Source organism: Camellia sinensis, chromosome 11 (assembly GCF_055761805.1).
Source record: "Camellia sinensis isolate YWXY chromosome 11, ASM5576180v1, whole genome shotgun sequence".
NCBI lineage: Eukaryota > Viridiplantae > Streptophyta > Magnoliopsida > Ericales > Theaceae > Camellia > Camellia sinensis.
In genome coordinates, this window is record NC_138971.1 from 24,202,734 (window position 1) to 24,274,822 (window position 72,089).

Consider the following 72,089-nt stretch of genomic DNA (forward strand, 5'->3'; position numbering starts at 1 on the left):
TCACTTCTCTTATATGAAACAAACAAGTGTATTTCATTAATAGACAAGTGAATGGCATTTCTATCTAATGTTTGTAATTTCCTTAATGGAGGTTTGGTTTGAAGATGGGAACTACCTACTCTCTTTTTCTCTTATTTTATTTTATTTTATTATCTTATTATCTTTGGTTTGTTGTCATCAAATGCCTTATCTATTCACTACAAGCTCGTCTACTGTATTTTTTAATTTTAAATAATTTCATTTAGAGGTGTATTGGCAAAGAAGAATAGTTATGTGTACAAATTAAAACTTCTATTAAATTAATTTTTAAACTCCTGTTTTGCCATTCTCCTTGATATAAGATCATAATTATTTGTTAAACTACAGCCTATAACATGCCTTTCCTTCCCATCTCAACCTAATTTTTCATGGTGAAAGCTCATTTCCATTTTACAGTAAAGTTTTGCACTCTGAATGTCAGCACTAATTCACCTTTCATATTTAACACATTTCCATTTTAATTTCAGCTCATGTGTAATTCACCATTGATATTTAACACATTTCCATAAAAATTTAATAGATGTTCACATCATGCCTAGAACTAAAAGAGCCAGACCAGAACGTGGTGAAAGCTCCAACCCTTCACGACACCAACAATAGCAGTCTCAAAATCAGTCTTATCCTACTTTTGATTTTCTCAGTGAAATCATGAACAAGCCTTTCAAAGCTTCTCCAGCTGACCTATTGTAACAGGGAGGAGGGTAAATCTGCCACCTCAATATGATGCACTATTAGTTAGCAAACTTGACACAATGGGATGGCTAAATTTAATTAATTTACCGCAAAAGGTATGTCCATGGCTGGTGGCTTTATTTTATGTTCACCTAAGAGGTACTAACGAAGAAGATGGAAATTTTACTCTTTTGTCTTATGTGAAAGGAAAGGGTATTTAGTTTGATATCCTTACTTTGGCAGGAATTATTAGAGTTGAGGTAGGTGATATGCATATCCATTTTTTGTGTCAGGCTGACGTAGTTAATATTGTTGGTAATAGCAGTGACGTATTTTCTACTATTTGTGAGAACAGATTTAGCAGGACTAAGCTATAAGCAAGACATTTGAAACCCTATCTTCGGATTCTCCACCGATGGATTGTAGAAAATGTCACTCTAAAAAGAGGACATTTTGATGTTCTCCCATATTTTAATGCCTATTTGTTATACTGTTTTGAAGTTGGCCATAAAATAGATTTGTGCTACATAATAATCAAAGAAATGATGTATGCAAATCTTGGTCAATTCATGGGGCGGTCATTACTTTTTGGGGCACTCCTGATAAAAATTTTCAAACATTTTAGGGTTCACTTTGTAGATGAAACAGAGACCAAAAGTTGTTCACCCATTAATCAGTATACACTGACTCGTGCAGGTGGAGCCAACAATTTAATGGGAAGTCTTAATGCATATGACCCAGAAGATGATGTCCCACCAGATGATGCTCCAGAAGATCCTCATGCCAATGTGATGCCATCAATTGAACAACTTCAATATTGGACTGAGTTTTTGGCCGTGGAAGAACAACAATATAATCAGCGCGTTCAATAGGAACATCAAATGGCTAATCAGGTCAATTCATTGGGTACTCAGTTTGATGCATTTGCCACTATGCATAACTCAGTAATTCAATAATTTGGTGAGTTTCGTTTGGACATTGAAAGACGTAATAAAGTGGCAAGCAATCGCGTAGATAGGATTGAGCATTACGTAAATGACATATACCATCGCTACTTCCCTCCTCCACCACCACCGAAGAATGACTATTGATGTGTTTCACTTAGGGGTGTTCAAATATCCGAACAACCTGTGAAACCGACCTGACCCGCCCGACCCGGATGCGATATGAGCAGTTTCGACCAATAACTCAGTCAGCTATGGACGCAAAATTTAAAATTTCTATGAATTTCGGTCGGAGGCCAGGAATAATATAATTAAATCTGGCTAAACCGATCCGACCGAATTAAGAATATATATTTTATTATTATTATATTACCTTACTTCCTTAGGGAGATTAACCAAAAGCAAACCCACTGTCTGCCTTTGTCTTGGAAATGTACAAACTGTAGACTTTTATATTTTCAAGACCTTTATATATTTTCCAATCAAATATTTGATTGGCCCTTCGCTTTAACTCTTTTATCTCTTTAATTCTGACGCCTTCTCTCTGATCCCAAACATCTCATTTCACCTCCTCTCTTTCTCCCTCCTCAATTCTAACGCCTTTTCCACTCTCTCTCTCTCTCTCTCTCCTCTATTTTTCTCATTCTTCTCCATTAGTTCATCTCTCTCAAAACAGATCCAGCCATCTCTTACCCTCCCTCATCTCGACTTCCCTTTTTTTAATTTTTTTTTTCTTTTTCTTCTTCTTCAGAAATAGATCCATCCTACTTCTCCTTTCTTCCTACCCTCTTTCTATTGGTGTTGTGGCGGTGGTGGTGGATGACCACAAAAATAACGATGGTGGCGATAATAAGCGATGGTCGTGGTGGTGGTTGCGATTGCGGCTACGACTACGATGAGCAATGGCGGTGACCATGATAAACAATGGCGATCCCTCGCTTTTTTTTTTTTAATATATATTTTCTCTCCTCAAGTCTCATTCTAATTGTAAGAAAGAAATATATGTATATGTTTATACAAGTGTTTTTTTTGTTTCAAATTAGATGTTTATGTGGGTTTAAGTTTGTTATTTTCAAATTTTAATTCCATTTATCATAATATTTTTTCTACTCTTTTCAGATCTACGAAATCGACCGAACCAATTGTCAAACCGATTTGTTTGGTTTGGTCGATTTTGAACCCTAGTTCGGTCGATGATGGGTGACTGATTCTTTAACCCGAAGGTGTCGGTTCGGCTGCCGAGCTAAGGGCAAACCTGAGCAGAACCAACCTGTGAACACCTCTAGTTTCACTGACAGCTTGGATGACACCATTTTAATTTGTTTGTTTTTAGAATGTACTTTTACATTATGCATTTTTGTTGTTTTATATTTTGTTATTTTAATAACCTTTTGTTGGGTCAATTTGTTTTATAAATGTAGTGGTTTTGTCTTGTATAATATAGTAGCTTCCCCTATCATATTATCTAATATTAAATCCTCTGTTAGTTTTTCACTTCCATTGCCAATCAAAACATCTACACCATCTTTTGAAACTTCAGGGATTCCACTGCTCATTTTCTCTTTGATAATTTTATTTACTAAATCAACCATTTTCTTCTTTACCTGAAAAACAAAATCCCAAGTGCAAACCATTTTAGTTGAATTTTTTTAAGAAATTAAAGAATGTAATTTAACTAAAACTTGCTTCTAATGATCTGTGGAGTCTACTTGCAGGGAAATCAATAGGTAGAGACATAAGACCTGGAATTCATTCTTGAAATAGCATGGGCATGTTGTACCAACCACAGAATGTTGTAAATAATTAAAATGTTGTACCAACCATATATTTATGAGCATGTTAAAATCAAATCAATACAATTATATGCTATAAAAAAACAATGAATACAAATAATTTCAATACAACCCATTATTAATGTTTTTAAATAATAAAACCAATACTACCCACCAATACAGAAATAGTCAAGGCAATCTATTAGTTGTTCGAAATAAGATCTGTCGTTGAAGATATTTGTATTACGCCCTTTGCATAGGATTTAAAATTGTCATGTCCATTGACATTATTTTATGATCTTCATTTCATTGTTCTCTTTCATTCATCATAGATAGGAGTTTTAGTTGTTCCTCCCTATCCTCGGCCCTTCTTTGACACTCTGCAGCCTTCTGTTCATGGTTTATCGCCTTTTGTTTATCTCGCACAACAGTTCTAGCGGAGATAGTTGATAACACTTAAACAATTTTGGATTGGTTGGCAGCCATTTCATCAAATCTACTATCGTGAGTTGTTTGATTCTTTAACTTCTCTTTCGTTGCCTTAGTATCAATTGGTTGTGTTGATGAATTAGTTGGTTGTTGGTGCACTGCATTATTCTGGTTGGGTTGAAAAGCCTCATCTTTAGTTGGTGGATTCGAACATGGATAAGCATGTTGCGTGGTTTTTTTGGGTTGTGTTCGAAATTCATCCCACTTACAACTTCGGCACAAAATATCCCAACATGTATCAAATGTGAAGTGTTTTTTCTGTATTGTATGATACATCCGCTTCGCTTCAGCGACCTACAAAAACAAAATTACAAAAATTTCAATAACAAGTATACATTACAAAAGAAAATTGATATTTAATAACAGAAAGAAATTTTACCATGTCTGCCTCAGTTGAATTTGTTCAAGAAAATCACAGAATTTATTAATTATCTTTTGCATACCAGACCAACGGTGAGACAAAGAAATACGATTTCAATTTGATTCATCGCTCAATTGTGAATTAAAATAAACAAGTACTCGTTCCCAAAATATAGCCATAGTCTGACTATTACCAGTAATGGGATCTTGAGAGACTGCCAACCAAGATCTACATAAAGTTTATTTTCTATAATTGTGAACGCTTTACCACGAGAAACACAAGAAGTTTCAGAAATAAAATGAATATTAGTGTTCTGCTCTCATGAAGTTTCTGAAATAAAATTAATATCAGTGTTGTGCTCCAACATTTGTGATTTCTCAAACATTTCAAAATCTTCCGTAGTTTGAAGCAAATTCTGTAGGATACAATATCTAACTTAGACAGTGAAAAATATTGGAATGATATACACTCAACCTCATAATCAGATAATATAAACTGAAGCTCACAAAAAAAAAAAAAAAAAAAAAATTTATAATGACACAGAACTAAAAAAATTCACAGCATGTTTACAACTTCAACAAAATGTAATGCTATTATCAAACTGAAATACTCTGTCAACCCAACTGAAATTCACAGCCTGCTATTATCAAATAGATATATTTTATAGAGCACAACAACAACGGTAAGTTTTCAAAATACTCTGTCAACCCAACGGTAAATTATTGGAATTGCTAATGCAGAACGGCTAGTTCTCAACTTAAAATTTATATGTATATAGGATGTAACTTTTTCATTTGCGTTTTCATGAGAATTTAAATTTATATCACCTTTCAATTTATTCCTAGTCCACAAAATAACCTACCTATTTAAACTTTTTCCAGAAAATAAACCAGTTCGCAGATTGAGGGAGCCAGTCGACCGGTGGGTCAGCCGACCGGACGTCCGGCTGGTTGACCGGTTGGCCCACCCCCAATGTTATAGCATAGTGAAATGGTGAAATGGTGAAATCTCGCGCTTGTCCTCAGTTTGATGAAAAGTTTGTTCCGTTCTTAGCTTGATATCAATTTGGTGACACCATTGGAGAGGGAAAAAGTGACTTTTTTCATCAAATTTGAATTTGATGCTTAATCTGATGCACCGTTGGAGATGGCCTTAGATATTTTTGTACTCCTTCTGTTCTTAAATATTAATTCCTTATTTTATTTTTTATTATCCTAAAATATTAGTCTTTTTTCAAAAATCAATAATAGAAATAATATGAATTTTCTATTTTATCCTTATTTTAAATTCATTAACAACATAAAAAGTATAATTATAACAATTGATATTCTCAATAAAATATATTATTAAAGGGTAATTTTGAAAAATTAATTTTTTTAAAGTGCAATAATTGTACTATAAAAAAAATGATTCTCCAAAAGGGACGATTATTTTGAGACGGAGGAAGTATTTTTTTTAAATTGAAAATTGGGAACATCGTAATAAATTAGAAAAAGAAAAAAATAAAATAAGAAATAAAATTAAAATTTAGTGTACTTTTAAAAAAATAATTACTCATTAATTGAAAAAATTATAATTATAATTATTAATATTGATAATTTTTTTGGTTAATTTATAATTATATTTGTAAAATACACTAACATGCAATTTTTCTATATATATATATATATATGATTTTAATTATTAATATTGATAATTTTTTTTGATTAATTTATAATTATATTTGTAAAAATACACTAACATGTAATTTTTCTATAAAATAATTGTAAATCAGTGATTGATACTTTAGATTTAGTTATTTATTTGTTTTTGATATGTTTTCCTCATTAAAAATAGGAAAGATTGCAATAAAATAGAAAAGATGAAAAATAATTTTATTTATTTTTGGTTACATCGGAAATAAAAACAAGGGACTAAGCCGGTTCCCTAGACATTTCTACTATGTTTGCAATAAGCAGATTTCTAATCTCAGTTGGTGGTTCATTTACCACCATCATGTCTTCAAGTTGTGATGCTCCAAGCTTGGCTAGTGCATCATTACAAAGGTTTCCTTTTTCCCAAACATGTTGGACAGTGCAGTCTCACACTCTAAGTAGGATTTTGGCATCTTCTACTAGGTGTTTGAAAGGCATTTATCCCCTATTTCTTCCTTCATCAATTGCACTACCTGGGCTGCATTTGTCTCAATGATTACATTGTTTAATCATTTTTGAAGAATGACTATTAGTCCCTTGTAGAGTTCCCATAACTTGGCTTCAAGGCTTGTTCTTGGTTGCAATCTTCCATAATATCCACACACCCATGCACCCCTTTTATTCTTGATCAGTCCTCTGAATCCTTCATTTCCTTTTGTTTTCCTGCTGCTATTTGTATTAAGTTTAAGTCTCCCTGCAGGTGGCAAATTCCAAGAGATTAGTTTATAAGATGGTCTAGAAATTAGCAGAGAGTTAAGGAAAGTTAGATGGATTTCTCTAGAGTAATCCAAAATGAACTTGGTACTTTCTTGGTTTCCAGCAATTTTTCTTTCAAACATAAACACATATATGTTTTTTCCAATTTTCCACAAAGCAACAATAAAAACAGTATACCAAGAGAGGTCACCATTGAAATGGTTTTTGTTTTTAGCTTTACTCTTGAGCTAATCCATCCAAAGTTTCCCTCTCATGTCAAGGTACCAATGTTTACTAAAAATAGGAAGCCAAACTTCTTTGGCCTTGTAGCACTCTCTAAATATATGATTGATATCCTCAACCCCACTACAGCTAGGGCATTGAGGATCATTAGTCAAGCCTCTTTTCATTCTCATTTGATTGGTAAGCAATTTTCCATGAATCACAATCCACAATAAACTTTTAAGTTTCTGTGGTAATCTAAGCTTCCACAGCCAATTCTAGTCCTCCTCTTTATCATTGTTCCTCAAAATAAAATCATACACAAAAGAGACAGTGGACGCACCATTAGGGGACCCTTTCCATAGAGAAGTATCCCTACCAAACTTCCCTGAAGGGTTAGTTTTCAGAATCAAAAAGGCCAATTGGGGGGGGGGGGAATTATTATTCACAATAGTCTCATCCTAGTTGCTATCCTTCCCCAATAGCTCTCTCATATTGGCACTCTCAAAGAGATTACTTTGATTGGTAAGGTTGGTACTTGAGACAATTTCTCAAAGAAACTATATCCACACCACCAATCTTCCAAACGTTGATAGATTTTCCAATCACCCACCTCCCACTTCACAACTTTCCTTAACATTTTCCTAGTGTTCATAATACCTCTCCGTAAATGAGAAGCATTCCTTCATCTCTTCCAATAATGGAAGGAGGTTTTATTTAAGTATTTCTTCTCAAGGACATCACACCACAAACCAACTTTCTGTCTAATTAGGTGCCAGCCCAATTTACAGATCAAAGCTAGGTTTTGATCCCTGGCTTTCTTGATCCCTAGCCCTTTATTCTTTTTCATATTACACATCACTTCCCAATTAACAAGATGTATTTTCTTTTTCTCCATGGTATTATCCCAGAGAAAGTTCTTGTTCAACCTATCAATGTCATTAGAAACTTTCTTAGGTAGGAGCATAGTTTGCATGGTATAACAAGGGATAGCAGAAGTCTCTGATTTTATGAGTGTAGCTCTACCTACCATGGATAAAGTGTTGGCTTTCCACTCAGTCAATCTTTTTTGCATTTTATTCAAAATATCACTGAAAAAGCTTCTGGTCACTCTGCCATGTAAAAGGGGCACTCTCAAATATTTCCCTAATTGAGAAGTAAGTGGAATACCACATTTAGTACTAAACTCTTTGGCTCTCCTTTTATCAACATTAGGGGAGACAAAGAGCTTGGACTTATGGGAGTTGATTTTCAACCCAAAGATACTACAAAATTCATCCATAATCTCCATGATTGTATTACAAGTGGACATAGTACTCGCCCAAATAGCATAAGATCATCAGTAAATAAAAGATGAGCAAGGCTTGGGCCACCTCTAGTGACCTCCATACCTTTCTAACTCTTTTCCTATTCTTTAAAGCTGATCATATTTGACAATCTCTCAAGGTAAAGCACAAACAGATAAGGGAAGAGAGGATCTCCTTGTCTCAAGCCTCTTAAATGTTTGAACTCCTGTAGAGGTTCACTTTCCCAAATAATAGTAGTACTGACAGTAGTAACACAACACATGATAAGCTTAATAAAGTTTGTGTCAAGATTAGATTCCTCTGCAGTTTATTTTAAAAACTCCCAAGAAACATTATCATAAGCTTTTTCCAAGTCTATTTTTAAATTCACGCCACCCTTTTTTCCTTTCTTTCTATTCAAAGTGTGTATGAGTCTTGAGAAATAATAATATTATCACTCGTATTCCTATCAAGTATGAAACTACTTTAGTTAGGTCACATAATCTTGCTTAAGAAGGGCCTTATCCTATTAACAATGATTTTGGAGATAATTTTGAAGAGACATTACACAAGCTAATAGGCCCAAACTGTTTCACATTCTCAGGATTGTCAATTTTAGGAATCAAAGTAACTAAAGTTCGGTTAACATTACTAAGGATTTGGTTAATTTGAAAACAATTTTTAACATACATACAAAATTATCAATCACAGATCAATAAGTATGATAAAAAATAGCCTCGAAACTATCCCTTCCAGGGGCTTTGAAAGCACTAATATGCTTCACAGCCCTCCATACCTCCTCATCAGTAATGGTTTTAGTGAGAGCAACATTATAATCACGGCTCAACTTATAAGCCACTAGGTTTGTCTAGTGGTCAAGAGAGTACTTTGGAACCTGGCTAAACAGACTAACAAAATAATTATTGGTCAAGTCTTTAAGTTGGTCAAGTTAATCCACCAAATCCCCATTATCATTCTTGAGCATGTCAATCTTTCTTCTCCTCATTTTGGCTAGGGTTGTAAGGTGAAAAACATTTAGTATTTCTTTCACCCTGAGTAATCCATCTAGCCCTAGATTTCTGGAACCATAGAAGTTCTTCTTGATAGAACACTTTATTATATTGTTCAACAAGATCAAGTTCCAAATTATGGAGATTATGATAAAAATTACTAGTTTGGAATTTTTGGATTTCTTCGATCCTCCCCAACAACCACCTCTTCCTTCTAAAAATGTTGCCAAACATATTTTTGTTCCAGATACGAGTTGCATGAGCTAGGGTTTTAAGGCTCTTACGCAGAGAGGGGGCCTGCTTAAATTACTAAAATAAAGAATTTAAAATTTGTTTAAATATAAAGAAATATACTATTTTCCAGAGATGAAATAGATCAGAGAACTTCCTATTACTTTTGTGCTGGCAAATCAGACCACACTTTATCACACTACTGCATCTTTCCAGTAATTTTCAATTTCAATTGCCTTCTAATCCTTCCTCTTAGTCCACATTTGATAAAGATATAAAGTCAAGCTCCATTAACAACTAATGAGAAGATCTAGTGAAAGGAATTCATAAAACCAACCATACACAGACCACACCACTAGAAATCCCACAATTTTGTCTAGTATGACAGATACAAAATTACTTATTCTTCCACTTTAAGATTGCATTTCAGGTCCAGACATCTCAAAGAAATGAAATCGTATAAATATTTTTAATCCAAGCTCAAAAATGAAATTACATGTTAACGAAACAATGATGTTTTCATAACTCCTTAAATAACCACAATGAAAAGGAAACGAAAAATAAATAATCAACATAATTAAAAAAAAAAAAAGACTTAAACTAAATACAATAGAACTCATATAATTACCTTCCCAGCATAAAATTAACAGAACCATGACAAAACAAATGAGGACACCTAATGGAAATTAAGCTTCCTATTGTGTTTTCATACACCTATTGAGATAAACACATTAAATTCTTTGAAGCATGGGTATTTCGACAAAGATGTACACGGAGTGGGTACTGGTAATTGACTGGTAATTGACATGGTAATTGACTAGGTACATGAAACACGTATTTAAAATTTTTGTATCTTAATTTTTTTCGTACCGCAAAGGTATCTAGTATATATTCAAGCTGTAGCTCAACCATAATAGTGTTTTCTTCTATACAGAAGTGGCGTTAGTTTGATTGGACATTTTTTAATCCTGAACATGATTTTAAAATTAAGCTTTGGTTTTTAAGTTATTTAATATAATGACATTTAATTTTAGTTTATATCTTACTTTTGGTCTTAAACGTGAATTGTAGATTGGATCTTAACCAATAAAACCATTTAACTAATTTTTGCATTATTTCAAATTAAAAATAAATATTTGTCATGAACATACCAATCAGTACAAGTACCCTAATTTTTTTTAGATTTTACCATATCCACATGCCTATACCATACTGGTACCGTACTACTATCTATACGCATGCTTCATAGATTAAATTTTAAAGGTAATTCAATAAGATTGTTAGTATAAAGTCTCAAGACTCTCAACACTTCCACGAGAGAGCATCATATAATCTCATTACTACTAGTATATGTATAATTGTGTTTGATTAGCTTCATTTTTTTCAAAAATAATTTGCTCGACAAATTTTACAAAATGAGTATTTGGAATGATCTAAATAAATATACTTTTGACTTTTTACGAAAAAATATGAAATATGATTTGAATTTGAAATGATGTCATAAAGAATTGAAATGACCCAAATAAGATAATTATGAAGTAAATAAAATAATATACTAAAATAATATATATTATTTTAGTACACCTGAATGTCACACCCCAAATTCAAGACATGACCGGCCGTGAACTAGAGCAAAGATACATCCTTCTAATTTTGGAATTCTAATTGAGCTTTAATGATATAGCATGAAATAAAAAAAATAAAAAAACATAAAATCAAAACCAAAATATCACATCACAGTGAGGTCCACTCCCATTAAAACTCATTAAAGCTCCTTTATTAGAGCTCCCAATCATTTTTCCATAAACTAAGGCTTCGGCCCATAGAACACATATGCCTTACCGCTCGTTTACACTGTTAAATTGGCTCAAACATAAAAATCAACCTCAAATTGATATATCACTTTAATCAAGGGCCATTAAAAAGCATGAACTCAAAATTTGAATGATGGAGTCATTCGATTAAATAATAAATAATGTTACAATTTGAATGAATGTATGAATATCCGAAGGAGGTGGAGATACGGTTAGTCCTCAAGTTGCCAATGCAGTGTTGACAATTAAATTAGCACGTTAGATATAAAGATAAAATGGTAGAAGCAGATGAGTACCCCTAAAAAAGAAACATCATAAGAACATAAATGTGCTCGCGTGTTTGTGTTTTGTGTGGTAGTTGTTGTTTTAGGACAGTTTTTGCTACTGATCTCCCATTTCCTCGCTTAGAAACATATATATTGAGTGTAACATAATATCATCCTATGTATAAAAAGTTGATGATACCATCCAAAAATATATTGAGTGTAATGACGATATCATTCGTCTTACGTGATATTACTAGCCAATAAAATTATAATGATATCATTTTATGTAGTGTTATTGGTCAATAAAAAGTTACAAATAGATTAAGTGGACAATCATTGTCTCCCACAATCATTATCATAAATTAAAATTGCTCATTAAATGATGATACCACCATATAATATAGCCGTTATATTCAATATTTGCTCACTCACCTGATAGCAATTGACACTAACGTTGTGTTTGGTTCAAGAATTTGGAGAAGAATTTAGAAAAAAGTCATTTTTCCTTTCCAAATCCCTTTCAAAATCTTTGAATCAAATACAGCCTAAAGTTTTCTTGGCAAGTCCATCATAATGAAAAAATAAATAAAAATCGTGCTAGGTGCTATGGTATTCATATAAATAATACCAAGCACTGGAGTTGAGTAAACAATCACGGAAACACAACAGGTCTAGAAAAGGAAGAAAACCAAATGCTCGAGCAAGCATTGTAAGAGATTTTAAGTGATTCAAGGGCTATGTCAACAAAATCATTACAATTTCACTAAGATTAGAATAAAAGGGGTTATAACAAGTCTCTCGTATCCAAATAATCAAATTCACAAACTCTCTCTAGTAATCTCTTACTAATATATCTCTCAATATGATCACAAAACTCTATCTAATAGAGATACTATGAAGTACATATATATGACATAGTGCTGAAAAACCAAATCCTAAAACAAGAAGAAAATACTGCAGAAAGATCAAATCTAGACAAAACACTAATTTTTGCTCTCAGGTGCCACTGTCTTTGCTCAAGCAGAATGATCCAGCGGTCTTCCCTGAGTTCTGCTCGAGTGGCCAAGAAGCTCCGCTTGAGCAGCCTAAGGACTCCACTCGAGCGAGCCTTCAAAGTCTTGAATTAGGCTCCACACTTAACACTGGCGACAGATCAAAAAACATAATCTGGGCAATATAAAGCACTTTGTTTCCTCCCTGTACCAACAAAATGTGAATGCAAATAACCAGAAAGATTCAAACAATTTCATGTATTTTTTTTTATTAATTTTGCATCATGACAGAATGAAAGTTTTACAGCCTATAAACGTAAATGCATAGTACTTACATTACAAACAAATACTTTTTCTACAACATTTATGTTACAAACATCTTCTTGGAACTTTGATGGAAATATGAAATTCCAGAAACATACACAGATCATATTCCCAACACTTGAAGGAAAAAAAAAAAAAGAAAAAAAAAGGTACTTACAAGACCTTTTTTGGTTTATACATTTTGGCGCAAAAGACAAAAACCACCCAGTTTACTACGCTGAGTGCAGCCACAAGCCAGAAGAAATAATCGAGATGGCCCTCATTCAAGTTATCCGGTATCCATCCAGCCTTCCCACCCTTGGTTGTTATAGATGTCACTACAGTAAGAATAAAAGAGCTCAAGTACCTTCCCATGGAAGTCGTCAAAAGGGGCAATGCAACAAACAAGCTACGCATGCTGTCCGGTGACTGCTCGTAAAAGAACTCAAGCTGCCCGATGAATGTAAATACTTCTGCAGCACCAAACAAAAAATATTGGGGTATTTGCCACGTGATACTAAGTGGTATTGGAACATTTTCATCAACCAATCCCAGGGCTTGTGCAAGTGCCAATCTCTTCATCTCCACCAAAGCAGCAGATACCATACATAGTACTGAAATAAAGTGGCCAATTCCCATACGTTGCAACTCTGTAAAGCCTTTCTCTCTGCCAGTAAACTTCCTCACAATAGGGACGATGACCTTATCGTAAACAGGGACCCAGAAAATAACGCTTATGACGTCACATGCTGAAAGAGAGGCTGCGGGAATGGAGAAGGAACCAATGGTCCTGTCCATCATCATCCCTTGCTCAACAAACAATGTGCCCAATTGTGCATAAACAGCACCTATGATGATTCCAGTAGCCCAAATTGGAAACATGCGAATCAATATTTTTAGTTCCTCCACCTGCGTTACGGTGCAAAGCCTCCATGGATTGGAGAAGTCCCCATTTTTGTTCTCAATGTCTGTAATTACCGCAGCTTTGTCAAGGCACCTACAGAAGGGATAATAGTTTTACTGAAGCTATGACAGAATTTGTTATGAATAATCTGGGAAACAAATGGGTGAAAATTAATCAAGTATACAAACTATCATAAAGTAAAAGTATCATAGAAGTCTAAAAAAAAAGATGACAGTACAAGAGATAATTATAAGTATTCAGATAGTTCATAATTTCATACTGTAAATAAAAACAAACAATTATGCAGCGGATAAAATAATCATATCATACCTTTCGATGATAGAACCTCGTGGATAAATCACGTGCTTCCAGAGTCTGATAAATCAATCCCAGCAGTGGGGTGATATTACAATGGTGAATATCACCCACACAAACCACAGTGCAATTGACTTGATCGTTGTTTCTTGGGAGAGAGTCAGTTTATGGGTAGAAAACAAAACCTACGTTGTTTTCTCTCTTGGTTACCCATAACCATATATCAGATATATATTATATTTATCTCATTTATCCATTGGTTAAATGAGATAATATTTGATATCTATATCATCTATCCATATCATGATATGATAGATATATATCCTGAGTGGCTCATCCAAATAGGTTTGAATTCAAATTCAAAAACCCATTTGGATGAGGTTCAAAAGGTTCTAAGGGTCATGCCACATGGGCGCCCAATTTCTAACATCTCCCACTCGGACATGAGTTGGCATGACACTGCCACGTCTCAATCTCAATCTCCCCAAAAATAAACAATCTCATACTAGCCACTGCACCGTGCGACTGCTGAGAATACCTGCATGTGGGAGCTCTATACTAGAAACTCAAAATGAGCCAGCATAGAGACATCAACCCAAAAAGAATAGAAATAGTGTCTCATATACCCCAGACCCATCTAATTACACCGGTCCAAAAAACATCTCTAATCCCTCAAAAAGAGCATGTTTGACCCTCTTAATTCTTGCAATATATTCACACTCAATTCGCCTCTCATACAGAGCGATGTGAGTTGCCGGCAGTGAATATACAACAGTGGTGTAATACTAGATGATCTTCCCTTTGCCCTCATGCCATTTAGTTTAGGATTGACCGCTTTCCCAGTGATGTCCCTTAAGGCCGAATCATACATGACCGCAGGCAACATACCAAAGTAGCAGAACATCAACCCCTTACCTTATGACATAGTCAAAAGTCACAAAAGGGTATATAAATGAAAGTCATATCAATAATGACTCGTAAGACTCACACGGTGAGGAAGCAGGGATCCATTCTCTCACCTCATTACTCGGTCGCTAAGCACATATAGTATGAATACATGTTACGGTGGAGTAACTCTTCCATAAAGAGTGACGTCATACTCGATACACCGTACAGATATTAGTCTAGTCGCTTTCTAGCGCCTAACCCGAATTCTCTATTTGCTCGCCTTCTAGGCGCCAAATGAGATCTCGCATCTGGCTAATCATAACAGGCACAACATGGAAAGTGGGTACTAACATCCATGTTTGGTCCTTAACACGACCTCATCTTGGTTATAACCAAGGCGACATACATAGTGGATGATTTAAGCCTCTCTTGGCTCCGAATAAAATAAACCACCAGTCTCATCCTTGCTCGCTCCCAAGCGCCAAGGGCGATTGCTCGTGTGAGTGAGCCAATCTTGCCTGCTGACATCATCATCTGCTAATCATTATGACACAAACCATAATAGTGTCAACATCCCATCATCTCAAAATAAGTGATCGATTTAAAAAAAATGACCACAGCTTGCGCAATTATGGATTCCAAACATAAGCCATATCAGCACCTCTTGCGATAAGTATATACAACGGAATCCACCATGTGCGCCTCACATGAAATGATTTAAGATTACTACCTCTTGCGCAATAACCTCTCTAAAGATATTTTTGGTGACCAATTTGCGTTCATTCTTAATGCGCCCAACTAGCGCAGATGCGCCCAACCAGCGCATTGAATTTTACAATGAGCAAATTAATATGCTTCTAATAAAGCATTTTATCCACAGTCTAATGAGCAAGGTCAAAGTCTGAACAACTCAGTTAACCATTTATCAAAGATAACACTTATCATGCCGAATACGCCCACATAGCGTACTTTAGGCTCCCACAACAAAGAAAAGATCAAGGAATATAGGTCATCTGTTTCTCCCAAAGATAATCTGAGGATTCACTCAATAGCTAAGGCTCTGGCTTTTACCGATAGGTAAGTCAATGGATTTGCAATTTTGCATCTAGAATCATTCTAAGATATTCTCTATGTAAGTCATCGAAGACAGACCGAGAATTTTCCTAAAACAATCCCTAAGGATCGTACATCCGAGCATATAAATTACATCACCCACGTCCATCATATCTAAAATAGAGGACTGCCCACCCTAGGTGGCGACAACCTTATAAATTCCTGGCTCATAATGACTAAGTAAGGAAAAACTTCTTTTGGACCATTGATCATGCCTCAGTGGTCTTCATTGATCATCGTTGGCCTATCATGGCTTGACGAAATCTAAGAACCACTGTTTGGATAACTGCTTTAGGTTGTAAAAGATTTATTGGAACCAGCAACCTTTTTGCGCTCCTAACTTTTCACCATAAAAGCAGAAGGTAAATCCCTACGAATCTACTTATCCAATTCTCTAATGAGAAATCAGGTCACAATGTCCACAAATCAATGTTCCGAACTTATGTCAATTATAGCCTAAGTCAAAATAACCTCACTCCCCAGGAGGAAGTCTTCTCATGGTCTACACTTTCCTCAATGGTGCGACCATTCGGTATCTAGCGAGCCTTATGCCTCAACAATGACTATCCAAATTACGTATAACTTTATAACAGTTTTGCGTCATAATAGAAAGTCAACCAAATTATAAAAAATGGTTAATCCTCAAAGACTTTGTCTTAAACTGCGCAACATTGATCCACTTTCAAAAAATAGGGGACTAGAGCCTTAGGCATTATCCTAGGCTCTTTATCATCTTGCGGAGCAATCATGAATGTTTCCCTCTCAATCACCCAGTGATGACGTGGAAAATTTTCACATTTGCTACCACGCAACTAAGAATGTAGAGTATTCTTCTCTAATGGAGTAATCCATTAGTAGGAACATCGCTCCCACTGTCCCTAGGATATTGGAAATTTCTTTCCATTCTCAACTAGGCTACATAGAGCGCTATGCTTGGAATTCTCCATCTTATAGAGTTCCGAAAACTCTATTCACGTCACCTTTACTAATAAAACTTTATGTGACTTAGTTACACTACCACAAAGATGCTTACCTATATGCACATGACCCGGAGGGTTTGCATGACCGCATACAATAATGCGCCACACGACCCTTTGTGTTTACAAGACAACATACAATAATGCGCTATAGAACCCTAGGTCTTAACTTCGCAATCTTATGAGAAGTAGAATAAAGATAAGCTGTTTAATGGTTACAGATCGCCCATAGATGACTCTCTGCTAACCCATTACTCAAAATGGAGTGTAAAATCTGATATGGAGGGCACTTAGTTAGGGATATAGGCAACAAACTAGTGCAATTCCCAATTGGGAAACATTTTGCGCCATTATCCACCTAACATAAACAATATTTAATTCCTTATCTCTACTACACCAGTGTGTTGTTGAGTACTAGGAATAATCAATTTTCTAAGCATCCATCTCTCTTCACAGAGTTTTTCTGAAAAATAACTCAAATAGATACTCGCCACCTTGGTCAAAACTAAAAGCACAAAAAAACCTTATCTAATTGATCTCGACCTCATATGTGCAATGTCAAAAATCATCTCAAAACTTTTGACGTATGGGAGATCAAATAGTCTTGACTCAGATGCGTATCGTAATCTATAAATGTGTCGAGATTGAGGCTTAGCTATCATACCCTCACACATATCTAGTCACAAATAACATAGTGGACTAAATGCGCAAATACAAATGACCTTCTACGGCTTTCCTACTTACTTGTGCGCACCCATTGCGAACAAAGTTACACATTACATGAGAGCAGGATGTCATAAGCGAGTGGGCCCGAGAAGGCCTACTCAAACCATCGTGTCATCATCTCATTAATGTGATTAAGTATAATAAGCCACTGGTTCATGACCAATGTCATAAACTAATTCCAATCATCTTAATGTGTGAGTTCTCAAAGACAAGTTTTAAAGGTTTAGGCCCAACTAGGTAATGACTCACGACAAAGTCATATTCACTAGATCATAAAAGGGATGTCATGGAGATATCAAGTGCGCCTAAGTCGCAAATTTAACTAGTAAGTGCTAATCCCCTGCACCTTCAAGTCAATTTTATTCTCCATACACTTTACTGCATCTAGTTGAAAGATGACGATACTCCTCTTGCCATATCTATTTCTCGCTTCATAGTTACTTGCAATTAATTCTACTATCCACAAGAAGGAGAGAATAAGCTATCAACTATGACAGCTCCAAAGTAACTTAAGCGCGAATTAGGCTAAAGAGTCTAATTCAACACAATACTCTCACAAGCGATGCGTCAAATTCTTAGAGTCATTACAACCTTGTCGGCCTTGACCTTTTCATTACTATGCTGCAACGTTTGCGCTTAGTGGTAAATGTTATTCAAAACGTTAGCCTAGCTAAGGAATTATACAAAGAAGCCCCTCTTCATGTCTCACACTCAAGTGTGGAAACAGTAAGTGTCCAAACTTAGACAAGTTGGCAATGCTAATAGATTTTGCAGCCACTAAGCGCTAATCTTTTCACGTAGTGTTAATAGATTTTGCAGCTTCTAAGCGCTGATCTTTTCACTTCACGTGATATTTCTACGCACACTATTATAGTGCATGAAATTTCGCTCAATCCACTCCCAATAATTGGGTAGAGAGCAAAACACTGTTCATACTGGCTACTCGTCTTACACTTAATGACTAATTTATTTAAGCTCGCATTTCTTGGATGACGTGACTCTTGAATGTTACTTCATCCAATGATGTAACATTATTTACAAATCAAATTACAAAGTCAATCCGCTCAGCTCATTAGTCAAGATCATATACTGATCTATTGAGGGCTTACTAATTTCATAACTCCAAAACTCGCCAACCAAAACTATGTAGCGTGCCGCTAACTATAGCGCACACATTAGTTTTTATTGTGCCGAACAAGGCAACAAAACCACGGTGACTTTGAGTCATGTTTCCTTACTTTGGCTCAATTAAGGTTTGACCTAAAGTCTCCAAGACTTTTGCTCATCTAAAGAATGGGATTAGTTTGTTCACTTTTGAACATCTCTACTAAGTCTAGGTCAACCAAATTAACTTCCATAAGCTAAATCAATTTAGAGAGAAATTCGCATTGGGATTAATTTGATTAGCATAATATAATTTTGCCGCAAAAATCTAAATTAAATAGTGACAATATTACACAAGTCGCAAGATCGAAAATCCGCTATGCTCGTAATCATCTCTTGCGCCACAAGTGACAATTATCCAAAATTTAGTTTAATTTATGCGCAAAATATTGGTTTTCGGGAGTTAATCTACAAAGATTTCTCTCAACCGAATAACCTCCCACTGACTATGGCATATACAAAGCATGATAAATTCCATACAATAGCATTTTAATGTAAATCTACAAATAACTCATGCTATAATTATTTAATAATGGAATTCTAATAAATAAATAAATAAACATGCTCTTCTAATTACAACATATTACAAACCCAAAAAAATATGCTGTATCCAATATTTAAATTATGCCATAACAGAAAGTACATCATCCTGAAATTTTCTAGTATTTTCTGGAATTTTAAATAACTAATTAAACACACATAAAATTAGAAATAAAAAATCCAGAAACTAGTAAACAGAAACAATATTCAGATTATGCCATAATTAAAATGTACATTGTTCTGAAATCTTCTGAAATTTTTCTGAAATATTCTGGAATTTTAAATGACTAATAAATACACATAAAATTAGAAATAAAAAATCCAGAAACTGATAAAATGAGACAATATTACCAGTAGATATTAAAACATTTCAGAAGTCCACAATAAAAATTTTAACCCCAGAAAATTAATCATGCAACACCAGATGCATTTTAAAGCAAAAAAAATGCATTATTAACACAGGAAAAATATTACATATTTTCGTAAAATTTTCAAAATTTTACAGAATATAGAAAAATTAATTCTGAGTCTAAGGGTACCAACCATGCTTAAAACAAAGCTATAACGAATAAATTATGGCCAATTAACGCAATTCAGAATTAAAAAACAAACAAACAGAGCCTTAGAGCCAAGCCAGCGCGGAAAAACGGCTCGGCTCGGCTCGGCTCGGCGCCGCTCAGCGCAAGTCGGCTCAAGGATCGGCTCGGCGCGCGGCTCAGCCTTGGCTCGGCGCGCGGCTCAGCCTCGGCTCGGGGCGCGGCTCCAGCACGCGGCGCGCGTGCGGGCGCGGACGGCGCGCGTGCGTGGACAGCACCGCCGACGCGCGCGTGATGGCGCGTGGGGGGCGCGTGCCTAACGCGCTCAGCGCGTGGAGGCGCGTGGTGGCGCGTGGGGCTGCTGCTCGGCGTCATACAACGCGTGAATCACACGCGCCGCCTTCCCGGGTGTTTTCCGGTCCGATTTTTGTACTGACGGACTCCATTTTTCATAATAAAAACATTTATGCTCTTAAAAATGACATTAATGATCATAAAAATAAAATATTTTGGATCTCCACATCTTTTATAAATATACACATGATAAAAGAAAGCACGAAAATATCCATCATTGGCTCTGATACCAATGTAAATCAAAACACAAAACATGCAGCGGATAAAATAATCATATCATACCTTTCGATGATAGAACCTCGTGGATAAATCACGTGCTTCCAGAGTCTGATAAATCAATCCCAGCAGTGGGGTGATATTACAATGGTGAATATCACCCACACAAACCACAGTGCAATTGACTTGATCGTTGTTTCTTGGGAGAGAGTCAGTTTATGGGTAGAAAACAAAACCTACGTTGTTTTCTCTCTTGGTTACCCATAACCATATATCAGATATATATTATATTTATCTCATTTATCCATTGGTTAAATGAGATAATATCTGATATCTATATCATCTATCCATATCATGATATGATAGATATATATCCTGAGTGGCTCATCCAAATAGGTTTGAATTCAAATTCAAAAACCCATTTGGATGAGGTTCAAAAGGTTCTAAGGGTCATGCCACATGGGCGCCCAATTTCTAACACATACATAACAAATCATTTTTTGCCAAGAGAAAACATATCATACAAAGCATGATTAGAAATAAAATAAAAATAAGAAAAATGCAGTGGTGAACTCTCATTTTATCATGTTGAGGAGTCCAAGTACAAACCCCTCCCCAAACCCAACAGAAGGATCAAATTCTCATTTTGGGGTGTGGTTTTTGTCTACTAGAAAATGACATGTTGCCGGAAGGAAAAAGAAACAATGGAACTTGGGTTTTACACTATTGTTTCATGCATGTTTCCAATCAAACGGACCAATGAACAGTTATTTCTAGAAAAATCAAACAGATTCCCTCCCACTAAACCTGTCACAAGTAGTCTCCTTAAAGAAAATCATTAGGATGATACAATGGCCAAAATCAGGAATTTAATTTAAGTATACACAAATAAACTATTTTAAAGAGATGAAATAGATCAAAGAACTTCCTATTACTTCTGTGCTGACAAATCATACCATACTTTATCACACTGCTGCATCTTCCCAGTAATTTTCATTTGCCTTCCAATCCTTGTTCTTAGTCCATAGATGGTAAGGATATAAAGCCAATCTCAATAAACAACTAGTGAGAGGACTCAATGAAAGGAATTCATAAAACTAACCATAGAAAGAACACATTACTAGAAACCCCTCCATCTTCCACTTTAAGATTGCATTTCAGGTACATCTCACATGAAATAATATTTTTTGAATCCAAGCTCAAAAATTAAATTATTTGTTTATGAAACAATGATTTTTTTCATAACGCCTTAAATAACCACACTGAAAGAAATGAAAAAAAATAAAATAAACGACATATTTTTAAAAAATGACTTGCATTAAATAAAGCAATAATTACCATCCCACTATAATGTTACAGAACCATGACAAAATAAATGAGGATAAATGAGGACACCTAATGGATATTAAGCTTGCTATTGTGTCTTCATACACTAATTGAGGTAAACCTGGTAAATTTTAAAGGTAATTCATTAAACCTATTACCTAGTCTCAAGACTCTCAAAACTTCACAAAAGAGCATCATATAATCTCATATACGCATCATATAATCTCATTACTACCAGTATATGAATAATTATGGTGGTGATCCCATTTACACAACCAACATGTGTGTTCAATGCAAAAATATAAAAGGCCCTACTTATGTGCAATGCCCAAAACACCCTATAAATACGTTTAAGTTGTAAATCAATTGATAAACTTCTAGATGGCAGAAGAAAACTGAAAACAGATTATTAATAAGGGTAAGAATTGATAAGTGTTTAAACTAGGAGAACAAGGGAAAAATTTACTTCAGATCATTGGTATGGTCCAGTTTTCTGCTTCCTTCAATTACTGAGGTTTTGTCTGGTGTTTCATACAGGAGAATACTGTCCATAGGGACCTCCAAATTCCACTTGCGGAATGATGCAACCAAAACTTGGCAAAGTCTTGTAAGAGGGCTTTCCCCCGGGTTCTGAAATCTATATAGTGGAGTGCCTGAAAAGAAACTTACAATGGCAATGCCCATAAACAATGCAGGGATGCCAAAACCCAGGCCCCACCCAGCATTTTCTTGAATCCACACAATTAAAATACTTGATACAAGAGCACCTAAATAGATAGAAAAAAAAACCAGTTAAAGAAAGATCCCTTCTTTGCCCTCTCTTTAGGATTGGTATCATCAAATTGATCTGCCCCAAATGAGGAAACACATGGTTTGATCCCGCCAGTTCCTAGTGCAATCAGATACAACCCAAGATAGAATAAGAGATACTCAGCAGGAGTAGCTGGAGGGCATATGGAATCAACACATTCAGCTGGCTTCAGTGCAGGAACTGTGGCTGTTAGAGTCAATGTGCACATTCCCTTTACAAAATAACAAAGTTAAAAAACGTAAGAGAGATATAGATGAAAGCCACTCTTGAAAATTTTGAGAGGAAAGAATCATGGTTTCCAGCAGTGTTTTAAAAAGCTCTAGGCACATCGAGGCGCCAAGTAGGGATGGCAATGGATAACCTACCCTATGGGTATCCATGGAGACCCAACTCAAATACATAGGTTTTCCCCTATTTTTCTTATCCATTGGGTAGGGTAGGTGATATTCTTTAAATATCCACAGGGGATGGGTTGGGGATGGGTACCCACTAATTTCCCCATATGTTTTTTTTTTTTTTTTTTTTTTTTTTTTTTTTTTTTTTTTTTTAAGATTCACAAATAAAACTAAATATACATTTAATCTTTTTTCTTTTTTTTATTTATTTATTTTTTCAGGTTCACAACAAATTTTTTTTTTTTTTTTTAAGATCCACAACCAAAGCTAAATATATCTCCAATCTTTTTTTATTTTATTTTTAAGGTTCACAACCATCTTTTTTTTTAATTTTTAAGATTCACAACAAAACCTAAATATACATTTAATTTTTTTCCTTTTTTTAATTTTTTTTAAGGTTCACAACCATTTTTTTTTTTAAGATTCACAACCAAAGCTAAATATATATTTAATTTTTTTTTCTTTTTTTTAAATTTTTTTTTTAAGGTTCACAACCATTTTTTTTTTTTTTTAAAGATTCACAACCAAAGCTATACATTCAATCTTATTTTATTTTATTTGGCTCAACAATAAAATCAAATACACATTAATTAACATTGTCACATTATTCTTGTCAAATTTTATGCATATCTAGAATTTTTTAAATTTATTTAAAAAAAAATTAAGGACATTGTCTAGTGTAGGTTTCGGTTTGCTTTTCTATGTTATTTTATTTTGTTGTGTATTGTAATTTTCAGAATGGTTTGCTTGTTCTGAAATTTCAATTAACGAGTATGAATCTATTTGTTTTATGTTATCACACAATTTATACAACATTCATATATATATATATATATTTGAAAATAAGAAAATTGTAGAGAATCAAAACAAGCATGAGTTGTGATTGGTTAGAAATGATGGGTACATGATTTATTTGCTAGAAAAACAGAAAGAGGATACAAAGTCATACTAAATAATTTTTTTTAAATTAAAAGAATTTTTCTTAGTTATGAACAGATTTAACTGAAATCAGCTTGTTTCCCAATGTTATGCTTCATTTATTTAGATAGAAAATATTTTTTAATGAAAAATATTTTTTATAAAAAAAATTCAAAATATATTTTTTTATATTTGGTGGTGGTGGTGATGGAACGAAGGTGAAAGTAGAAATTGTTACATAGTGGTGGGGTGATGGCGGCAGTGATGATGGTAGTGGCTATGGTGATGGTAGTGTGACAGTGAAAGTGAGAATAGTGGTGATGGTGTTGTGAAATTAGTAAAAATTTAATTGAAAAAACATTTTTTGTTTTTTAAAAGTAACAAACAACAAAATTCGTGGGGGACTAAAGGAAGAAGATAGAGGATGGATTGGGTGTGGTAATGCATAGATATCTTAAAATGAGTGGTTCAGATTTGTTAAGGTATAATTAGATTTTGGATAAATTAAAATGAATTGTTCAAATTTGCTAAGAGAAAGATGGTTTAATGTCTAAATTGTCCGTGGCTAACAATTCCTTGTTTATGCCCTGATGCAATTTAATATGAGTCTTATAACACTTTCTTCAAACAAACTTTTTGATTTTCTCAAAATTATATATTTGATTATTATAAAACAAACTTTTTAATTAATTAATTAATGTGTATTTGATTTTGTTGTTGAACCAAATAAAATAAAATAAGATTGAATGTATATTTAGCTTTTGTTGTGAACCTTAAAAAAATAAAAAATAAAATAAAAAAATAAGTTGTTAACATTAAATATATTAAAAAAGAAAGAAAAAAGATTGAAGGTAGATTTAGCTAAAACCTTTATAAAAAAAAGACAAAAGAAAAACAAGAAGGTTGTTAACATTAAATATATTAAAAAAGAAAGAAAAAAGATTGAAGGTATATTTAACTTTTGTTGTGAACCTTAAATAAAAAATAAAAAATAAAAAAAATTGTTAACATTAAATATATTAAAAAAGAAAGAAAAAAGATTGAAGGTATATTTAACTTTTGTTGTGAACCTTAAAAAAATAAAAATAAATAAATAATAAATAAATAAATTAATTAAAATTGTTAACATTAAATATATTAAAAAAGAAAGAAAAAAGATTGAAGGTATATTTAACTTTTGTTGTGAACCTTAAAAAAAAAAAAAAAAAAAAAAAAAAAATTGTTAACATTAAATATATTTAAAAAGAAAGAAAAAAGATTGAAGGTATATTTAGTTTTTGTTGTGAACCTTAAAAAAAAAAAAAAAAAAAAAAAAAAGTGGTTGTTAACATTAAATATAAAAAATAAAAATGGAGATTAAAGTAGGTTGGCGAAAATCCATACCCATTAAAAAATGGGGAGGGTGGTACCCATGGGGAATGGGGAATGGGGAATGTGGAAAATTTATTATAGGGGAATGGGGATGGGGAATTAATATCCACCCCATTGCCCCCCATTGCCATTCCTAGCGCCAAGGTCACCTGGAGCCTAGGCGTTGAGGTGCGAAGCGAGGCGTAAGTTATAGAAGTTAAGCAAAATATTAATATAGCACAATTTTCAACATAAGCAAATATTTAATATGTATATTATTAATTTTTTTAATAAGAGAAGAGAAGAAGAAAAAAAACAATTAATTTTTTTAATATATATATATATAATTTTATTTATTTATTATATTTTTTAAATAATGTGTTTCAATTAATTTTTTTATTTTATTTTACATACATGTGTTTATTTATTTTTTTATTACTATGTATAAGTATATATTATATTTTATATATTATCTATAAGTATATTAGATAATATTATATATATATGAATCAATTATATTTTATATATTAGCTATAAGTATATTATATATTATATAATAGGTATTATATAATATATTATATATATATATATGAATCGAGAAGATAGAGAGAGAGACAGAAGCGAGAGAAAGAGAGAGAGAGAGAGAAGGTGAGAGAGAGAGCGATATTGAGCGAGACAAAAGCGAGAGAGAAGATGAGGAGGGTTTTTTTCGACTAGAGAGAGAAGAGGAAAAGTTGTACCATAGGAGATGAGAACAGAAATCGAACCTCTGTCGTCTCCGCTGCCATCGTCGTCTCAAAGATCAGAACAAGAGTCGAACCTTCGTCGTCTCAGAGATCGCGATCGCGTTTGCTTTTTTGACCCACATTTTGATCATTTTATATTGTAAATGAGAATTTATTCCATGTGGGTATTCACACCAAAACCAGATGGACTGTAGCAGTAGAAGAAACATGAAGTGCCAAAAGCGCACGCCTAAAGCCTCAAAAAAAAGTGCACGCCTCATCGCCTCAGCTGCGCCTCCTCTAGGTCGCCTCACCTTGCTTCACTATGCATGAGGCACAGAGCTGCACCTTGCCTCGCCTTGAGCTTAGGCACACGCTTAGGTGCGCTTTTCAAAACACTAGTTTCCAGAATCGTACGATTCACTATTTGATTCATACGACTCGACATGAGTTTCAACAAAAATGACTTGAGTTGTGTTGTTGAGTCAGAAATTGAGTAAATTGTATGACTCAATTTGCAATTCATTGAAATTCATGTCTGTTTTTTATTTTGTTTACATAATGCATGAATCGATGTCATTTTTGCCAAACTATCAAGATATATAGAAGAGATCAATTAGTTATATGTGATTTTATGTGTATATACAGACATACAATTTATTTATATTGATATTTACTTCATTTTAAATATTATGTGTAATTTTATATGTTTATAAATATAAAATCATAAATCATATTAAATAAAATGAATCTCACAGTTCACTATTTTAGCAAAACAATTCACAATTCGACAACAATGGACAGAACACATAAAAGACTCATTATTTCCCATCATTGCCAACATACCTAGCCATGGTATGTTTCAACATAACTGAAAATCCCCCCCCCCCCCCCAAAAAAAAAAAAAAAAAAAACCATATCCCAACTAAGTTGGATGGATCATAATTAATATGAAAACCCCAACTAGGACATGACCCAAATCACTTTCAGAACATTAAATTTGTCCATAAATTTGTTCCGACTTCCTTTCCTGTTTTCAAATTAAGTAATAAAAATACTTGTGAAATAAAACATTCTAGAACTGAGAGTTACCATAAAATTATTATCAGAAAAGAAGACAGGGTAAAACAAAGTAATAAAATTCACAAAAGAGGGTAGTCAACCGATCAAACAACCTTCATCACATATAATTCTTCTCCCGTTCCTGATTTAATAAAATGTCCAGATTATTAGTCCTTTTATCCTTATAGATAAATCCCCAGTTTAATTGGCACAACTAGGTCTATTGCCATTGCACCATGCTGTTGGTAAAGTTGCTGACTGCTAACTCATTATTCTTGAAACCACTACCACTGTGATTCATACATTCAAGTGATACCAGACTAGATGATGGGTACAACAAGGAAATACCACCAATAACTAATAAAGTCACGAGCATCTAGAATGGATTGTGGCCCTACAATAGGCCAATATGGTTCCAACAGAAAGCTGTAGGTAACACATAATCGGATGCTACAAGAACATTCAAATAACAAGCAAGCCTTTATCAGAAAACTTTAAGATGACGTAATGCATGCCCAACACAAAAAAAGGTCAAAGCAATGATTAAAAAGCTGAAGTTGTTTATGTATCATCGCCCATCTCTTTCTGAACTAAGTATTTAGAACATTGGGAACTTCAGTTCATACTTACCAAAAAATAAATTGCAGAGAAGACAGCAATTGTCCAATACCTTCCCCAACATACATCTGCCAAGACTGCTCCGATAAGCGGTGTTAGGTAGGCAGTGCCTGTCCAATTGGAAACATTTCTTGCAGCAGAGACATTTCCTTCATGCATTGTTTTGGTGAGATAGCTGACTAGGTTAGTAGCAATCCCAAAGAAAGCTAAACGTTCACAACATTCAGTACCTGTTTTAAATATAAAGATATTAGAAGGAAAGATGGAACATCAGAAACATAAAAAATATGGAGAATGATGGACTTAGCAACTACCAAGAATGAAGGGGCATGCTCTCCAGTTTCCAGTGTTGCTCTTCAACACAGGTTGCCCCTTGATGTCAACTGAACCATCTCCAGTGTATAGTCCACTGCTTTCGTTCTGAAGACATAAGTTGTAAGGCAGAAAGCAAAAACTTTTTAGTATATAAACCTTGCAGAGTAATTTCCCGTGTTATGTGTGCATGTGTGTTGTGTGCGTGCGTGTGAGGGAGAGAGAGAGAGAGAGAGATTTTCTCTTAAGTTTTTACAATTGGGTAGTTTTTCCGACCTATTATTAATTTTTTGACATCCTTTATATAATGTTTAGTGCATGCAGATGACAATCTTGTCTGAACCACCTTAATATGCAGCTACTGTAACAACTACTAGCAAATAGCTAAGTTTTGTAAATAATGTTATTTGTCATTCCAATACATTGAAACAAAATGAACAATGTGCAAAGCAGCAAGAATGAAAACATTGAATGTGTTAGATGAGCCAATTCACCACCAGATAGGTCTTTTTAACAATTAATTGTTTGACATATTGGTACAACTATTTTTGATTTCCGATCGTATATGAGGGTCCAAGAACGTTGCCAGAAAATTCAAATGTCACCAGAAAAAAAGCCGGAAACTTTGAAGGTTAGCCTGAAAATTCGAAGATTTGCCGGAAAATTTGAAGATCTTCAAAGATCGCTTGAAAATCCGAATTCTCTACAAATGATAAGAGAGGCTTAGATTCTTCAATGATTGCAACTAGAAACACAATATGAAAGAGATGATGGAGATAAGAGATTGCGTGAAGAAGAAGACAAAATAGTTAGAGAGAGAACAATGGCAAGACTCTCCCATGGATCTCCTACTTTCACTTTCGAGGTAGATAATGAAGAAGAGAGATTAGTTCTCTCCCCAAAAATTATCTCTCCAAAAATCATCCCCATTGTAAAGCTATGGGTGGGTGTTATTTATAGGCACCTCATGATATAGGATAACATATTCTCTCTAACCACTTTGTTCGAAGAGGTGACCTTTCCGAGGATAAGAAAAATCCCAAAGAGTAGATCAATATCTCAGTGAACCATTCTTCTTAGCCACACCTAACCAATGGTTTCCAAAGGTCAGGTGTAGTCCCAAAGGACGTCCTGTCGCAGAAGGGTCATAGGTAGTTCAAGAGAACGCCCTACCGCAAATATTGCTGAGTCTTAGGAAACCTCTAAATCGTGCCACCTCGACTTAGGTATAGGCTAGTTTAATCGAAGAGTGAATTTATTTGCACCCACCATCCTCGGGATTAGGTCCTTTGTTTAGATTTCATCACGCCCATGGTTCTGGTGCATCGATTCTAAAAGGCTTCGAACCTGCAAGTGTTCTGGGACTCATTAACGAAATGACTTCTAGATTGCATTCGAATCCTTTTGAAGCCAAAAATGCATCGGATCACTAGGATTGCTTTGAACCCTTTCAAGTCCAAGCTCAATAAGCCTCTGCGTTCGTGGATCCGAATATTTTCGAGATAAAGTAATTACCTCCGAGAATGGATCTCCTTTGAAGTTTCACTTCTTCTGAAAATTATCTCTCTTCAAGAGCGCACACCAATTAATTCTTCTGAATGCCCATACGATCTAACCTTCCTCGGATGGGTTTGTTGGGCTCTCTTTAGAAATATAAGTTTGATACGTCCTCCTCAACCCAATTTGTTGACTTTCTCGTAGACCCGTTCAATAGAATTCACTTTAGCCTACTTGGCAATAATTTTTCCGAGCCCACTAATTTTGGGCTTTCCGACTGGACTCCGATTGAGCTTAATTAATTTAATGGGCTCAAGTTAACCCCTCTTACACCGATCAATCAAAAATTTTCTCAAATTCACATTTCTTAGAATGCTTTAGCTTTATAAAGTTCAAATATTGCAGCAATTATTGTATTTGACTACATGGTATGCCTTCGGAACATTTGCATGGTATTAATGAGATAAGCTTAACCATCAAACTGATTTTGGTATTCAGTTCTAGCAACCAATTCAGGACTTTTATTTCCAGTCTCTACACAAATTAGGATAACTGAACTATGGGTTTCAACCAAAATAGGGTTCCTATCTCTCTTCATATTTGCATTCTATGGCTACTCCCCTAAACCAGGTCTTCATAGAACAAAGTTCAGAATTTTTGTTAGTGGGAGCAAAACAAATTAAACAATGCTCCCATTACAGGGCTTGAAACTTCAGACGTCAATACAGGAAAATGCTGCCCATGAAAAAGAAAAAAAAACTAAACCAAAATCAGTTCAAAAGGTTTCAAAATGATTAAAACGGAAACCTTGTCCTTCGAGTTGGAGCATCTTCAAATCATTCATCAAATTTGTCATGAAATTCAAATTGGATGAAAAAATGGCTAAAAGTGCATTTCAACCATTTTATCAAATCTGTATGAAATCAAGGAAGAGGCAATTTTTTCACTAAATCAATTATGAACGAAATCCTTCACCAAATTTCCAAAATTCGTAATTTTTCTCGATTTTGATGAAATTTTACACTTTTTTTATTATAAAGGTTAAAAAAAAAAAATCTCAAAATAAAACGAAACGAGACTAAAAAAGTGTTAAAAAAGTCCAAACATGAAAAAATTTTCCATTGAAATTTTCACATTAGTCCATGCCAAACCAGCTCTAAATTTTCACTCTAATTTGAGCAGAAAAAAAAAAAAAAAACAGAAAGAAAGAAAGAAAGAAATATTGTTAAAGCTCTTATACATCTATAAAAACTTAAAAAGAGTAAAAGAGTAAAAGAGCAAAAAAGTATTGGAAATCCATCTTCCATTGAAATTTGAGTCTGTTTCAAAAATCTGTCAAAAGTTTTAGGACAAGTTTTGCAATACATCATCTATAAGTTTTCTTCTAGAAATTTGAATCAAAGCTTCAAAAGTACCTGTGGAAATCCATCTTCCAAGAGCAATCTCTCCTTCAATCTCTCATCCTCTTTGGTACCCATTAGCAGCAACCAACAACTCTCTCCCTCTCTCTCTGTCTCTCTATATAAATTAGATACTAGATGGGGTAGATACAGATTCCAGAGAGACAGGAGCAATCATACTCTACACGCTATTATTTATATTACTCCTTCGGCTTATTTTATTTGTTCATTATTTTTATATTTTTTATTTTTTTATTTTTTTGTCGCCTTAAAATACATAGTGGACGGCATACGGGAATGTGTATATGTGCACCATTTAAATAACTAATAATAAAAATAAATAATAAAAGAATTAATATTATAATGGGGTTTTTTTTTTAAGGTCCCTGGTATTATGATTTTATAGTATAAAGGACATCAAATATTTTTATAATGTCTAAGGTCCCTCAACAATATTTTCATAATGTCTAAGGTCCCTCAACCTTGATCCAGAGAAATTTCAGTCCAGAGAAAATTGGTCCAGAGAAATTTCAGTGCAGAGAAAATTGGTCAGAGAAATTCTGGCCCAGAGAAATTTCTCTGGACCAAATTTCTCTGGATGAGTTTCTCTACTTTTCTTCTCATTCACATCCAAATCATTGTGATTCATTGGGTAAGCAACATTGTTCAACTGAATTCAACTGGAAAAATTCCACATTGTAATATGTAAGCAACATTAGAATTTTGAATCCCATATTCCATTGTCCATTTCTCTACCCTAGACATTATGGAATATGTAAGCAACATTAGAATTTTGAAGGGTTGCTATCAAAATTCTGTTTGCTAATCCTAGTGCTCTTTGTATATCAAGTCCAACAAGATGATGTGGTTGTCAGTAAGATCTTGCCATACCTTAGCATAGACAAGAAAGAGAAGAAGTCATTCCCTAGACTTCCAGAGAAAATTCAACTTCAAAGATAAAATTAGTCCAAAGAAATTCTGGGAAGAATTTCTCTAGACTTTCTAATTTCTCTAACATTCCCTAGAATTCCCACTGTAAATTTCTCTGGCCTTCCATTCTCTCCAGAGAAATTTCTCTTCTCTCCAGAGAAATTGTAATGTGCTTCATCTTGTTTGAATATGCTATATTGTTGATATTGATTCAGAATTTCTACAATTGTTTGGGAAATTCCTATCGTTTTCTTTGAATGAATTCAATAAATTTTTGTTGTACTTATCTACAAATTTTCCAGGGTATATCTATCCTTGCCTAATTCCAAATTTCTCTGGACTTCTTTTCAAATTTATCTGGACTTCCCACTGTCCAGAGAAATTCTTGCCAAATTTCTCTGGACTTCTCTCCAAATTTCTCTGGACTTCTTTTCAAATTTATGTGGACTTCCCACTGTCCAGAGAAATTCTCGCCAAATTTCTCTGGACTTCTCTCCAAATTTCTCTGGACTTCCCACTGTCCAGAGAAATTCTCGCCAAATTTCTCTGGATTTCCCACTCTAATTTCTTTGGACAAAGTAAGTTCAAGTCTCATCTTAGCCTAAACTCTCTCTCACTCTCTAATATTTTTTCTTTGGATATATGGTTGCAGAAGAAGCTTCTGATTCTCCAAATTTCTCATAGCCATTATTGGTCATTCAAAATCAAAGAATTTCTCAAGTTACCTACTAGGAAATATTTCTTGGTTATCTAAACTTCTTTATTATTGGTCATTCAAAATCAAACCAAACCAGAGAAATTTGGGCTACCTAGAAACAAAAAAACAATCATAATTTTCTCTGTGTTTTGAACAAACTAGAGAAAATTTTAATTGTTTTTCTCTATGATTATTTTTCTAAGAAACATTTTATCAAATCAATCAATCGATCAATCTCTCACCAAACCCACAAAAAATAATCTATGAAATCAGAACAAATCTGAAAAAACAACATAATAATCTAGTGAAACAAGAAGAAATCCGGGAAAAACTCGAATTTCCCTAGTTTTGTTTTTGGGGATGTTCAAGTATTTATTGTTTAGAAGGAACCACTAAAGAACAAGAGAGCAGTGAGGAACTCCTAACCCCAGCAATAGAACCCAGAAACGAACTCGAGAGTGCGCCAGATCTGTGATAGAATGCTTCACTTTGTGTAGATATCTTATATCACACATTCCCATATTTCATTGTGAATTCGCAGAATCATAGTTGCAAAAGTGGCAGTATTTGAGTTGTCTGAAATTGTTGGGTCCTCAGTGTAGCCATCACATTGTCCAACAACAACCTCAAAATGAACTTGAGATTATGAAAAAGCAGGGGAGACTCGATGGCCACCACAGAGAGAGAGAGATGAAGCAGGTTTTGGAAAATTTTAGAAGCAGAGTGTTTATAATAATGGGGGAGAAAGAAAGAAGGTTGAGTTTGGGGATCTGGAGGGGTAGAAGAGAGTAGCAAGATTCCGGCGATGGTGGTGGTGGTGGTGAGAGTGGTGTGAGATGGGTGAGTTTAGGAGTGAGAATGGGGTGAGGGACCTTAGACTACAAAAGAACAGATTGTGGACCTAATCTATTACTAAAAGTTGGATAGGGACCTTAGACCGATTTTCCCTATTATAATATGTAAGTTATTTAAGTAATAATTATGTTTTTAATGAAATTTAAGATCTTGAATTTAAAATTTACTTATACTATGTACAATAATTTTTTTTATTTTAACATATAAAAAATTGTCACGTGACATGAAAAGAAAAATGTTTTACTAAATTAATTTAGACATTCATTTAATAATAATATATAATGTGTTTGGTTTGAGTTTTCTGAATTAAGTTTTTTGAAAACTGAGTTTTTTGATTTTCGTATTCTTTTGTTTTTAGTGAATATTTTTTAAATTTTAAACATTTTTTTTTTATTTTTTTAGATGCACCTTAATTAGATGTATCTAAAAAGTAAAAAATTTGTGAAAAAATATTTTAAAAAATTAATAAATACATAAAAATACAAAAAAATGTACTAAATTCTTATATATTTTTTTTGTATTTTGGTATTTAGTGAATTTTTAAAAGATTTTTTTTACAATTTTTTTACTTTTTAGGTGTATTTATGTTAGGTGTGTCTAAAAAGTAAAAAAATTGCTTAAAATATTAAAAAAATTCAATAAAAACAAAAAAAGAAAAAGAAAATAAGAATGTAGAATTTTCTGAAAAGTATTTTCTGAAAAATGAAAACAAGCAAGCTGATAGATATTTAATTTAAAAAGGTAAAACTTTAAATTTAAAAATCAAGGCTTTTGTGAGTTGAGTGGTATATAACCGCTTCTTAAAGTGCGATGAATGGAAGGTCTACAGTTTGAAGAGATGGATCAGCGACGGCCTCTTCAAGTTGTAGCTTAACTTAACTAACATATAACATTTTAACTTTGATAAAAAAAAAATTAGAATTTTTAAAATTAATCCTTGTAAAGTAATTATAAATATATTTAAAAGTAAAAATGATAATTTTTTTTAAGATCCAGATATTAAAATTTTATAAGATAAAGAATATTCAATATTTTCATAATAGTTAAAATCCTTCAACATTTTTATAGAGAAAATTTGATTCAAATAAATTTCAACCCAACATAGAGAAATTTTAATTTTTATAAAAAAATTTCAAAAATTTTATGAGATGATCACAGAAAAGTTTTATTAATGAACCTTAACCAATAAAAAAAATATATCTTAAACCTCTCTTATTACATAAAATTGAGGAGGGATAGTTGAGTAATTTTCTCAAATAAAAATAAAAAGATATTTTTAAAATTAATCTTTTAAAATTTAGGGGTGGTTTCATTAGTACACATTTTTTTTATTATCTATTTTAAGTCATATTACTTCTATATTTTTTTATATATTTTTTCATAAAAAATTAAAAAATATATTTATTTAGATCATCAAATTTAAAATGTAATAATTAATATTTTTTTTAGAAGAACCGTCATATTGTCAATACAGCAATGCTAGGTGGCCACAAATTCTGTGGCTCGAATGGCTCGAAACACTCAAAACGACGTCATTTTGAATGCAAAACGATGCAAAACGACGTCATTTTGAATGCAAAACGATGCAAAACGACGTCATTTTGGCAGATTCGGACCATTTGAGCCACAGAATTTGTGGCGCTCAAACATTTTTCTTGTCAATATAAGACGGAAAGTATGAAATAATATGGGGAATCTTGGTGAACAAATAAATGATTAGACCTAAGACCACATTACTGTGATTGTTTCTTACGTTTTGCTTGGCGTATTACTTTTTGCTTATGCCCTCATGTCCGTTTGTTTTCGGCAGTAGAATGGAAGGGATTAATAGTGAGAGAATTGTTAGTAAGGGATTAAGTAAAATTGTATTTGTTTTATTAATAGTTGTTAGTGTTGAGATTGTTAAATTATTTTTATATAAAATAAATATAAAATAAAAAAACAAATAAAAAAATACAAAACATTAAACATTAATATTTAAAAAAAATGCCCAACATGTAAAAAAAATTTATAAAATAAAAATAAAATAAAAAATTTCCTAAAAAAATAAAACAAATAAAATAATAATTTTTACTTAACAAAAAATACAAAAAAAATAAATATTAATGTTAAAAAAAATACCCGACATGTAAAAAATAAAATAAAAAATAAAAAAAAAAAAAATTTCTAGTCCGCCGGACTTTTTTTTTTAATACCAAGTCCTGGAGACCCATCCGAATCCCCTTAGGGAGACCCATCCTAATCCGGAGCTCACAATCAATCCCCTCCCCGTCTCTCAAAACAAACACAATATCAGTGGATCCCACCTCACTACTAATCCCAATCTCCTCTCTAACTCTCCAAACAAACGGGCCCTCAGAGTATTCCTACCAGATTACTTATATTTTATTTTAAAATATTATTAAAAAATTTATTTTTTATTTTAAGAATCACTTTTTTATTTACTTTTCACAACATACTCCCTATTCTTTCTCTATTCTATTAACAAATTATATATTTTTTTCTCTATTATATTAAAATATAATTTTTCATTATAAATTTAAAAAAATAAAAATCATAAATGTGTACTATAGTTCCTAAACAAATCAAAGCAAAAAATATGTATATATATATATATATATATAAGGGTACTATAGTGACTTCCTACAAACAGGGAGATACTGTAGCAATTCCTATTTTAGGAGAGTGTTTAAGGGAGCTGCTGAAAGTGTATAGGGGCCATCAAACCCCTTAAAATAGGTAATGAGTGGATATAAATGTTCTATTAGGGATGCCCTTATACATTAGAGCATCTCTAACGGTTCATTATAATTTTCACCAAATCTGAGTAAAAAAAAAGCTGGTTTTCTCAATCTGATACGAGTAGCTCCAATGGTGTGCATCAAAAGCGCAGGGGACGTCCAGTGGGTCGACCGACCGGTCGATCGGTTAGGCTTCTCAATTTTTTTTCTCCCTCCCTTTCTGTTCCCAATTCGTTTATTATTTCTTTTTCCCTCCATTACATATTTTTCTTTTTTTGTTGCCTCCAACAATGATTTCCTTCCAAAACCTGATATAAACACATTATCCATATGCCATATACTAGACAAGTGATACGATTATGTCTAAAAGGCACATAAGTGAAAGAAAACAGAGCATAATGACTATCTTAAATTCTATGATGTTCACTTCATTTTCATCATCTTCTTCTTGCTCATCCTCTAATGATGAGTCTGATGATGAATATATGGTCACATTTTTTGGGGCTTATGAGATGAATAATGCTAGTATAATTTAGATTCTACAATCAACTGATAGCTCAAAGAAAAGAGGTGGTTCTGCTGTAGGGCATAAGTACATACACCACGATAGAAGGAAGGGTCATGAGATATTGTTTGCAAATTATTTTACGGCAAATCCAGTTTATTCACCTACAATATTTCGGAGACGTTTTTGAATGCGTCGTCCTTTATATCTGCGAATTTTTAATACCATCGAAGCACACAATCCATATTTTGTTCAAAAACAAGATGCAGCTCATATTGTTGGATTGTCTCCTCTACAAAAGATGACTTCGGCTATGAGAATATTGTTATATGGAGTGGCAGCAGATGCAGTTGATGATTATATACGTATTGGGGAAAGCACTGTAATTCAAAGTTTGCAACAATTTTGCAATTCAGTGATTGAAATCTTCGGACCAAAATATCTGAGATCTCCAACACCAACTGATATTGCTAGATTACTTGTTATTGGGGAGGTTCGGGGGTTTCCGGGTATGTTGGGAAGTTTAGATTGTATGCATTGGGAGTGGAAAAATTATCCAAAGGCATGGCAAGGTCAATACGTTGGCCATGAAAAAAAAGCCAACCATTATTCTTGAAGTAGTAGCTTCTTTTGACTTGTGGATTTGGCATACATTTTTTAGAATGCCCGGATCACACAATGACTTGAATGTATTGGATCGATCGCCCTTGTTTTCTGATCTTGCTCATGGTAAAGCTCCCCTTATCCATTACACTATTAATGGACATAGTTATAATATGGGTTATTACCTTACTGATGGTATATACCCTCAATGGGCAACACTGGTTCAAACAATCTTGTCTCCCCAATGAACAAAGAAACAACATTTTGCAATGATACAAGAGTCCACGAGGAAAGATGTAGAGCAGGCATTCGGAGTACTTCAATCTTGATTTGCAATTATAGGTGGTGCTGTACATTTTTGGGATCCGAAAATGCTTGGGAACATAATGAAGAGTTGCGTTATATTACATAATATGATTGTTGAATATGAGAGGGAGGAGCACATTGATTTCGATTATGAACTTTCATCAACCAACGCACCAGTACAACTTTCCTGTACTCCTAAGGCCATCTTCAACAGTGCATCAGATTAAGCATCAAATTCAAATTTGATGAAAAAAGTCATTTTTTCCCTCTCCAATGGTTTCACCAAATTGATATCAAACTGAGAACAAAACAAAACTTTCATCAAACTAAGGACAAGCATGAGATTTCACCATTTCACTGTGCTGTAATGTTGGGGGTGGGCCAACCAGTCAACCAGCCGAACGTCTAGCCGGTTGACCCACCGATCGACCGGCTCCCTCAATCTGCGAACTGGTTTATTTTCTGGAATAGGTGCGAACTGGTTTATTTTCTGGAACAGGTTCAAATAAGTAGGTTATTTTGTGGACTAGAAATAAATTGAAAGGTGATATAAATTTAAATTCCCATGAAAATTCAAATAAAAAAGTTACATCCTCTATACATATAAATTTTGAGTTGAGAACTAGCCGTTCTGCATCAATAATTCCAATAATTTACCGTTGGGTTGACAGAGTATTTTGAAAACTTACCGTTGTTGTTGTGCTCTATAAAATATATCTGTTTGATAATAACACGCTGTGAATTTCAGTTGGGTTGGCAGAATTTTTCAATTTGATAATAGCATTACATTTTGTTGAAGTTGTAGACATGCTGTGAATTTTTTTAGTTCTGTCTCGTTATAATTTTTTTTTTTTTTTGTGAGCTTCAGTTTATATTATCTGATTCTGAGGTGAGTGTATATCATTCCAATATTTTTCACTGTCTAAGTTAGATATTGTATCCTACTGAATTTGTTTCAAACTATGGAAAATTTTGAAATGTTTGAGGAATCACAAATGTTGGAGCACAACACTGATATTAATTTTATTTCGGAAACTTCACGAGAGCAGAACCTTGATATTCATTTTATTTCTGAAACTTCTCGTGTTTCTCATGGTGAAGCGTTCACAATTATAGAAGATGAAACTTATGTAGATCTTGGTTGGAAGTCTCTCTAGATTCCATTACAGGTAATAGTCAGACTATGGCTATATTTTGGGAACGAGTACTTGTTTTTTTTAATTCACAATTGAGCAGTGAATCAAATTGAAACCGTATTTGTTTGTCTTACCATTGGTCTAGTATGCAAAAGGCAATTAATAAATTCTGTGTTTTTCTTGAACAAATTCAACTGAGACAACAAAGTGGAACAACTGAGGCAGACATGGTAAAATTTCTTTCTGTTATTAAATATCAATTTTCTTTCGTAATGTATACTTGTTATTAAAATTTTTGTTATTTTGTTTTTGTAGGTCACTGAAGCAAAACGGATGTATCATGCAATACAGAAAAAACACTTCACATTTGATACATGTTGGGATGTTTTGGGCCGAAGTTGTAAGTGGGATGAATTTCGAACACAACCCAAAAAAATCACACAACATGATTATCCATGTTCGAATCCACCAACTGAAGATGTGGCTTTTCAATCCAACCAGAATAATGCGGTGCACCAACAGCCAACTAATACACCAACACGACCAATTGGTACTAAGGCAACGAAAAAGAAGTTGAAGAATCAAACAACTCACGATAGTAGATTTGATGAAATGGCTGCCAACCAATCCAAAATTGTTGAAGTGTTATCAACTATCTCCGCTAGAACTATTGAGCGAGATGAACAAAAGGCGATAGACCGTGAACAGAAGGATGCAGAGCGCCGAACAAGGGCCGAGGATATGGAGGAACAACTAAAACTCCTATCTATGATGAATGAAAGAAAACAACGAAATAAAGATCATAAAATAATGTCAATGGACATGACAATTTTAAATCCTATGCAAAGGGTGTACTACGAAGATCTTCAACGACAGATCTTATTTTGAACAACTAATAGATTGCCTTGACTGTTTCTGTATTGGTTTTATTATTTAAAAACATTAATAGTGGGTTGTTGTAGACGTCCCCGAACGTCCTGGGAAAATCCCGTTTTGTTCATTGGGCTCACTACAGTTCGGACTCAAATGTCACGGTTCTAAATCTAATCCTGCAAAGTGTAATGCGAGACCAATAAATCACCAAAGAGTCCAAATCTGACAAATCGTTTTGGAAAACTAATTTTTAAGAAAGAAGTGCCAAACATGGACTGCTTTGCCAGATATAGAGTCGCCACCTAAATATTTATTTTGGAGGAATTTACGAAACCCTGACTTGTTGCCTAAGGCCACGTGTTCGTCATCACCAAAGTTGCCTCGGCTCGGGAACTTAGGTACGATTGGGGAAGGTCATCTATGAGCACCCCCGCTCCCCCGATCAAAGATTGGCCAGTAGTAAACATGATATTTTGTTTTGAAAACATATGCGTTCTTATTACGGTTATTAGCTAGAATTACTATGTGATGCGCACAACACACAAGTATAGACTAGACCGCCAAATTTGGAACAAAGCATCGCATATCCGTTTGTTTTGGAAATGATTTGAAGTTTGCTACTCGCAAGTAGGCTAAAACACGGATTTCAATGAATTGTTCCAATTCAAGTAATCCAACCTTCACCCACAGGCATTTGGGCAGTTATATCAGATAAACAAATAGCCTCATGGCAAGCATGCTATCATGACAACACTCACACACATGCACGATGCTAAAGCATAAACACTCACCGAGTACTCCGAGCCAAAACAGAAACTAGTTAGTAACCAATGCATGACCTAGTTCATGTTAAGATGGCTAATGCAACACATGCAAAATGCAACTAGAAATAGGCTCGACTATTCTAAGATGGCATATGAGATGCAACTTGATATATGTATTCAACTTGGTATTGAAATACAATGAAATTAGTATGATGCGCCGAGCCCGGTACATGCAAGACAAATGAATGGATGCAAACATACGAGCATAAGGGTGCTAATTGAAACATGCCCTAAAACTAACCATCGTAAACTGGTAAATAAAAGGGAGAAAGAAATGGGGGTTGGAAGACATGCATCACACACACGCACACTTATTACAAAATTTGCCCTCTCGACGGAGGGTCTGAATAAATAATACAGAACCAGCTAGCTAATCTAAGCTAATCTAATTAAACTAGTTATTACACAACGAAATGAATAACAAGTTACAACTACTTATTACACAACATTAACTAAGCAAGCAATCTAAATGAGCATGCAAACTTAATGAATGTGGGCTGCCTCAGCTCTGCTTTCAATGACAAAGGATGCATGCACGCTTGAATTGCCTTGTTCAGAAATCCCTCGCGACGCCCTGACTCGCTTTTGTTTGCAATTGATCTCAGAAACTTGCACAAAGCTCTAGAGAGATGAAACTCCACCCTGGGAATCTGTGGGAAGGCTGCTGACCAGCTTATAGGCATGGGAGACCAACTACCGATCACCTTTTGTGGTGGAAACCAAAAAAAGTAGTCGGCCTGCCAGTAAATCTGGTCGGCCGACCAGTTTCCTCTCCTGGTTTCTGGTTTTTTGTAACAAAGGGAAAGAGAGAGGCACGTCAAAGTATTTGCAACACATGTGTACACGACCACTCTCCCCATCATTGCATAAGCTCAAAGGAGTGTAGTCTTCGACCCTCGGGCCACCAATCACGCATTTCAATGCATGATGCCCGAGGAGCCGAATTGCACGACTCAATGTGAAATGAATGCACATGCAAGCACCTAAAGCCAACAACTCCATCATGGGTAGTCAAGAATGTCGACGACCAGGAATCGAGGCACGTTTCGTCACTTTGAGTACGAGACGTCCCTCGTTTCTCGTGTTCAGACTAACTCCTATCCCAAACACAATGCAACAAACATGGCATGCACAAATGCAACTCGAGTATGCAATCCTAATGCAATGCAACTAAGTAATGCAAACATGTAAGGGATAACATGCAAGCATGCAACTAGCATACACAATGCTACAAGCTACATGGCATGCACAATGCTCATGACACTAGCATACACAATGCACATGGAACTAATATACACAATGAGATGAACAAGGCATGCACAATGCAATGATCAATCATGCGACAACGTGGCATACTCAATGCTATAAACTACAATGGCATACTCGATGCAAAATGGACTTAAACCAAAATGGATGGGCCTCAGCCACACCCAAATCAGTGGCCAAAGATGATGAAAACAAGGCTCTAAAACTCATGCAATGATGCCCAATGCAATGGCCCCAAGCCTAAGACATAAAACACAACTTTCCAAACGCATTGAAAAGGATGAAATATGGAGTGCAAGGACACATGTTCCAACTCTGAAATGGCATACAAAATGACTCCAAATGATGTAAACAACTCACACAATGTATGTTGAATGGCTCAAGCACCGAAACTAGTGAAGTGTATTAAACTATAGGCATGCAAGGCAACGCTCAAATGGCCAAACCAACTCCAAACAAACCCTATGCAGGCCAGAATAGGAGCAAAAGTGAACTAAGATGATGGCTTGAAAGGCACAAAAATGAAGCTCATGCAATGGCTCACAAATGGGGCATAATGATGCAACTCTCAAGCACATTGAAAGAGTGACAAACATGAGAATATGGCTAAGAAATAAGCTCTGAAATAACATTCCTCATGATGCCAAAACATGCAAATGCCTCAAGTTAAGCATGCAAGGGACCTTAAAACTCAAAGCTAGGCAAGGCTATTATACTACAAGTATGCATGGCAAGCAACATTCGACCAACAGGCCTCAAAACAGAGCTAAGGCAGCCCAAAATATGAACAAAATCAGTTTGGATCAAGGCCAAAATATGCTAGAATAGAGGGCCAAAACATCGTGCAATTCAAGCTAGTAAACATGATTTACACTACAAGCATATGAAGCATATGAGAGGCTACCAAACCAGCCAAAAATAGAATCATGGCATGCCAAATGATGGCCAAAAACCCACTGAGACATGACCAATACATGCAAGAATGAGGTGCTACTTTGATAAGCCATGAAAGAGATTATTCTACACATGCAAGAGGCCAACCCAAGGTGACCAAACCAGCCATAGACAGAGTCTAGGTAGGTCCCAAAAGTTACCAAAAAGGGCTTGAACCAAGCCTTGGAAGTATGAAAGTATGTGCTCCTTTGAAAGGCCAAAAATGCAAACAAATAAGGCCAAAAGAGAGAGGGTCTCCCCTCTCTGATTTAGGCCCTCAAAACCATATGCTAACCACTGAAAATCTGCTGGATTTCAGTGGCTAAAAGAGCAAGCAAAGATCAACACAAAGGTCTCATGGCATGGCACAAAACAAGGCTAAATAGAGCATGCAAGAGGGTAGGTGACCCTTAACACCAAAAGAGCCTTAAACAAACATGAAAAACACTTAAATATGAAGCTTTTCTCAGTTGACAACAAAGCCTAAATATGCATGCAAGTATGGCTAAGAGAATGATCAAGATAGAGCTTAAAAAGAGGGAAAAGGAGTTACCCTTGAAGCTCAGCAAAACTAGCAAGTTTTGGGACCAAAAACCAACTCTTCAACCTCTGAAAATACCCTCCGAGAACCTCAGATCCATGGTGGAGGTGTATGGCTAGGAGGTGTGGTGCAATAGGTCAAGAACAATACATACTTTGAGCCAAAATATAGAGATATAGAGAGAGATATGTATTTTTTCTTCAACCAAAAATCTGAACCTGTGCAAAGGAGAGGGAGGGCCTCTCTTATAGAGATTTGAAGCTAAAGCTTCCTCAAGAAGCTAAAATCTTGGATGCAAATCCTCCATACACGTGTATGGAGGATACAGTCTGTGCCTTCTAGCTGGCACAACTAGCATCCACACAATCTGACAAAACAGGAGGAAACCAGCTGACCAAAAAAGGTGGTCGGCCGACCACTTTCCCTGGTCGGCCGACCAGGGCAAGTGGTCTCCCAGACAAAAGGTGGTCGACCAAGGGTATTGGTGGTCTCCACACTGAAAGCAAGCAAATGGTGGGGTGGGAAACCAGAAAATGTGGCCTAAAGATCAAGAAAACCAGTTTCCTGACAAGAAAACCAGCTGGCGGGGAAAAGTGGTCTCCCACCCTTGTACAACCTCCCAAACAAGGAAAACAAGGTTCATGCCAACAATGAACCAACACGGATGCAAAGCGAGAGTTCGGGAGGCAAAGCGCGTGGCCGGGGGCCTCGAAAACTAGCTGTTGAGCACAAAAAGTGGCGTACAACCACAAAAGTGGTCTCCCAGATGGCAGTGTCCCTCTAGACAGAGGAAACAAGGTGTGTTCCAAAGAACGTGCCAAACGGAGAATGTTAAGCGGTCTCGAACTGAGGCGCACGGCCGACGGTTCCGAAAACCAGAAACTAGTCTCCAAACGGGAACAGTGGCCTACGACCACGAAAAGTAGTCTACGACAACTGAGAGATGGTCCATAAGACCTCTCCCTCCCTCTGGGAAGAGAAAACAAAACTCAGTCCACAGATCGAGTTAAAGTAGAGAGGGTCCCGAGGTCCGGATGTGAGGCTCTCGACCAAGAACTCCGAAACTTCGAAACGAGCACAACATGCGCGATCACCGAGCGCTCAATCGATGACGTCTGAGTCTTAAGGTCGGTCAAAAATGGGGTGTCTACAGTTGTATTGGTTGTATTGGAATTATTTGTATTCATTGTTTTTTTTTATAACATATAATTGTATTGATTTGATTTTAACATGTTCATAAATATGTGGTTAGCACAACATTTTAATTATTTACAACATTCTGTGGTTGGTACAACATGCTCATGCTATTTCAAGAATGAATTCCAGGTCTCATATCTCTACCTATTAATTTCCCTGCAAGTAGGCTCCACAGATCATTAGAAACAAGTTTTAGTTAAATTACAGTCTTTAATTTCTTAAAAAAATTCAACTAAAATGGTTTGCACTTGGGATTTTGTTTTTCAGGCAAAGAAGAAAATGGTTGATTTAGTAAATAAAATTATCAAAGAGAAAAGGAGCAGTGGAATCCCTGAAGCTTCAAAAGATGGTGCAGATGTTTTGATTGGCAATGGAAGTGAAAAACTAGCAAAGGATTTAATATCAGATAATATGATAAAGGAAGCTACTATATTATACAAGACAAAATCACTACATTTATAAAACAAATTGACCCAACAAAAGGTTGTTAAAATAACAAAATACAAAACAACGAAAATACATAATGTAAAAGTGCATTCTAAAAACAAATAAATTAAAATGGTGTCATCCAAGCTGTTAGCGAAACACATCAATAGTCATTCTCCGGTGGTGGTGGAGGAGGGAAGTAGTGATGGTATATGTCATTATGCGATGCTCAATTCTATCTATGCAATTGCTTGCCACTTCATTATGTCTTTCAATGTCTAAACGGAACTCACCAAATTGTTAAATTAATGGGTTCTGCGTAGTAGCAAATGCATCAAACTGAGAACCCAACTAATTAACCTGATTAGCCATTTGATGTTCCCATTGAACGCGTTGATTATAACGTTGTTCTTCCATGGCCAAAAACTTAGTCCAATATTGAGGTCATTCAGTTGGTGGCATCACATTGGCATGAGGATCTTCTGGAGCATCATCTGGTGGGACATCATCTTTTGGGTCATATGCATTAAGACTTCCTATTAAATTGTCGGCTCCACCGGCACGGGTCAGTGTATACTGATTAATGGGTGAACAGATTTTGGTCTCTGTTTCATCTACAAGGTGAACCCTAAAATGTTTGAAAATTTTTGTCAGTAATGACCGCCCCATGAATTGACCAAGATTTGCATACATCATTTCTTTGATTATTATGTAGCACAAATCTATTTTATGGCCAACTTCAAAACAGTATAACAAAAAGGCATTAAAATATGGGACAGCATCAAAATGTCCTCTTTTCGGAGTGACATTTTCTACAATCCACTAGTGGAGAATCTGAAGATAGGGTTTCAAATGTCTTGCTTGTAGATTAGTCCCGCTAAATCATTTCTCACAAATAGTAGTATATATGTCACTGCTATTACCAACAATATTAACTAAGTCAGCCTCACTTTGAAAATGGATATGCATATCACCTACCTTAACTCCAATAATTCCTGCCAAAGTAGAGATATCAAACTGAATACCCTTTCCTTTCACATAAGACAGAAGAGTAAAATTTCTATCTTCTTTGTTAGTACCTCTTAGGTGAACATAAAATAAAGCCACCAGCTGTGGATATACATTTTGCAGTAAATTAATTAAATTTAGCCATCTCATTGCGTCAATTTTGCTAACTAATAGTGCATCATATTGAGGTGGCAGATTTACCCTCCTCCCTATTACAATAGGTCAGCTGGAGAAGCTTTGAAAGGCTTGTTCATGACTTTCACTGAGAAAATCAGAGTAGGATAAGACTGATTTTGAGGCTGCTGTTGTTGGCGTCGTGGAGGGTTGGAGCTTTCACCACGTTCTGGTCTAGCTCTTTTAGTTCTAGGCATGATGTGAATATCTATTAAATTTTTATGGAAATGTGTTAAATATCAATGGTGAATTACACACGAGCTGAAATTAAAATAGAAATGTGTTAAATATGAAGGTGAATTAGAGCTGAAATGTGTTAAAAATGGAAATGAGCTTTCACCATGAAAAATTAGGTTGAGATGGGAAGGAAAGGCATGTTATAGGTTGTAGTTTAACAAATAATTATGATCTTATATCAAGGAGAATGGCAAAACATGATTTTAAAAATTACTTTAATAGAAGTTTTAATTTGTACACATAACTATTCTTCTTTGCCAATACACCTTTAAATGAAATTATTAAAATTAAAAAATACAGTAGACGAGCTTGTAGTGAATAGATAAGGCATTTGATGACAACAAATCAAAGATAATAAGATAATAAAATAAAATAAGAGAAAAAAGAGAGTAGGTAGTTCCCATCTTCAAACCAAACCCCCATCAAGGAAATTACAAACATTAGATAGAAATGCCATTCACTTGTCTGTTAATGCAATTCACTTGTCTGTTTCATATGAGAAAAGTGAATTTCCAAGGTTAAACATTAATGTAGTTTGATTCAGAACAAGGTTAAACTTCAACAATTAAACACATGGTGTTATGTTCTTCATTTTTCTCCTATAAAAGCCTTTTTTCTGGTGTGAAATGTGGTGTACAAAAGTGCAAGGAAGTGCACACTGAAATAAATAAAACATAAAAAATTTACAGGACCGGTTGACCAACCGGTTGACCCATGTTCAACACTCATTCTATATTCCTGCTGGCTTCTTATTCCTGCTGCTGTTGGCCTTGTTGCTTCAGATGCTTTGCCTTGTTGATTCTGTCGATTCACACTTCAAATATAGAGTTTGTATAGAGTGAATATGTAGTATTTGGGAACAGAATTTGGTGATGCCAAATTTGTAGTGTTTGTGGAGCATAATTTGTATATCAGTTTCATCTACAATCTTGAGCTGATATAGAGGGTAAATAATTGAGGTAGGTGGTGGAGGGAATTAATGTGGTTGGTAAATTGGTTTAATGAATTAGTTGGATGGTGGCGTTATAGACACTCTATTTTTGACGGCCCTTTAAGACTTGGACGTTCTTGCAGGTACATCCGATAACTAGTCTGTTTGCTCGCCAAGTGCTCGAAGTCCGCGGCAGAACGCCACAGGTTTGAGCATTTCAAGCCCTACATCCATTTTTGTCTCATCTTTGGAGCATGCCTGGTTCTTTTCAGCTTGAAGTTTCTGACGACCTGCTAGCCATCTTTGGACGTTGCCACCACTTCTCCTTTGCTAGCCATTGATGTGCCTTGCCGGCCATTATTATTTGCTGCAGATATTTTGTGATATTTTGTGCCAGTTGGTTGCACACATTCATGCATCTTCTTACACGTGTGTGGCTGGATGTCTATGAGGGAAATTTGTGTTTTTCTATACATAGGACCCCTCTCTCTCATGTGAAGGGGTTAGAAAATTTTAAGACATAAAAATTTTCTCTCTAGATTTCTCTCTCTCTCTTACAATTTTGTGCCTAAGTGCTTGTTTTCTCTACACTTTTACATACACTACCTTAACCAGAGTTGCTAGTCCTTGAGCTAAGGTAACTTGGGACCTTATTTGAGCTCTAGAAGGTTGCTTTTGGCTTGGATTGTTGACCAACTTGTGTTTTGCTTCAAAGGTATAATACTTGCCTTATTTATACTTGTTTTGTATACTTGTTTTGCAAGCCTTTTCAATTTTTTTTGGCTGATTTTGAACTGTAAAAAACTCTATTTTTGTGGCTTAAAAATGGTGATTTGAGCCATTTTTTAGTTAGGGAGTGGTTCACCCTTCTTGTGTTCTTAGTTTGTAAGGCTTTTGTGCCTTTATTCATCACTTTAAAACCAACTTTTTTGGGCCTTTTAACCACTGAATTTTAGAAGTTTTTCAGTGGTAAAAAACTCATTTTGAAATCTAAAATTGGAGGGGTTATCGTCCCCTCCTTGTGTCTTGTTTGCATGCCTAGTTAGCCTCATGCATTTGCTTAATGTTTTAACTTTTTGTGGCTCAAGTCCAGCATATTTTCAACTCTATTTTGATCTGTTTTAGCTTTGTTTTGGGTTGGTTATGTCCTTTGAGTCTTGTTTTGCATAGTTGTAGTGTAAGTTCCTTGTACTAGCTTGTTGTTTTAAGGCTTTAAACATCATTGGTTTGAGTTGGTTGCATGTTTTAGTGCTTTTATCACTCATTTCCAGCACTTATAATCTCTGCAACCTCCATCATTTCTTCACTTTTTGGTTTTGCTTTGAAAGTGGTTTCAAATCACTTGTTTGCCTAAGTGTGAAATGGAGGTGCTACACCTAATGGTTTAATCCCTTAGGGGGTTCATTACCAATAGTGTAATGCCTCTTTCATGCCCAAAGCAACTTGGGGTTTGAGCTCTCTTTCCATTAGAGGATACTCACCAATGGACTTAATGGATTAAAGGATGATTTGGTAATTAAAATGTGTAAAAAAAATTGGCAAGTAAAAGAGGCAAGATAAGCATTCTTTGTGTTGCATTGCATGTGTTGAAATAAGAAGTTAATTTGAACACAAGGCAAAAGGGACATTTCATACTCAATAGTGATGAAATGTGCCATTTTCCTAGGTCTCCATTGCCCTTGATCATGCATGATAGGGTGATGGTCACTTGAGTCTTGTTTTTGCATTTATTGAACTTGCACAATTGGTTTCACAAGCCATCATACAATGAGATTGCTTGATTGGTGGTTTTGTGAACCAAATCTTGTCCCTCCTTTGATTTCCTCATGAAAAGGAGAGACAAGATGTGCAGACAACCCTTGGAAAAACCCCATTTTTGCTCTATTTATGCTCTGTTGTAGCATGGTAATCCAATGCATCAATGGCTGGTAGTGCCCCATCCATGGCCGGCAGTGTCTCATTTCTAGTTGGTAGTGCACCCTTTTGGCCGGCAGAGGGCCAACAGCATTCTTCCATGATCGGCAAGCCACTGGTGTAACCCTCAACAAAGATTTGGTAAGGTGGAGCAGAAAGGTTTCTGAAGTATGCTCAACCTGCAAACGGAGACTTTTGAGAGCAAAACAGAAGTCTTTTCGGGGCGAAAACCAAGCATGCGCATGCATATCCATCACTTCCCAGGGCTGAATAGTTGATTACTTAGATTAATTGCAATTGAGTTGTAATCTTTTAATTAGCTAAGTAGTTAATTAGATGTGGTGTAATTATTTAATTAATTAACTAGAATATTTAAGTAATTGAAGTTTTGTAATAATTATTTTAGCTTAGCTTAGGTTAGCTCTTATTCCTTCGGACCCTCCTTCACGAGGGCGTAATGTTGTAATAAGTGTGCGTGCGTGTGTGCATGTCCTCCAACCCCACGTCTTTCTCCCTTTTATTTAATCGCTTTTGATGGTTAGATTAGGGACATGTTTTAATTAGCATATCGCATGCTTGCATACATTCATCTTGTTTTGTATGCACCGAGGCTCATCGCATCATTGAAACTGTATTGTAATTTCAAATAATTCTTTGAATACGTGTTTAATCGCATGTTGCTCAAATCGAATCATATGCTATATTAGTGGTCGAGCCTATTAATTACATATTGCATGTGCTGCATTAGGCATCTTGTATAGTTAGGATCATACATCTTTGTAACTAGTTTCTGTTTTGGCTTGGAGTACTTGGTGAGTTTTTATACTTTAGCATATTTGCGTGGGTGTGAATGCCATGTTGCCATGTTTCGCATGCTTGCCATCAGGCTATGTGCATAAATGCTAAACTGCATGAATGCCTGTAGATGAAGGCTTGCTGTTTGAATTGGAACAATTCAACAAATGTGAGTTTTAAGCCCACTTTGTTGAGTGGCAAACCCGTTTTAAGCCTACTATGTTTGGTGGCAAATTCGCAAACTTTAAGCCCACTTGAGGTGGCAAATTCAAACCCTTTTTCGCAAACAAACATGAAATTGAATTGTTCTAATTCTTGCAATTTTAGTCTATATTTGCTTGTGCGAAGCTAGTCTAATAACAGGAACAACAGCACATAATGTTTATAAAAGATCATATCATGATTAGTAAAGGCCGATCTTTGATTGGGCGAGCGGGGGTGCCCAATTCATGACCTTCCCCTCTCGTACCTAAGTTCCTGAACCGAGGCAACTTTGGTGATAACGGACACGTGGCCTTTGGCACGAGTCATGTGTTTCCTAAATTTTCCCCAAAAAAAAAATATTTAGGTGGTGACTCTGTATCTGGCAAAGCAGTCTAATTTTGGCATTATTTGATTTAAAATTGATTTTCAAAATGATTTGCCGGATTTGGACTCTTTGGTGTTTATCGGTTTCACATTGCACTTGTGAGACTAGATTCAGAACCACGAGAGTCCGAACTGTGAGGCCTTTCTTTTCAAACCTTCCGAAAGGGGGTGTGGAAAAAGGCGAGTCCACAGTTTCTGGCAACTCTGCTGGGGATTTAGAGAATTTGCCTCGAACTCATGATATGTTATTTTATTTACACTTATGTATTTCTTGCATTTGTATTTGCATCGGTGTGCCTAAGTCACTGTGTTTTCCAACTGCTATTTCTGAACGGTTTGCTGGAGGCTCGCTTGGAAAAGCTTTCCAAAAGGCTGACCAGTTACAGGCTCTGCTATGATGGGAACACAACCCTTGGATTTGGACTATCGCTGTACCATTTGATCCTCTTTTCACTTCTCGGTGTTAGGTGTGAGAAGTATATTAGGTTGTCTTGCTGAGGTACTCTTTTTGACCAATCGACCTAGTTGCATATTGAAAATCATAGAGACTGCTCCAAACTAGGATAGGTTGCTCACCCGAATGCAGGAATTGTATGAAACCGCTTGTTTTGCGTAGTGAATCCCTAGTTCCTGACGAAATTAGGACAAGGTAACCCTACCCAATCATAGGGGTGTTTTGGTTCTCACTTGCTTGATATGTGCTTTTAGAGTGAAACTTTGTAGGAATGTATGTATCAGTTGTAAGTCTGGGTATCAGTTTTGAGGCAGAAATCAGTGATGAGTATAGTTCTCTAGCTTATGATTGCAACTGCGTGTTGTTTGTGTCTGAGCCGAGGTGCTGTACGATTTCTGATTTTTGTTTCGTTTTGCTTTATTTTCTTTTTGCAAGGTAGTTTTTCACCATTGCTTCAGACGATTCTGTTACCCCCCAAGCACTCTGGACCCGAGTTAGAAGGATTTGCAGATCCGGGGATCTAGTCAAGGGACAACCAGTGTTTGTTTCACTCCTATCGGTTACCAGACGGAAGAGGATCAGGCAGAATTTACCAATCCAGCAGTCACCTTTTGCTTCGCCTGTGCCGAGCCAAGCCCAGTCTTCTACTTCTACTCTAGATGGAGAGTATTCGCTAGTTCCAGTTGCTCAAAGTCCCTTACTCAGCAAGGAAGATATGCTTCGTCAGCTCCAACAGACCATTGAGACTTTGCAACTAGATGCTGCCAGCCAAGCTAAGACCATAGCCCGCTAAGCCGAGGTTGTAGCTCGCCAAGTAGAAGTGATAGAAAGACTTCAACAATAGTAACCACAACCAGCAGTAGCCTCTACATCCCATGCACCCCCAATGGGAATTCCAGCACCCAAGGTCACAATTAATGTCCAGGAAAATACGGGGATTCTGACAGACCCGATCCCATCTCAGAACTTAAAGGCACCGGTTTATCAAATGGAGGGGCCGTTTGAATTCAAGGTTGACCCCACTGCAGTAAAGGTCAACAAGCTAGAAAAGCTCTTCAAACGGGCTTAGGGCATGAATTCAATCCCTGATATTGAGGATGGCTACACAGATTCTGCAGTAACCTGTCGGACAGATTCAAAATGCCGCACATAGACCGGTTTGATGGCTCAAGGGATCCCATGGTCTATTTGCGGCTTTTTGTGGCTATTTTCAGATATCCTATGACCAATGGGTCTCTCTAGACTACAGAAGTTATCACTTTTTTCCCGGACCTTATCAGGTATAGCGGTCATTTGGTATGCCAAGCTTGAAGACTCTGTGAAGAGAAACTGAGAGGAAATGGCTGAGACCTTCATAGCACAGTACTCCTACAATACCCAGATCGAGGTCACTACTCGTGATCTCGAAGCGACTCGTCAGGAGCCAAAGGAGGGTTTCTTGGATTTTGTGACTCAGTGGAGGGCTAAGGCCTCTATGATGACTTGCCATCTGAAAATGACCAAATCAGAATGGTGGTCCGTAACTTGCAAGGGAGATTATTACAGAAAATGATAGTCTTGCCTTTGTTTACATTTGTTGAACTCCACTAAATAGGGGTGCAAATTGAGGATACGATAAAGCAGGGTCTGATAAACCATGAGAAGGAACAGCCCAAAAGGTCCTTTACACGCAGCTCAAATGCAGCTGCGACTGGTGGCACCTCTACATGGCCTTCGAATGTGAGCATGATCGCCACCACACCCAATACTGTCAACCCTTTTGCCGGTATATCTAACACAACTTCACAAACCTCAAGCCATCAGGCCTGAGGCCAGAGGGCCTTCACCCTGCTTTACATGTCCTTATCCAAACCCTAGGGGTCCTAATCAAAAAAGGACATCTTAAGCCATTAGAACAACGCCTACTACCCGATCCTCTCCCTCCGAAACACAACCCGGCCAAATACTGTGCTTTTCACCAACAGCATGGTCATGATACTGATCAGTGCTTCAGATTGCGTTATGAGATTCAAGATCTCATTGACAATACGGTGATAGCACCTCCCAAAAAACCCAACGTCACTACAAATCCTCTCCCACCACATAACCAAGCCCCTTCACCTCGGCAAGTAAACCTCATCCACACACTGACAGTCTCTTATGACCCCAATATATAATCACCCCTTCCCACCTACTTAAGCTGGCATTGTTCATCCCTGAGAGCACAAACTTGTGCATGATGAGCGCGTCCTCACTCTAACCTGAACCCGTGGTGGTGACAGTGGAAGATGAAGGGAGGTCAGCCTTGGTGGAGAATATTAGTCCGCTGCCTAAGGGCTTTGAGGATTTATCTGAAGGGGCATACGACCCGAGTTGCTATGTTGTGCAAATCAATAAAACTAAGCCGAAAGTGGTGTTGTCGACTGGGGTGGAGATTAGTGTAGTTCGAGAAGATGGACTAACTTAGGGATTAAATGATCTAGCTGACCTGGAGGAGGATATAAACAATTTGCAGTTCTTTGATAAGGAAGTTCAAGGAGACGTGCATATTAATTGGTTTGATCTGAACATGTCAACAAACAATTCTGGGTGGCTAAGTGATGAACCGATATAGATGAGGGAACGAAGTCGAAGCTTGGAGAACAGAAAGCGGGGACCGATGCAATGGCCAGAACGGCCGAGAGAAAGGGTAAACTATTGGAAAGCAATGGTAAAGAACAATCGGCTCAAGAACTGGGCATTGTTAGTACTGCATATATAGAATAAGAAGCCGTGCTGGAGTGGTTTAGGTAGGAAATGAGTGAAAGTGATCAAAAAGTTGGAATAGCTCAACGCCCCGTAGGGAATGTTTCTGCTAAGAGAAAAATTAGTCTGGAACCGAACAATTGCTTGTCTGTTGCCAGAGGAATGTGGTGGGAAGATGATGATCTGTATCTTGCCCACACTGATGAGGATTGGGGTGAAGGTCTTCATGACAATACCTGGTATGTGGAGGAAGTCGACCACATGACAAGAAGTGGCCAATATTTCAAACCACTGCATCTGGACCAACTCGAGGCATCTAGGAAGGACAAAGAGGTAGAGAAATAGAAGGAAAAGTAGTTAGAGAAAGAGGCTGTGCTGAAATGATTGAAGAAGATTCAAGCTAACGTATCTATCTAGGGACTGCATATGGCTTCGCGAGTACACAGACAGGCTGTACTGTCGGCGATGGATAAAGCCAAGTTGTCCATTGAGACTAACCCGGAACAACTGGTGGGATTAGTCTTCCCACGAGGCGCTGTGCTAACTTTGACCTTTTCCGATATGGAGTTACTGCCAAAGGGCTCTGCATACAACAAGCCTCTATACATATTCGTAAAGTGCTAAGAAAAGTGGATGCCAATCATATTAGTCGACACCAGGTCGGCAATCAACGTCTGGCCATGCCCCACGACTTATGCTATTAGCCTAAAACTGGCCAATTTTGTGCATACGGCCCAGGTGATCCGGACGTATGACAATACAAGCAGAGAGGTGATAGGAACAGCGTAGATCATAGTACAGGTTGGACCTGCTCAACTAAATATTGAATTTCACATCCTGGATGTTCCAGCCACTTTCAACCTATTACTTGGGCGACCCTGGCTACACTAAGTAAAAGCTGTCTCTTCCACCCTACACCAAATACTAAAGTACCCCCATGGGAAAGAGATGGCTATAGTCTTCGGGAATTCATCTATACATCCTTCGCCAGAGGTCACTACGCCTGTACTGGAGATTGTTCATGGCGAAGAGGATGTTTTCATTTCGGGGTTTACCTTGGCTAAGGCCCGAGTAGTGCAGAATATCTTTGCTGTTGATAAGAGCCTATATGGCAGTGCCCAATCTGTATATCTCATGAATAAACTACAGCACATGCCCGGAATAGGATTAGGCAGAAGTAGCCGGAAGGGCATTACTGCATTGGCCGACGTGCACATAACCCTCATGCCTTTGGTCTTGGCTATACGCCCACCAAAGAAGACTAGGTGAGGAAAGGAAAAGAAATGGTTGAAAGGGCCAAAGCTAAGCAGACTGGAAAGCACTACGAGCTTGTGCATTGACTTATCCGGGGAACCCTGAATGGCTATTTTGTTGGGGAAGGGGAAGACTTCTCATTCTCTGGTTTCCCTGAACCTTGGTTCAACTCTGAGAAGCAACGGGTGCTCAGCTTTAAGATTTTCTTTAACTTGTAGCTGCAAGAAAGTAAAACAAAGGAACAGATTGAACTGGCCACTGAGGCTACAAAAAGCAAGGAAGTGATTCCGACAACAGTGAACTTGAGGTAGGAGCAGCACTGACATGTCTTCTTTCGGATCCTCAGATCAACTCAGAAAGCTTGGGGAATAACCTGACCGTTTTCATGATCGGAGAACAACCAGGTGTGAACCCTTCCAGTGTTATCTTGGATGCATCTGATGTACTGTCCCTCACTTGGCAGTTGGAGGAGGGCTTCTTGTCTAGTAGCTCTGAGTCAGGTAGTGAACCAGAATCTAATTCCATAGAGTCTGTGGAGTCGGAATCAGATTTTGGTTCTTCTGAGTCTGGGTCTGGTATTCTTGGGGTTTGATAACCCGGATGTCGGGGTTTTGTCCAGGTCGTCTTTTTCCTTTTCTTTTGAGTCAGTTGTAACCGAGGAACAGGATCAGCTGGACTTTGTGAATGAGAATACCACTGCAGGTTTTGAGTACTTTTCTATACCACTTGTATATTGCATTGATTATGACTTTCAAAATTTTAGTGAAAACAACGAGGAAGGCATTCCTTTGGTTTTGAAACATTTGGTTGATCGAGAGGTGGAGAGGTTTGTAAAATCACTTGTTGATGAAATCTTTCCAATTAATGTGGGTACTGAAAAGGATCCGCGTTTGGTTCAGATCGGGTCCACGTTGTCTTCGGAGGAGCGCAAACGCTTAGTCGCTTTATTAAAAGATTTCAAAGATGTTTTCGCATGGTCCTACGAAGACATGCCTGGAATCGATCCTGAGATTGTACAGCATCGAATCCCTCTTGACCCCGAGGCCCGACCCGTTAAGTAGAAGCTGTAGAGAATACGCATGGATTGAGCTTTGAAGATTAAGGAAGAGGTCACCAAGCAGATAGCCGCAAGGTTTTTGCTAGTATCTGAGTATCTGACTTGGTTGGCCAACATCGTTCTGGTGCCGAAGAAAGATGGCAGTATTTAGATGTGTGTGGATTTCAGAGATCTGAACAAAGCTAGTCCAAAAGACGACTTTTCTCTACCGCACATCGATGAATTGATGGACTTCACCGCATGCCATGCGTTGTTCTCCTTCATGGATTGATTTTTTAGGTATAACCAGATTCTGATGGCACCATAAGATAGAGAGAAAACTGCCTTCACTATACCGTGGGGAACCTACTACTACAGGGTGATGCCGTTTGGGTTGAAGAATACTAGGGCTACCTATCAACGGGCTGCGGCCACAATTCTGCATGATATGATCCACAAAGAGGTTCAGGTGTATGTGGACAACATGATTGTCAAGTCCAAGGAAAGAGAGGACCACAACACCGCCTTGAAGAAATTCTTCCAACGGATCAGAGAATATTGGTTGAGGTTGAATCCACAGAAGTGTACTTTTGGCATAACAGCAAGGAAAATGTTGGGTTTCTTGATCACACAAAGGGGCATCGAGGTAGATCCTTCCAAAATCAAGGCCATCCTAGAAATGCCACCACCAAGGACTGAAAATGAGGTGTGAGGACTGAAAAGGAGGTGCGAGGCTTTCTGGGTAAAGTATAATTCATAAGACGGTTTATCTCAAAATTAACCTTGACTTGTGAACCACTATTTGGTCTCCTGAAGAAAGGAAAGAAATTCTAATGGGATGATCGATACCAGTTTGCTTTTATGTAGATCAAGCAGTACCTACAAAACCCGCATGTGTTGCTGCTACTAGAGCTGAGGAAGTCGTTGATTCTGTATCTGTTAGTAATGGACACAACGATGGGATGCATGCTTGCTCAGGAATCTGAGGATAGAGTAGAGAAAGTCATCTATTACCTGAGTAAGAAAATACTGGACTATGAGCCCCGTTACACCCTTCTAGAGAAGGCTTGCTTAGCCTTAATATGGACTACCAGAAAGTTGAGACATTACCTGTTAGCTCACTCCGTAATTCTGGTTTCGAGATTCGATCCCATCAAATATCTCTTTGAGAAACCAGCACTTACGGGTAGGCTACCCCGTTGGTTGCTTCTTCTCTTCGAATTTGATCTGAAATATGTTACTCGCAAGTCTATCAAGGGGAGATCAGTAGCTGAGTTCCTAGAAGATCACCCAGTGGAAGGGGATGAAGTGGTAGAACACCTGTTCCCAAATGAAGCTATTTTGCAAATCGAGGAAAAGATTTGGACAATGTATTTTGACGAAGTGTCTAACTAGTACGGTTATGGGATAAGGGTTTTGCTGATAGCACTCAACAATTCCCATATACCCTTAGCCTTCAAACTCTGGTTCAAAGTATCCAATAATGAAGCAGAATACGAACCGTGTATTGCTGGTTTGGAAGCCGCCCTGGAACTAGGGGTAAAAAGGTTGGATGTCATTGGGGACTCGAACCTAGTTATGTCTTAAGCAAAAGGAGACTGGAAAGTCAAAGAAGAAAAGATGAAGATCTATCACCAGACCTTGGACGTTCTGATTCCTAGGTTTAAAAAGTTAACCTTCACGCATCTACTAAGAGAGAACAACAGGTTTCCTAACGCCTTATCAACTCTATCTTCCATGATAAACATCCCATTTGGAGTTCGGATGTGTCCGATTATTATTGAACAGAGATATAAGCCAGTCTACGAGTCTATCGCCACAATAGATGAAGTGCAAGATCAAAACCCCTGGTATTATAATATCTGGAACTTCTTGGAAAAGGAGATTTATCCATTAGGGGCAAATGCCAAAGATAAAAGGGCAATACGGCGGATGGCCGTTCAATTTATCATCTGCGAGGGTAAGTTGTATAAGAAGGGTCATTTGGGAATGCACAAGCTATGTGTTGACGCAGAAGAGTTGAAGCGCCTAATAGAGGCCATCTATGGAGGAGAGTGTGGAGCATACATGAGCGGAGTAATGTTAGCCCGGAAGATTCTCAGGCAAGGTTACTACTGGTCTGCCGTAGAGGAGGAGTGTATTGGTTTTGTTCGGCGATGCCACAAATGCCAAATTCATGCCAATCACATGGATATCTTGCCGTCGAAGTTGTACAACATGACTTCACCATGGCCTTTCTCAGTCTGGGGAATTAACGTCATTGGAGCAGTTACACCGGAAGGTTCAAATGGGCACGAGTACATTCTGGTGGCAATTGATTATTTCACGAAGTGAGTGGAAGCTCAGTCTTATGTAGTGTTGAAAGCAATGCATGTGGCTAAGCTCAGTCTTATGTAGTGTTGAAAGCAGCGCATGGAATTGCCGAACGAGATCATTTCAGACAATGACTCCCATTTCAAGAAAGAAGTGATCGACTTGTTGGAGAAATACAATGTGGCTTTTCATAAGTCATTTACATATCGGCTGCAAACCAACTGAGCCGTTGAGGCCGCCAGCAAGAACATCAAGCACATTTTGCAGAAAATGGTTAAGACCTATAGGGACTGGCCAGAAAAATTACCATTTGCTCGCTGGGGCTATAGAACTTCAATTCAGACATCTACTGGGGTAACTCCATACTCTCTAGTTTATGGGATAGAAGCTGTTCTGCCTATCGAAATAGAGGTTCCGTTGCTGCGGGTCATGGTTGAGTGCCAGATAACAGAAACAGATTGGCAGCAGAACAGGTTCGAAGAACTAATGCTGTTCGATGAGAGAAAGCTAAAAGCACTGCACCATGTTCAAGGGTATCAATGCAGGATTGCCAGGGCTTTTAACAAGAAAGTTAAGTCTCGGAATCTTAAGGAAGGGGATTTGGTACTGAAAGACAACCGAGCTCCCATCCATGACCCTAGGGACAAGTTCAGACCCAATTGGACTGGTCCTTACATTATCAAAACTATTTAGTCAAGTGAATCTATTATTCTCATGGACCTGGATGGCCTAGAATTTTCCCAACCAATCAACATGGACAAGTTGAAGAAATATTACCCCTGAGAGGCTCACTAGGCCGAAAACCCGGAAGGGCGACCTAGGCAAAAGTTAGAGCACAAAAAATTGGAAAAAAGAAAAATTGAGCTCGCAAGGTTGAAAACCCAAAGAGGGCGGCCTTGGCAAAAGTTAGAGCGTAAAAGGAGAGAGTTAATACTCGAGTGAACTCGAATCGAACTATGTAAGTCCTGATTCCCATCTTCGGGATACGTAGGCAACTTCATTCCGAAGTTCGACCGTAAACACCTCCAAATCAATTGTGTCCATGTGTTTGATCAAGGCATCTTTGTATATTAGTTATTTGAAAGTTCGGTTGTGATCCTTACTCTGAGAGAAGAACTAACTACAGTGCTGAGCAGTGCCGAGCAGTGCCATTCAGACAAGGGGCAATTTTTCATTTTTGAATTTGGGGTTGTACGTCTTGAGGATAGATTCCATGTGTGTCAAGTTGTGATCCTTATCGAAAATGGTTTTGAAAAGTTTTGATAAAAGCTGATTTTGTTCAAATTAATCCTTTTACAAGTTAGACCATTTTTGGACCAAAAGAAAATTTTTCAGTGCTCACAACTTCAATTTCATTAATTTTTATACAAAGTTCTCTAACTCTCGATACAAATTTTATTACATTCAAAAGAAAACTTAAAAAGTAAGATCAAAGCAATAAACTTGGGGCATAGATGAGTCAGTTGTTCCTGCATCCTCACTTGTGCTTGTGAAAACCTCTAATGCTAAAGTGGGCCTGGTTTGTGCCTCATCTTCGAGCCAAGTTAGGCACTCGCCAGAAAGTGCGCAGTTGAAACTAAGGGCAGGAGCTAGAAGCTTTCTCGTCCTCCACGTAGTGGGATATCTAGCCAATTGTGAACCTCAGATTGGGAATGAAGTCGGGTACCCTACCCCCTCTTCTGGGCAAGTCTGGTCGTGTCTGAACTAATGCTTGAACCGAAACGGAAAATAGAATACATAGTGTGTCAAGCTAATTAGCTGAATGCCAAGTTGCCGAGCCATGCTGTAACTCATCTCGGGCAGATCAAACCAGGGGCAACGCCAAGCTATGTCAGCAACAGACTTTGTTACATATCCCATGGCACCACCATCCCTCATTCAGGAAATCCACTAGCCGTTGGCAAAAGAAATAGCCTCGTGCTGAGTATGCAGGAAAAGAATACACTATCTTCAACCTGTCCATGAGCCATACCTGGGGAGGGGTGAAAGAAAAGAGAGATTAAAGAATAGAGAGGTGTATGTTGAGAGAAAAAGTGATGAAAGGGCTTTAAGAGAAAAGCAGAGCATGAGTGCCGAGTAATGTGAGAAACACATATTAGAAAGGGTGGGAAACATTACCTGAAGAAGTAGTAGACTTCCTGCAAATTTGTTTGTCTCCGGCCGATGGAAGGCCTTCAAACCCATCAAAGTCTCGGCCAGTACCAAGCCCATGTAGCTCTTGCCTTCTTTCAAACCTTGGGCTACTTTGATTAGTCGAATGCTAGACCTGCCAAAATTAGGGGCAAGGAGGAAATGTGCTAGCATGCACAAACAAAGGACGTGTTGTCGAAAACCCCACCAAAGAAGATCGCCTCGGTCACCGGCGTCAGAAAATCGATGAATCTCCGTTGTGAACCAAGGATCGGGCAACATGTAAAGTGAGCCCACACATACTTCCCAAAGCTTGGATGTGACCAAAACGCAACTGAGACAGAATTTCCTCATCACGCCGGGACTCCATTAGCACCTGAAATTCTTCGATTGTCGGGCATAGCTCTTGTCCCCCGAAGCTAAAGACATGTGTGATCGGATTCCAACATCTAGCTGTGGCATGTAGGAACGGAAAACAAAGTGGAGAACGACTCAACGGGAATAGTGCATTTATGCCGAAACCCCGAAAATTTACCTTCTCCGAGCCATCCAAAGTTACAATCCAATCGGAGAGTTTTTGGGCACAGAATGGCTCCATTTATGAAGAATTTTCAGTTCAAATGAAGAAATCACGAAGCTCAGTCTTTTGTAAAAGATAAGGCAGTGAGTGGAAGCCAAGTGTCAACAATGTGGAGGTCTTGCACATTGATGGCCGACAAGGCATCATTGATGGCCAGCAAGAGGTAAAAATGGCAGGCAGGCCACCCCTCATGGCCGGCAGGTGGTCGGCATTCACCCCTCGTGGCCGGCAGTCTTCTTCTTTAGTCTGTTGTCCTTCTTTGTGCGGGAAAGTGCTGAAAGCATGTGTTTTGTGTGTTTTAGAGTTCTGTTTTGAGTCTTTTTGAGCTTTAGCACGTTTGTTGAGGTCGAGTTGTTTTGTTTTGCATATCGAGTCGTACTTGTATTGTTTTTGTTTATTGAGTTATTGTTTTGTTGTTTATTGAGTTGTACTTGTTATTTACCGAGTTGTTTTGCTTATCGAGTTATATAGTGCTTGGTTTGTATGTCAATTGTTGGTCAGTTCGTTACCTGATTCAGATTGTTGTGACAATACAAGTATTCGGTTTTCAATGTCAAATTCAATCTCATTTTCATGCGATGTGGTGTTCATGATGCAAAATACAACACTCTTTCAAGAAAGAACAAACTTGGTTTTCATTCTGATCATGGTTGTTTTCACAAAAGGTGCAGTACAAGTTTTTAAAGAAAATAAAACTCGTCTAAAGCTGTACAATGAGCTAACACTATAAACCAAAAGAAACTAAGCAAAAATACAAAGATCAGCGCCAATCATCTCAGGATCTAGAGGCCCTCTTCGTCTTCTTCCTTGGAGGAGTAGACTCTGCAGCACTGTCTCCATCGGCGCCACTGTCTGAATCTGGATCAGAGTCTGAACTAGAGCCGTCTCCACTCTCCGCCTCAGAGCCCTCCTCAGCATCAGCATCCTCACTCTCAGAACTTGAGCCAGCGTCATCATCTCCACTCTCTGATGACTCAGCATGCTGACTCACTGTCTCCTCGGCCTCGCTAGTTTCAGTATCATCCTCGTCCAGAATAGGCTCTGAAGGGCCACTCTCAGCTCGGGTGCCCCTAGCTCAGCCTCAACTATGTGCTGGAGCTTGTCTCTCTCTCCCTGCTGCTGGGGGAGGCACTGCTGGTCCTGGTGCTGCTCCTACTGGTGCACCCGGTATAGGTGGGACCTAAAAAGACAGTTGTCATATGTCAGCCACAGTATGCATATCAGATGCAAGTATGGGGTTGAATAAGTATATGCTGAAGCCAGGTACAATGTATGAATACAGTATGGAAGTGTAATATTTCAGATGCAGTGTATCAGTGCAGTGTGGGGAAGTTCTCATGTTAATTTCAGTGTGTCAGTGGAAATTTGATGACTAGAATGTAAGAAAGCTGAAGACATTACATGAATGCCATGGAAGCCGAACAGTGCCTCACTTTTCAATATCATGCCCTCAAATGAGGCTAGTAGCTCAAGCAGATCCTCGATATATCCTGGAGGTTCCTGTAAATGCATTAGGTATAATTAATGTCCATAACAAACAAATAGCAGAAATAGATGGGAAAACTAAAAATGTGGTACATACCAGAGGTGCATCCTGGGCTCTGGTGTATCTATGCCTAGCTGCTGCGGGCTCAATCGAGATCTGATAGGCCTCCCCAGTATACCGCCAACATGTGAGTACAATAGGTAGCTCTAGCCACCTGGTCCCCTACCTCACCTGGGGAGCCCCTCTGCCACGGGCTTTGCTCACCCTGGTCGTTCTACGTCTCACTCTTGCGGTAGGAGCTCTCACTCTTTCACCCCCGCGAACACCGGTCAGAGGTGGCATCAAGTGTGTCTGGATAAAGGTCGCGTAGTCGCCTTCTACACGAAAATACTCTAACTCTAAGCCTACCATGAATTTGATCACCTCTTCGGTAAATAACTTGTCTATCACTCTCATGGACACTAGCAGTACCATCGGTATGAACTGAACAAGCAGGTCTATGATCTGGCACACGAAGCGTTCGCCTAGGAACCAGGCTCGGCAAATCGGGCCCTCAAGTAGAATATGATAGCGGGAAATGCCTCAAGCCACATGGTACTGGGCTCGAAGCTCTGTCGGTATTGCGGCCCAAGGCTGCCATGTGATCTGAAAGGGAAACTGAACAGGTTATTAATCACTATCAGTTGCTAATGTATGAATCAAAACAACTGTAAAGTAAAAAATGATTGTGTTTCGAGTTGCCTCGTGCACTTCTACCGTGTCGAAGTATTGACGGAAAAACATGAAGGGCTTACGAGTCCTACGGTGAAGTTAGCCGTCGTATACTCGAGAAAAGGGAACCGTCAATGGAACCTCATCTACAGGCTCTGGGGCAAGAGTCGGGAAGTATGCATACACCCATAGCTGCAAGAATAATGCAGAGATATGTAATCAACACAGCATGAACAGATGCAGAAAGTGCAAAGCAGAAAGCACGCAGTATAAACAGATGCAAAAGTGCAAAACAGAAAGCACATGTGTTGAACAGATGTAAAGCAAGAAATGCTGAGCAGAAAATGTAAAGTGTAAAAAGGGAATTGAGAAATGTACCTCCCAGGCTCGCCAATAGCCTTCAACCAAGTTCTCTCGCCGGCAAGAGAAAGAACTCATATATCCGTATAATGTGGTGAGGCCGACTCCGCCCCAATCATAATACTGAACTCGAGAAAGAGTCACCAAGGCACTCAATAAATAGAGGCCCATGGTGTTCCACCTATTTGAAAACAAGGTGGTACCGAAGATGAACATCAGGAAACCCTTGGCATACTGTTCTGTCTCCTTTATCGTCTCGGGCTCAGTCCCCTTTGAACTGCTCCTCGAACCAAGTGTATCGTACCATGCCTGGCTGGTATATCGGTGGATGTGCCCCAAGCAGCTCGAGCCAAGCTGCCCTCCACTCCTCTATATCTGGGTCAAGAGGAATCGGATCACCCCCTACGCTTAAGCCAGTGATCATGGCAAAGTCGTAAGGAGTCATCGTCATCTTTCCTGTGATGGAAAAATGGAAGGAGTTGGTGGTCTCCCCCACCTCTCTATCAGTGCTCCTAAGAGAGCACGACTCGCAGTAACACGAGTCAAGCTGGAGCAGAAGAGGCTGAAGCCTGCCTCGTCAACAATGTCAGGAACTCCAGCTGGGAGCTCGTCATACTAATCTCAAGCAGTCGTCGCACCATAGCCCCTAAAGGCGTGAGACTCACCCTGTGGCATGCATGAGATGTAATTAGATTAAGGCAGTGTATGAGACACAGTCAGATGAAAGCAATACAAGAAATGCGAAAAATTAAAGGCAGAAATGCATAGAAATAGAGTTCGTACCTCAACGGTAGTGGCCAATAAATGAGACTCTGGCTCCCTCAACAGGAGGTCCTTTGGCGCGTCATCAGCGAAATCGGTAAAACATTTGATGCCTCCGGTAGTGGGCAATATGTGTGTCTGAGGGTGATACCTCGCTGGATCAAAAGGTTGTACACTCAACTCTGGCTCGGGCTCTGGCTTGGCCTCTAGCTCGGGCTCTGGCTCGGCCTCAATGTTTGCCTCGAAGTCTACTGGAGGAAGCTTGGGAGGAGCCCTATCATGAAGGAAATCGCCCGCCACCTGAAAATAGGTGCGAGATGGGTGAAAAGTGAAGAAAAGGGAAGAAAAATGGGTAAACTTGGAAAAAGTCAACCCTAAGAGAGAGAAAATGAAGAGAAAGTCAAAGTTGGGAAAAGTGCGCAGAACTCGAGAGAAACTCGAGGGAAATAAGCCTAGAATGGTGGAAATGAGAAAAGAAGCATCGAAATCAAATTCCAATCGGTTCAAAGCGAAGAAAACTAGGAGGATTTAGCGAATAAAGTTTGTATGGGGCATTGGAAAATGCGTAAAAGACTCAGATCTAGAGAGGGAAAGCACCTAGAGAGAGAGAGAGAGCATTTTCGGTCAAGAGGGTGTGAATAAATGAGCCCTAGTGGTGGCTGGCAAGGCACATTGGTGGCCAGCATGGCACACCAATGGCCGTTAGGTGGCCAGCGGCCCCTTCTTGTGGCCGGCAGGTTTCCAAAGGTTTCCTCTGTGCCCCTGGTTCTATTTTTGTGTCCTTGGATTTTAAAATTGAAGGGATTGTTCATTATTGAGTTTAGAATGTCTCTATGGAAGCTCAGAACTGCATTTCCAATGCACGATGTTCGTCATTCATTGACATAAGCAAGGTGTATCCTTTTTAACATAATGCAACTTTTCCAAGAAGTAAATCGGAAGTTATTCTTGAATTGGTTTTGACGAATATGCTTTTGTTGTTGTTGCATGGAACGTGCATTCCGCTTATACTATCACATAGAACATGCTCTTACTCTAGCTACATAGAATGTGCTTCCACTCTTGCATTATGCATTGAACATGCTTATTGCTTTTGCTTTTGAATCATGCATAGAATATGTTCCTGTTGTCAATCATGCGTAGAATGTGTTCTCAAATTGTTTGGTTCGCATAGAACGTGCCACCATATCTCAGTTGTTGTCATGTATAGAATATGCGCTTCTCCATTATTGCATAGAATATGCACTTTTCTATTGTTGCATAGAAAATGCACTGTTGTTACATAACACACTTTTGTACATAGGCACGATATTATATGTACGGTTCATTTAGCGGAGCCAGCACAGACAAACAATATTGTATGTATAGTCCATTCTGAGGAGTTCTAGGTAAAATCATTTGTGTCCTTCGAATCACAGCCTTTTACCCCCTTCGGTTACCGTCTTTTGGTTAAAAACATTTGAGTGCGTCCTGATGTTCACCACCCCCTTCGGTTACCGTCCTTCGGTTAAAAACATTTGAGTGCGTCCTGATGTTCACCATCCCCTTCGGTCATCATTCTTCAGTTAAAAATATTTGAGTGCATCCTGATGTTCACCACCCCCTTCGGTTACCGTTCTTCAGTTAAAAACATTTGAGTGTGTCCTGATGTTCACCACCCCCTATGTGAGAATTCGTATTTTTGCATATTAAATTATTTGGTAATTATATTTAGCTACTTAAATTTTGTAATCAACATCTATAATCCAATTCCATAACAACATTTTGTGACGAAATTCTATAATTAACTTTTAATTATTTAATTAGTGCAATTTTTATTTTCATAGTATTATTATTATTGTTGTCGTTGTCATCGTCACTTTTATGACTACACAAATCTAATTCTTAATATATATTATTCGGTATAATCGTTCTGTATAAAGTTTTGCATTAATAATTTGTGGACAAGAAAATTAACCCATAGATATGCTCAAGTCTTTTAGTTACATATAATAATATTATAATATTAAGTCAATTAATAGTGACTATTAAATTATTTTGTTAATAGTATCATGATTAATACTAATATAAAATTCTTTTAAATAAAATTATTTATCTTGTTGTGATTAAATTTTTGTATCAAAATACAGTTGTGAAAACTAAATAGATCAAATTAATAGTAAATAAGCTAGTTAGAGTTTAGTATGGAGAAAACCATTCAGTTAAAAAATAAATAAATAAATAAAATAAAAAAATAAATAAGTAATAATAATAATAAATAAATAAATAAATAAATAAAAAGAGGTTATATATATATACACACTAATATTATATTGGCATCAATTTCAATTCAATTCAAAAAAAAAGGGGGGGGGGGAGGGGATCAAATTGCAAGAAAAGTGGCTGACTGCCACTTCTTTTCCTCTGCTACTCTAACGCATGCAAGGCATGCTTGTTTCCCAAGTTCACACCCTGCATCCCTAAGAAAACAAGCATGGCATAGGATGGAATTCCAAGCCAATAGAATTTTTTTTGCTAAAGAAAGGAAATAATAATATAAAACAAAAAGGTTGCTCCCATATTCCCTACATAAGAGACCTCACGGTCTGCCCCAAGGGAACGGTCTATGTTGTAACACCCGCACCACCAACCTTATATCGCCTATACCGATAAGAGCCGAAATACCTTCCCGTGCCATGTTAGGGTTTGCAACTCACTTGCGCAAGATTCTAAACCGGGCTCTCCCCATCACTTTTTAATTTTAATGTATCTATTTGATTCCGTGTCCCTTTACTTTATCCAATTCACATTTTGATGCATGCACGAGTTTTAGTTTGAAAACTACGGTGACATAATGTTTATATAGCATAACACAATCGTGTGTGACAACCAAAATAAATATGATAGAATGTCTTAGAAATTATCACAAAATTTCTTAGGAATTCACACACTACTTCTTTTAGCACTGTATTGTAAAAAACAAAATATGAAACCCATACCAAACGATGTTCAACCATTACGATATTTTAACTGGTGCTAGTTCATTGAGTTAGGAAAATATTCCGAGAAGAATACCAGAGCTAAAAACGATTTTAAAAGGGAGAATTAAATTTTGCAAGAAAACTGGTTTTTCTGGGACAGTGAGTTATAGTACTTCCAGCATAGGTGATCTGTGTTGGAAAAATAAAAAGCGGCCTCAAATGGTGTCAAAAGAGGGTGTGGTTAGAATGGTTTGTTAGATACTCGAGTTTAGAACATATTTCCAGAGGGATTTGAAGACTGAAAATCAATGGAAGATAGTCAAATAAGTTTTCTAAGAAAATTGGACAGATTCTGTCACATTTTGGAAAAATTGGCGTTTCTCTCTCATTACTTAATAAAAAATTATGAAACCAGCGACATTTGAAAGATAACTTAAAAATATAAATTTTCCGATTTGAATCACTTAAAAATTTATTTTGTGGAATAAACGGTGACCTGGTAAATTCAGCATTGCTGCTGCCTCCAAACAGCAATGAAGTAAAAATATATTCAAGCCATGAAAATGTCAGCACAGGTGTTCTGTGTTCGAAAAATAAAAAGGGTCCTCAAACGGTGTCGAAAAGAGGCATGGTTAGAACAGTTTGCTAAATTTTTTAGTTTAGAACATATTTCCAGAAGAGTGTGAAGACTGAAAACCAGTCGAAGATGGTCAAATAATTTTTATAAGAAAACTGGACAGATTCTGTCACATTTTGAAAAAATTGGTGTTTCTCTCTTAATACTAATAAAAAATTATGAAACCAGTGGAGTTTGAAAGGTAACTTAAAAATATAACTTTTCCAAGTGGTTGTACAGAAAAATACCATTTGTAGAGAAAATGGGACCTGTTTGAAGCCACTGCTTCTGCTGTGTTGTAAGCGACGCTTAGGGAAAATATTTGTTTCGGTAAGAAAATGGTGTCCAATGATTTTATAAAAATTTTAAACAGTGTCTAACACCTATATATACTTCCAGTATACACATATTTTTAACATCAATTATTTTCAATTTATTAGAGCCCTCTTTTCATCCGATAAAGTCTGAAACAGTGAGGAAAAATCTAAGTTTCAGGTAAAGGGAAGCCATTCTCATTTCATTTTACTCTCTTGTAAGATTATTTCAACAATGGAGAATATTGAACACATAAAAACAGTAGCTAAGCCATATATCTATGTTTGCAAGAAGGAATAAGAAATTATAACATAATGAAACCCTCATCCCATCAAAGTTTTAAACATGCATGGTACTATTTTGCTATATATGACTTAAGCATGCTTAGTCTTGCATATATAAATTATATAAATTCAGTTAGAGATATCTAAGGAAGGATAGAGGTGATGTGCTCTTACCTCAAGAGCTTTTGCAAACACTTCTCAAACTAAGTTGAAATTGGTATTCACCCAGTACCCTCTCTTTTTTTTTCTTTTTTTTTTTCCTTTCTTTCTCTTCTCTTTTCTAGTCTCTTTTTCCTCTCCACTCTTTCTTGGGCATCATTGGTAGTTACAGTAAGTAACAATTGAATATTTGACCAAGGGGGAGTCAGAATTGCCCGTGGCCATTGTTTAGCGGTTAAGTAGTGCTCCGCGGGAAGTTACTTAAACTTATCTAATGAACTAAATCTTTGTGACTTTAAAAAGAAAAGTGTGCATTTTCCTTATGATAAATCACTATCTCCGTTTTCCATTTTTTATTTATTTATTTATCTATTGTTATTATTTTAATTGTTGGCATTTCTGTTATGCTTATTAAATGATGCTTATTATTCTGTTATTACACAATATTTATTACTTGTGAGTATTATTATCAGGGTGGGTATTTTCGGGTTGTAGTATCTTATTGAGCTCGTCGCTCATTGGCATTCCCATTGCCCTGGCGTTTCATGCCAGGTACCGAACAAACCGAAGGAAACATCGAGGTGTTGGAAGGCAACATTCAACCCTGGTTAGCTTGAAGCATGCCAAAACTCCATGAACCATTTTTTTGAGTTTTCTAGTTTTTCTCTAGTTTCTTTTTATATTTGTGTACTAAGACAAAGTTTAAGTTTGATTGGAGTTGTAATTTGAGAACTTTTAGTTTCCGTGTTGTTAATTAATGAATAATGGTAAATTTGGTGGCAACATTGATGAGGATTCTTAATTAAGAAAATTAATTTTAAGTTTTAAACCTCATTATGATGTCCTCAAATTTTGGGGTGTCACACCCTTCGGTTAAAAACATTTGAGTGTATCCTGATGTTCACCACCCCATTCGGTTACCGTCTTTCGATTAATAACATTTGAGTGCGCCTTGATGTTCACCATCTCCTTCGGTTACCGTCCTTTGGTTAAAAGCGTTCGGGTGCGTCCCGACATTTACACCACCTTTTACTCTCACGTGCGAGATGCCTTGGGATTGTTTGTTTTGGTTAAAAGCATTCGAGTGCGTCCCGATGTTTAGACCACTCCCTTTGGTTACACCACATTTTCCTCTCGCGTATGAGACGTGTTGGGATTGTTTGTTTTGGTTAAAAACATTCGGGTGCGTCCCGGTGTTTGCATCACTCCTTTTGGTTAAAAATATTCGGGTGCATTCCGGTTTTCATACCATCCTTATTTTCTTCCGCGTGAGACGCGTTAGGATCTTATTTGACATCTCGAGTACACCTAATGATTTTGTTGCTCTTCGTCTTTCTTGCGCGTCGCGTAGTTAATTTTAAATAATTTTCTTACATCTTTTCTGCATGAAATGTGGTTTGGCTTGTAATTCCCACGCGTGGCGTGTTTGCTTACTCCTTCTTATGATTGAGATTTCTTTGTCCTATCTCAGTTTGTGTTAACTGTGGCATTTTCATTGCATAGCGTTTGCATTTAAATGTTTCATTGCACATTCTCATTGCATGATCATAAGTTATGTTCTTGCATCACGCATATCATTTGCATCTTGCCCCAGAACTACGCTGGTTTGATTCCTTATAAAGGGATACGTAGGCAGCCTATGGGCGCAACCATTTGTTTTTTTGTCTTGATTGTTTGTCCAAATCTTACGGCCTTATCAAAATGGGTTGTCTCTGGGCTTTGACATTCATTCACGTCATTTCATGACTCCGAGCTCTGTCAAAGAGGGGCAACTGTAGACACCCCATTTTTTATGGCCCTTTAAGACTTGGATGTTCTTGCAGCTACATCCGATGACGAGTCTGTTTACTTGCCGAGTGCTCGAAGTCCGCGGCAGAACGCCACGGGTTTGAGCATTTCAAACCCAGTATCTATTTGGTCTCATCTTTGGACCGTGCCTGGTTCTTTTCAGACTAAAGTTTCTGATGGCCTGCCGGCCATCTTTGGAGGCTACCGGCCACCACTTCTCTTTGCCGGCCATCGACGTGCCTTGCCGGCCATCATTATTTGCTGCAGCTATTTTGTGATATTTTGTGCAAATTGTTTGCACACATTCATGCATCTTCCTACACGTGTGTGGCTGGATGTTTATAAGGGAAATTTTTGTTTTTCTATATATAGGACCCCTCTCTCTCATGTGAAGGGGTTAGAAAATTTTGAGACATAAAAATTTTCTCTCTTTCTAGATTTCTCTCTCTCTCTCTCTCTCTCTCTCTCTCTCTCTCTCTCTTACAATTTTGTGCCTAAGTGCTTGTTTTCTCTACACTTTTACATACACTACCTTAACCAAAGTTGCTAGTCCTTGAGCTGAGGTAACTTGGGACCTTCTTTGAGCTCTAGAAGGTGGTTTTTGGCTTGGATTGTTGGCCAACTTGTGCTTTGCTTCAAAGGTATAATACTTGCCTTGTTTATACTTGTTTTGCTATCATTTTCAACTATTTTGGGGCTGGTTTTGAACTGTAAAAAGCTCTATTTTTGTGGTTTAAAAATGGTGGTTTGAGCCCTTTTTTAGTTAGGGAGTGGTTCACCATTTTTGTTTCTTAGTTTGTAAAGCTTTTGTGCCTTTATTCATCACTTTAAAACCAACTTTTTGGGCCTTTTAACCACTGAATTTTAGAGGTTTTTTCAGTGGTAAAAAACTCATTTTGAATTCCAAAATTGGAGGGGTTAGCCTCCCCTCCTTGTGTCTTGTTTGCATGCTTAGTTAGCCTCATGTATTAGCGTAACGTTTTAGCTTTTTGTGGCTCAAGTCCAGCATGTTTTTGGCTCTGTTTTGACCTGTTTTAGCTCTATTTTGGGCTGGTTAGGTCTTTTGGCCCCGTTTGTTTGGGGTTATAAGGAGGGGATTGGGTTTGGTAGTGAGGAGGGGATTGAGAATGGGGTGTTTGTTTTGAGAGATAGGCAGAGGATTAGTAATCCCTTGGTATTAGTAAGGAGGAGGAAGGGGGATTGGTAAGGAGGAGGTAGAGATGGTATTAGAAAAATAGTGAGGGGATTAGAAATTTTTTTATTTTTTATATATTGGAAATTTTTTTTTAAACATAATGTTTAATTTTTTATATTTTTTTATTTGTTTTATTATTTTATATAAAAATAATTTAACAATTCCTCACTATTAATCCTCTCACTATCAATCCCCTCACTATTAATCCCCTCGCTATGAATCCCCTCACTAACAATCCCCTCACTATGAAACCCCTCCATTCTATCTCTGAAAACAAACGGGGCCTTTGAGTCTTGTTTTGCATAGTTGTAGTGTAAGTTCATTACACTAGCATGTTGTTTTAAGGCTTTAAACATTATTGGTTTGAGTTGGTTGCATGTTTTAGTGCTTTTATCACTCATTTCCAGCACTTATAATCTCTGGAATCTCCCTCATTTCTTCACTTTTTGGTTTTGCTTTGAAAGTGATTTCAAACCACTTGTTTGCCTAAGTGTGAAATGGAGGTGTTACACTTAATGGTTTAATCCCTTAGGGGGTTCATTAC

General features: G+C 37.0%; 2 protein-coding genes across 2 annotated transcripts; one reads left to right on the forward strand and one right to left on the reverse strand.

Annotated features, from left to right (window-relative positions):
- Window positions 1-12,731: 12,731 nt before the first annotated feature.
- Window positions 12,732-31,111, reverse strand: LOC114264352 (protein NRT1/ PTR FAMILY 8.3). Its single transcript, XM_082893672.1, is given in 6 exon segments — window positions 12,732-13,788; window positions 22,317-22,632; window positions 22,635-22,872; window positions 27,742-27,959; window positions 28,044-28,149; window positions 30,954-31,111. Coding segments are annotated over 6 exon segments (1,764 nt in total). The 5' UTR covers window positions 31,017-31,111; the 3' UTR covers window positions 12,732-12,965.
- Window positions 31,112-36,856: 5,745 nt separating this feature from the next.
- Window positions 36,857-38,391, forward strand: LOC114264353 (uncharacterized). The gene is made up of 2 exons (XM_082894875.1): window positions 36,857-37,175; window positions 38,324-38,391. The coding sequence occupies exons 1-2, from the start codon at window positions 36,857-36,859 to the stop codon at window positions 38,389-38,391; spliced, it is 387 nt and encodes a 128-aa protein (XP_082751001.1).
- The last annotated feature ends 33,698 nt before the right edge of the window (window positions 38,392-72,089 follow it).

Coding starts and splice junctions, on each gene's coding strand:
- LOC114264353 (XM_082894875.1), top strand. CDS start 36,857: ATGCGTCGTCCTTTATATCTGCGAATTTTTAATACCATCGAAGCACAC. Junction 37,176..38,323: donor GGAGGTTCGGGGGTTTCCGG/GTATGTTGGGAA, acceptor TGTGAATTTCAG/TTGGGTTGGCAGAATTTTTC.